The 72,089-nt window shown below is 36.2% G+C and overlaps 1 protein-coding gene across 1 annotated transcript; it reads right to left on the bottom strand.

Moving 5' to 3' along the window:
- Positions 1–33,482: 33,482 nt before the first annotated feature.
- Positions 33,483–46,122, bottom strand: LOC149183358 (uncharacterized). The gene is made up of 6 exons (XM_089414921.1): positions 46,026–46,122; positions 45,818–45,867; positions 41,582–41,792; positions 34,180–34,496; positions 33,934–34,102; positions 33,483–33,826 (listed from the first exon to the last, which is right to left on the bottom strand). Exons 1-6 carry the CDS (start codon positions 46,120–46,122, stop codon positions 33,714–33,716), a joined length of 957 nt encoding a protein of 318 aa, XP_089271047.1. The 3' UTR covers positions 33,483–33,713.
- Positions 46,123–72,089: the final 25,967 nt, after the last annotated feature.

Genomic DNA, 72,089 nt, shown 5'->3' with positions numbered 1-72,089 from the left:
AGAGTGGACAAAGGGTTGGCTCTCTGTATTTCATGGGGGTGTTTCAACCAGAGCCAATAAAGACAGAACAAGGGGTTCAAGATACTCCAAATACACCATCTGGTGGTTGGGGGGGAGCAGTGAAACCAGGTCACCCATGCGTTGGGTCAGTCTAGGCCTCTGGCTTCAAACTTCCTGCTTAGGTTCCTTGGTGTGGGTGACACTCATTTTAGAGATTCGGTGAGGGCTTGGGATTCTACTGAGAATTTGAAACCAACTTTACTCAGATCAGGTCCAGATTCTAGTTTCCAAGCACCCTGTAAGGGGTTGCTATGGAGAGGGTTTGGTGGGAGATGGGTTCAGTGCTGTGATAGGCTTGTATCCCACTCCAGTCCTAGTAACTTTGTTTGGCTGATTAATTTGAATTTTGCTAGAAATTGTAACTATATTATGGATGATATGAAAATTGCTGGTATGGCTCTATTATGTTCGGTTCAACTCTGCAGCAGGAAGAGGAAGTATTGTAATCATGAGGATATAAGAATCTTGTGTTGGTATTCAATATATAGCAGACAGTGGAAGGAGACTCTTACTTGGCTGGTATCCTTTGACTTTATAGCATGCCTGCAGGAGGGGCGAGACTGCTCATTGGATCGAGCTCCCAACCTACGGCCCTGGGTAACAAAAAAGGTGAAAGACAAGAGAGGAGAAGAGAATTTTATAGACATAGGTAGCAAGATTGCTTGAGAAAAGGAAATAAGGAGCAATGGAGGAGGGAACCGTGGCTGTGGGAGGCAGAGAAAGGTGGCCCCGCCTTCAGGTATCCTACTCGTATCATACAATGGGGTGACAGGGAAGGGAGATGGGTGCAATCAGGCCTCACTTATCGTCGATGAAGTGGCCCAAGCCTATCATGCTAGTAGCTTGAAATCAATCAAGCAATTAATTGTAGATTGGGAGGAAGAAATTTGCCAAACAGTGGAAATTTTTGAGCTAGACTTGGACGAGTGGCAAGAGGTTGCACTCGAACCACGTCATAGTAGAGGTAGAGTAACACAGTATAAGTAGACTATACGTCTATTTTGGATGATGAAAAGTATCCTGGTAAAGGCTAGGGAACCGTTCCCTTCGGACCAACAAGAAACCCCTCAGCGGAATTTACAGAAGTCAAAGTTTACTAAGGAATTGCAAAATATCCAGTTCTAATTGCAGCAGCAGAGTGGAACGATGACCTGGATCGAGTAGCATATCCATTTCCTCACTCAGAGCTTCCTAGTTGTACAATGAAGGACCTCGCTCCAGTAGATTCTTTTGAAGATGAATAATGACAGTGCACCCCTGATCTTTTTTTGGAATGTTTTTATATAGTTATAGAGTTATAAGCAATTACGTTTATAGTCATCTACTGCATAGGAAGTACAAAGACTCTCAAGTGTATATGGCATGGTTGGACAAACTTATCTTTTTTTGTTTATGGATGACTTATTTTGTAGACAGGTGGCCAATGTAGCTTGAGGCCAACTAACTCATGGATATATGGATGTAACTTGCCTTATTTACGAAAATTAATAGAAAGTTACCAAATATCTATATATATATATATATATATATATATATAACGTAAAGTGATTTTTCCCTAATTTCATTTGTTGTTTACTTAAAATAAAAATTATATTCATGTTCAGAGTTTCGTATAACTCAAAGTTACTAAAGTTATGTGGGGAATACTTTGGGTATATGTAAAATAAATTTCCGTGGTTTATATGTTTATAAATTTTCATGGCTATTAAAAAAATAATAAAATTATTTTTACAATTTTATATGTATGAATAATTTTTAATATTTGTAAATCAAAATAAATATGAAAATTTAAAAAATTATTTTCTTAACTAAATTAATTATATTGTTGATGTTTTCTATATATACTAAAGCAATATTGTTTAGTTTTTTCCCAATCAAAACAACAATAATTTTTATTATTATTATCCAATTTTAAGGTCACGACTAAGACATGCACCAAATTGGTCTATGAGAGGCCTTTGTTTGTGGGACAAGGGACCCACCTCTGCGCAACGATTTGACTGTTAAGTCTACTTGACTACTAAGTCTACAAAGGCATACATACTCTACCACCCTTGGTTTTGAACCTGTGACTGTTTTCGGGAAAAGTGTCTATTCAAAACGACCCTATCCCACTGGGTTGTGACAGAGACCTCAGAAACAAACAAGGAAAACTACTCTTGTATTCTTCTTTATGAACTATAAACGAAGATGATTAAGATGAACCGACCTGTGTCTTGCACTAGTTGTTCGATCCAATCTCTCTTCTCTTTGCTAGCTTCCAACGATCTGCTCCCTCACTTGCCCAGCATCACCAAGTTCCTGCAAGTTCACAGAAGAGAGAAACTACACAAAGACATAGATTTATGTTCATAAAAAGCTTAGGATCAGATTTAAGCTAAACATATAAATATAACACACATCAGATATACAAGCATGTAGGAGAAACTCAAGTAGTTTTATTGATAAAACAAGAAGATCCAGGAGGAGTTACAACCGATGATTCCTGATCCAGCATCAACCTCCCAGCATAGAATCCCTTCTTCACCTCCAACAAAGCATAAATCACCCAATACTCTGATATTTATCACAAAACCAACAGCAATTCTCTGCAATGTACAAAATTCCAGCCTCTGGATCTCTTGGTGAGGGATCCATATATAGATGTATGCAAAGAGGATGAGTCAGCTCATGAATTGATTAGTGGCTTCTCTCTGTCATTTCTTGCTTCCACTTGGAGACTGAGAGTCTCTTACTCATCACTGGTCGAATTCAGTGAGGCAAGTGTCATTGGAGAAGATTCTGGAAGCTTCCATTGTCTTTCCACCTCGTCGAATGACTCTGCCACTTGTCATTTCCCGCTCAACGCACCCTGGTAGTGCATTCAAGTGCATTGCAATGCACCTAGCCAGCGTATTTGGGTGCTTTGCAACGCAGCCAGCTAGTGGAGCACTTGAAATGATCCTGTTTTGACTAGTTTTGAGCAGTTTCTGGTGGAGAACTTCTGGGAGAAGCTGTAATTTGTTGACCTTGTTTCTTTAGGAGTTGGAACAACACTTTTAGGGACTTAGGATCCCTTGGTTTATGGACATTTCATGCTTATAGCTATAAGGCACAAAAATGTCTATAACAGTTGCCCCCTAAAGTATGAGGCCGTTTATCGGGTGAAATGCTTTATTAGGAGGATCCGAAGTTCTTTTGATGCTGGGGAGGAGACCTGTAATAAGATACAATACAATACATTATTTTCATACTGTTTTCATGATCTAGCTGAGGCAGGCATTCCCATGCTCAGCTTTATAAATTCATTTTCATGTACATAGGACAGACAATCGTCTGATGGTAGACTGATGATTCTGATGAAGTCATCATCCTTTTGGTAGGATGATTATCTGTGCTACAATGCTGTACATTTCAATGTTTTTATTTTTCCTGAATATATATCACAGCCTGGATGGATGAAACTAGATCCGGGCTCTTCAATCTCGTCCGATCTTCACTCTAAGTACAAGTCGATCCATGTGAGAAATGTTTTGAAGTCGAACATGGAAAGACATCGCTTGATTACCAGTCAATGATGTAAACTGTTAACAAGCGCGAGAGGAATCACCGATAATGATAATGACCCTCAAGGTACTGCAGTACAATTCACGTGGTGTGAATAAAGGACTTGGCGTCGAACACCACGCAAAATCTTTCGGTCGAAGGTCATTGATGTATACCTGTCGCCGGAAGTGAGAAACTTGCCATTGAGGCATGCAAGCTTCAAAGTACTGAAGGGGTGTTCCTACATCAACTTCTTGGATAATGAGCTGATGTCGACAAGAAGCGATCCGTCAAAGGAGGGCCTTAATGAATCCAACATCAATGACACGGAATGGAGCAAATGATTTTGATGGAGGTGAAAACGATCTGGTGATATACGGTTCAGGGTGGTGGTCATGAAAGAGTGAAGTATAATGTATGGTAGTGGATGGGACATGGGTGACTTCTCTGGATGACTTCTCTTGAACATGTCGGCGACACTTATGTGATGGATCGGTAGCATTTACCCCAAATGTGGATGGTATGGCATGACCATGGTGATGTGACCGGTGAATGAAACAACCCAACCCGACTTTGGCACGGAGTGGAAGTGTCATGTTCAAGAGCGACTTGCTACCAATAAAGTTTCTTTGAGTTTTCTTCCCAATTTTTCCCCAGTCATTTCTGACCAGTACCTCTTTATTTTTGTCAAGCTTGAGGAGGATAACATATGCTTGTTCTATAATTTGCCCTTCAGGCAAACCCATCGCTATGTTTTAACGAGCCTAGCGATAGTGAAACTCGTTCTCGTCTAAAGACAAGTTTGTCGCTATTAATCTTTTTAACGAGTCTAACGACAAAGATAACTCGGTCCTTTTCCTTTTTAGGGAGTCTGAAAAGGTACGTAAAGATAACTCCGGAATTCCTTTTTCGTCATCTAATCCCTTAAGTCCGAAAAAGTATAAAACAATACAGAAGGGATGAATTTTCGATAGTTTTAACGAGCCGAACAAAACAAGCGCTCGATCTTTTTGTGCAATAATCCCTCAGGTGCAAAAAGATTAAAATCTAGAGGAGGGATAGCACTTCCTGTCGCTTTAACGAGCTGGAAGGCCAAAACTCGGCAATCTTTTCATATTTTACGAGTCAGATGAAAAGAGCTTAAAGAAGACTCGTCTTTTGAGGAACGAGTGATAAAACGGGTAGCAGCTGATTCCAGGTAAGGTTTGGAATTCTCCAATCATGGCAGTGTCACAAGGATGGCTAGTGAAATCACTCTTCGCAGCTGTTCCTCAAAAAGGGTAAACAATCAAATGGAGATGACTGATCGACCAATGGAAAAGTGGAGGTGACGGTGCAAACACGACCAAGGCTTTAATGGCTGAAAATGCTTCATTCACGGTGGTTATTTACCGGGGGAAAAGTTCATTTTTTAACGAGCTTAAACGCGGGTGGAAACATTTGCTCGGTCCGTGTTTATTTTTTAACGAGCTTGAATCTTGCGGTAAACACTGCTCGATTAATCCAGTCATATGATAAGAATGTCTCATTTAAAAATGGCAACTTTTAGATTTTTGCCCCACATCCTCTCTTCATGCAAGTTAGATGACGACTAATCCTACGAGTTTAAAGGGTTAGCCTACGGGTTTAAAGGGAGGACCTAAAAATTTAAAAAATAAATAGTCGCCCTTTGCTTGCACTCCAAAAGGTTTGCATGACCCGAGGTATAAAACAGAGTTTCAAAGTTACCCCTCAATTTGCAAACAAAACATTTGTTCTATCAGGAGAGGCCTACCTCTTACAGGTTACCCAAAGATTGCTCTATTCGCGGTGCAAACAAAACACTTCCTCGGCGATATCTACCGAAATAGACAAAGGTGAGTGACTCCGTCTGTCAACTCACATAACTTTGACAAGAGAATCTTATTCTAGAACAACCCCTCTTCCAATCACGGACGGGGTACGGACTAGTCATATTCTCCCATGGAAACCTACTCTATACCCGAAGTTTTCCTGCCGAAGTAGACCAGGATGCATGCCCCTTGGGTTTCAGTCATATCCCTCCGAATTACTCGTGCTCATCGGGAGGACGGACTGGGACTTGAGACATTTCTTGAGTGAAGAGACCATTTAGGGATGGTATATGACTATTTGCTATGCGTGATCCGAGAAATGAAAGCTAGTCCACGAGCTTGACCACTCTTCCTTCGTGCGGAAAACACATTACTCTAAAGAGTGAGGAGACGATGGCTCCCATGCAATAAATATAGTCTTGTCCAAGGAGTAGGTTATATTCCAAGGGTCCTTGAACGACCACGATGTTCAGGCGAACTATCTTCCCTCTCAATGTTATGGGCACATCGGGAAGGATCCCTAAAGGTCGACTGGTTCCTTTATCAAAGCCCGTCAGATTTCTCATTTCAGGCAACAGCGATGGCGAACCAAGCGCTTTCCAAGCAATAGAGGAAAGGATACTCACAGAAGCCCCCTCATCTATGATGGTGCCAGCCATGACCATTCTATATATTTGAACGATAATTCGGAATGGTATGCTTGCTGGCAAACGGGGTCTGCCTAGTTGATTCCAGTCGAAGGATACAACTAGGTTGCTTGGAGGTGGGACCGAGTAAACGGCCGGGTATGGCTCTGACGAACTTCCTTCTTGCAGTAAAGGAATGGGTGGATTGCCCCCATGTTCGTCGGAGTCTATGTTGATGAAGAGAATTTGGACGGTGTCATCCTTATTCTCTTCAGTGACTGTATCATTCGAAGATAAAACCTCTCAAGGCAAGACCGGGTCAGCTGCCGCCTCGACCTTTTGACTTTCGTCTGGTATGGATTCAGTTGGTTTATCCTCAATGATAGACGCTTCAGCTGACCACTTGAGCGGGCCAGCTGGGTTCTCAACTAGTGACGGACTCGGCAAGAGTTTTTTATATCCAGGAGGAAGTCGTAACGGTGAAACCGGACGATTATCCAAAACTCTTTTAGCTTCGTCTAAGAAGGGACAACGGTGGAGGGAATGGTCACCTTCGCACAGTCTACAGGGAAATCTAGCTTTCCCTTTTTGTCCTGGGGCTTCACTTTCACTAGTTGACGGTGTGTTTTCAACATGATCTCCAGAGGTTGATGACACCGGATTGTGCAAACGAGGAGACCAGTCCCTTAGTATCCGAGGGATGCAAGGACAATCTCTGTGAAAGTGGTCTCCTCTACAAATGACACATGGCGATTTAGGCCTGGTCGGTGCTGTGTGTGGATTCTCATTAGATGACACTCGTTTTCCCTTATTCGCCTTCGGCTCCTCCTTCTTTTTCTCTTTCTTCTTCTTTTCCTTCTTCTCCTTAGGAACTTGGCTTTTAGCTTTACCCGTCCCGTCAAGCGAAGAGGAAGGAGGAGAGGAAGAATTAGAGGAAGTAGAAGGTTGGTGGGTAACTCTGGACTCATCTAATTGCTGATTCGACTGTTCAGTCCTGGAAGTGACAATGTAGCCATATGGGGTGCACCAACATCTCCCCAAGAGGAGAAAGGACTAGGATTTCCACCAAGGGGAACTCCTTGATTGGTAGGCTCCATTTTCTCAACCCAAAGATCAACGCAGGAAAAGGGTGTGAATATTCCATTTAAAATAAATTTTAACACGCTTTGACACAACTTGCTTTTTCAGTTTTAAAGAGTCAAGAAAAAACAAAAGATGACTCTAGTCTCCTTCGATTTTTAATGAGCCTGAAGTGACAAGTGCTCAGATGGACCTTTTCTGTTAAGGAGTCTGAAAAGGAACGAAAGGGACTGCTCTGGAGGTCTAGGTAGAGGGAGTGCCAAACCAATCGCAAAACCGTAGAATACTTTTTAGGGTACGACGGTCAATCTTCCGGAATGCTGTGTTCAGTGCATTGCGATCAGTAGGGCGGCCGACACGGCTTCCTATGGATAAAGGTTTTATGCCTATAGGGGTCTTCCAATATATACTCGACGGTACGTGGGAGCACAAGTCCGTACTGGCACTTATCGTCTCAAAGTGGAGGAATCACCCAACCATCAGTGAGGACAACAGTTACCAGGCTTTACGACGCCGAAATACGTCTCTAGCCTAGACCTCTAGATGTTGTGCGTTAAGTTACAAAGTGTTGTTAAGTTCATTGAATTTATTTTAGGTTGATCTTTCTTATGAAGTTTTCCTTTTGGGTTCACCATGAGATGTAGATGTAATTCCTAAAATGCAATCTAAAGAAGATAAGCAAGCTTTTATCTCTTTTCAACAATGAAAATCCTAGCTACAAGGGGAAAAGAAAGACACAATCTTTTCTCAAAGAGCAAAGAGCACACTGTAAATGCACTTTTCCTAAATCAAGCCATACAAACTGTCAATATGCAAATGCACTTGTGCATGTATTTGTTTTTCACTTTCTTAATATTGATGCCTAAAAAGAAAGTTGTTGTACAAATTTGAATTCGATTTCAAGTGAAAAATACAAACAAGCTTCTTTTCGAAATCAAAAGGTAGAGACGATTACGACACTTTATGATTTTGAAGTAAACACTTGTTTCGACACTAGAAATTTGCTAATTCAAGCCAAAGGAAAAATTAAAAGCGTAATCAACTGTCAACAGCAAATAAACTTTCTCCTAAGATCAAAACGACACTTTCGACAGATCTAGATCTAAGGGTGAAAGTATGACTAGTTTACTTTTGCAGTGGGAAACTCTAAATGACGTAACAAATACACAAAAACAAATACAGTTTCCTTTATACAACTGAGGCGGAATTAAGGCAAAGAAAAGGGGCTTTTAAACAGACAAACACATTGATCACAGGCTGCAAAAATCAAAGGCAAAACTGGAAAAAGTGAGCAAAGAACCTCAGCTAGGCAGGGCTAGGCTGATCAACGCACCTGCTACACAGAGAAACTGAATTGCAACGCAGGTAGCCCTCTCGGGAACTGCGCTGAAATGCAGAGTCTCTTCACAGAGCCTGCGCTGAAGCAGAAACGAGAATTTTCTCTGGGTTCTGGGTCACGGTTTGCAGTTTAATCTATGGTCTTTGGCCGGGTAAAAGCAATCAATTGTGCACAATCAAAGGGTTGATTTACAAGAGGTTTGAGAGCTATCACAAAGGGTAATCAGATCATTTGTGAGTCAACTGTTCAGATCATAAACAGGCCCAGTGATTGGACTAGAGTAGCAGATGTCTACTTTGCATTTGTAAATGGCAAATGCAGTTCGATTCGCTACTCCTAAGTTTATGAGATGAACAACAATAGAAACACAAATAAACTAACTAGACAAGTTCCCCAGCGGAGTCGCCATTTTGTTTTAGGGAAAAGTGTCTATTCAGAACGACCCTATCCCACTGGGTTGTGACAGAGACCTCAGAAACAAACAAGGAAAACTACTCTTGTATTCTTCTTTATGAACTATAAACGAAGATGATTAAGATGAACCGACCTGTGTCTTGCGCTAGTTGTTCGATCCAATCTCTCTTCTCTTTGCTAGCTTCCAACGATCTGCTCCCTCACTTGCCCAGCATCACCAAGTTCCTGCAGGCTCACAGAAGAGAGAAACTACACAAAGACATAGATTTATGTTCATAAAAAGCTTAGGATCAGATTTAAGCTAAACATGCAAATATAACACACATCAGATATACAAGCATGTAGGAGAAACTCAAGTAGTTTTATTGATAAAACAAGAAGATCCAGGAGGAGTTACAACCGATGATTCCTGATCCAGCATCAACCTCCCAGCATAGAATCCCTTATTCACCTCCAACAAAGCATAAATCACCCAATACTCTGATATCTATCACAAAACCAACAACAATTCTCTGCAATGTACAAAATTCCAGCCTCTGGATCTCTTGGTGAGGGATCCATATATAGATGTATGCAAAGAGGATGAGTCAGCTCATGAATTGATTGGTGGCTTCTCTCTGTCAGTTCTTGCTTCCACTTGGAGACTGAGAGCCTCTTACTCATCACTGGTCGAATTCAGTGAGGCAAGTGTCATTGGAGAAGATTCTGGAAGCTTCCATTGTCTCTCCACCTCGTCGAATGACTCTGCCACTTGTCATTTCCTGCTCAATGCACCCTGGTAGTGCATTCAAGTGCGTTGCAATGCACCTAGCCAATGTATTTGGGTGCTTCGCAACGCAGCCAGCTAGTGGAGCACTTGAAATGATCCTGTTTTGACTAGTTTTGAGCAGTTTCTGGTGGAGAACTTCTGGGAGAAGCTGTAATTTGTTGACCTTGTTTCTTTAGGAGCTGGAACAACACTTTTAGGGACTTAGGATCCCTTGGTTTATGGACATTTCATGCTTATAGCTGTAAGGCACAAAAATGTCTATAACAGTGACCCCTTAGTAGGAAGCACATGCTCTTAACCATTAAGCCCAATCAAGTTGTATAAGTTTACAAAAATATCCCATGTTTATATATTTAAAAATTAATTTTTTTAAATATGTCAAAATTTATTATTATTATTTATAGGCAAATATTTTTAAACATTAAATTTTCAATATTTTATTATATGTGATTATATTATTAATTTTATTTCTGTAAGTTTAAATTTTATTACATTAGAAAATCAAGATAAATAGGTACATCTGTCATGCATCATAAGCATGTTAGAGCTTGAGTAGTTGGTCTAAATCTACCAAGAGAGAAATGAGATATTTGACCACCTACTTATCAAACAATTAGTCCAAAATTCAAGGAGTATAAGACTTAGAAGCATAACTAAACTATCTATATGTTCATTGTAAAAACAAAATCTGGAACTAAAGATTTAAACTCAAGTATCTAAAGATATGCTAGGAGATATGTCCCCAAAACATAAACTTGGAGGAGCATGAGAATCAATTTTGCATGAGAAATGAAGCTCAATCTAAGCTATACACTGTTCAATATTCTCTAGGCTATAGTTCTGGTTACGCTGATATCTTTTCACATCCTCCATTCTAGAAAAGATGGTGTATCTCTTAGCTTGTTTAGCCATCAAGATTATACCCACCATACCAAAAATCTTCCAATACAGTATTAAGGATCAAAATTAATGCTTCTTTCCTCCCTGTGTGTTCATTGGGTTAGGAATCAACATGGATACGTCTTCTTGGATTTTGGAATATGAGAAGAATTCTCTTTCTTAGAAAACCCGAGTCTCTAAATTAGGGATTTCATTCTAGGTATTAGGGGAAATGATTCCTAAAAATTATTGGTAGCTTCCTAGCCTTGTTGTTAGGATCTATTGCATCCTTGAGGGGCATGACAACCTCTCCCTTCTCACTACGTATCCTTTCCCATTCCATTTTCCACAAAAAACATTAGGCACTTGTACTTACGCTTAGTGGCTTTGACACCAGGCTAGATAAGACACAAATAATAGTCTTCGTATATCTTGAAATGTTGAGTCTAATCCCACCCTCAAGTAACCAACATATATTTCCCATAGAATAAGACCATGACAATAGAAGGCTACTAATTTCCACAGATAAACCCCATAGAATATTGCTCATGGATATCTATCGAGGAGAGTCAGAAAAGATAATGAATTATGAACCCTTCCCTTTTTAAACAAGTTCATAATTGTGCAAACCAAGAAACTCCCCAACTTGATTCAACAAGACAGATCCAAAAAGAAGGACGTGGACCTAGAATGCCTCAAATATAGCTCAATAGAGAGTGATTGGAATCAATGCAAATAGCTACACTGATGGAGAAATTATAAGCATATATGAAAAAAAAAAATTAACCCACGAGTTATTCAAATCATCGCGACAATAACACTAAATATTTTTAGAAGTAAAATATTTTCCATAGTTGTACCATACATAATACAGAGAATAATATTTAATATTTGGAAACACCAAAAAGGCGTGGAGATGTACCCATTTACTACATGTCAAGGTAGGCATCTCGCTCCAAGAAGAGGTGTCAATATTTGAATTCTCAAGCTTGATAAGGCTAAGAGGCTCCTTGTAGCTTTCTCCACCATTGCTTTCTTCAAGTGATTTTAGCTCCTTCCCTTTGTAAATTTTCCATGTCAACCATAAACTAGGGGCTCCCTTACTCCCTTCCTCAAACTCCATTGAAGTTTCATCTCTAAACAAGAAAATACTACCTCTTTTCGTGAAGTCTCTCGCAACGCAAGGAAATATCCCATTGGGAATGCAAATAACCAATCTAGGCCTCGTTACTTCCCAATTTTATCACATGTTCAAACTTCATGTTAATGATAAGGATTAAGTTAGCATGCAACTTCATGTGAGGGGGTGGCCATGCCACCCCAACATTTCTTCACCTCGTAATACTAGGTTGCAAGCATGACCCCCTAAATTCCTTTCTCTCTTGGGATTCACCCCATTGGGAGATGTTTATATTATTATCAAAAAAAAAAAAAAATAGTTTTTTCAATATTATGATTTTTGTAGAAGTACAAAGTTTTAATTTGATTTTAATATAATTTCTAATATTGAAAACACAATTGTATACATTAAAATAATAATGTGTAATATATTATAATATCAATATTAAAATACTATATAACAATAAAAAGAAAAAGGAAAACACTTTTTTATGTAAGCTTGGTAGATCCTTTCTATTCCATTTCAGAAAGAAGACAAGGTATAAATACACATCCGACAAGTGTTAGATGGCCTGAACCCACCCATTGGGAAATTGGATTTGTTGGCCATATAATTGAATCATAAGCCATCCTATGCACTACTCAAAATTTAAAAAAAAAATGACCATGCTAATGAGCCAATTACTCATCAGAAGAGTCAATAGGTGATATATCCTTGGTGCTAAAACCTAGCACCTATATCTATGCAAGGAAAGGGATGTTCTTCTCAATCTGGCTAAGGTGAACATTTTGGAGTTGTATTTGACATGCAATCAAGTGAAATTCCCTATGAATTTCCTCGATATCAAAATTTGTTTTGGATGGCCCAGTAGAACATGATACAATTTCTTTGGCCACAATGTTCTTCATTAAATAGTATGGATAAACATTCTATTAGAATTGGGTGTATCTTCCACGAGAATGATGAGGATCCTTGACTAAGGATTGTCATTATTCTAATTCCAAATCATTGTTTAAAGCTTGTTTCTTTAACTCTGTTTCCCATCCCAATATCAGATGATGGATAGGAGGAGGTGTGTTACAATGGTAATCCTGAGTGGCTTCTCGAGTATTCCCAACAATACCAAGACACCCTCTACTCCTAGATGATGAAGGCTAAGCCTATCCTTCACCACACTGACAACCTCTACTACGCTCCTCACACCAACCTCCTCAACCTGTATTATTTTTGTGAGAGGTGGGTCGAACCATAGGGTTGACCTGTAGAACACACAGGGGTGAACTGAGCCTAAACTAGAAAATTCCAATATCCACCAACTAGAAACTCGACCGAACTGACACCCAACCTGCAAATAGACACGGAGGCACAGGAGCTTTACCAGGCTGGAGTTGGTATATACCTAGAAACATAAGAAAACATGATACAATGTAATAATAAGTAATAGATTCAAAAAACGCAGAATCCTACATTGCTTTGACTTGGTTGCAACCCAATGGGTCGTAATCATTTTCCTCACGAACCCAAAAACCCTTTGCAAATAGGGTTATTTGTTGAACAATGTTATTCTTTTCCTAGTTAAACCAAGCCTCTCAAAGAAGCTAATGTATCATTAAGGCGACGATTTTTTCAAAAGCCCATAAAACCAAGGAATTAGATAAAACCTCAACATTCATTACAAAATGTAGAGCTATCAAGGAGAGAATAATTCCATAAAACATATAGATATTTTCATGGAACATGAGACTGGGCTCATAATTGACATTCCTTGCTTAAAAAACGACCCACAGATCCTCAAAACTTTCCAAACTCATCAATTGAGAAACATCCATGTTAATTTTCAAATGAGGACAGATAACCATGCCTTGGAGGATGAGGTTAGAACAAACGAAAAGGGCATACCCACATTGATTTCTCTCCGACCAGGAGATGAGGATATGGAGAAGCCACCTTTCCACAGTTTCTCTTGAAACCCGGAGAGAATGTTTAACCATGAATGACGAGCAGGAAACTACTCTAGAGGAAAACCTCAAAGACAAACTTAATAAACTAAACACACACCTCCCAAGGTAACTTACCATGTTCAATGCCACCTTTCGCATAAAATAAGGTAAATGAAGGTTGTCTTCCAACCACCTCACTTTATGTTTCATTATTGCACCATCCTTGGCTCGGATCCCACCAAGACCATTACGCCATCTCTCACCCCAATTGGGGATTAAAATTCAATAATATATAATATTTCTTTAATATATAATATTAAAATTTCCAATTTAATTATAAATTCAGAAAAAACATTTGAGACACTCAAATTCACTTTCCCAAAATTTCCAAACTCATGCAACATAGTTTGTTACACCTCATTTTGTGACCATTAGGAAAATGACTATAAATACAGATTTTTCATTATCCAATGAACTCTTGCAAGCAATTCCCTACAATGTTCGAAGATAAACCATTATGAAAATAAAAATAATCCTCTATTAGATTTCTTCAAAACCTAATTTCAAGAATTGCCACACTTTTCCTTGTCATTACCTGTGAAAATAGAGTTTTGGTCATTATACCCTCCACAATCATTAGGGGAATTTCGAGGTCTAAAATGGGCCTCCTAAGGAAAATGTACAACCAAAATAAACCTTTTAAGAACAAATGGGATTCAAGATGATGATGTCAACCATGGGGATGATTCACAATTTTGGAGTAAAAAAGTAAAAAGATTAAAAACTAATAAAGTAATAAAACTACTTTTTCAACTCGTATTTCCAAACTATCTCCCTAAGGTTTTACTCAAATTTCGAGTGGAATGACTCATTGGATGAAAAATTTAATTCCTCATCCAAGCATTACCCATGTTTCATACTTTTGATGGACCCTGCTACACGAAAAATGAGAAACACATGAAAAACATGATTGTAGTCACATTTTTCATGTATTTCTCAGTTTTTCATATAGCGAGGTCCATTGAAATTATGCAACATGGGTACTCCTTGGATGAGTAATCAAATTCTTCATCCAACGAGTGTTGCCACCCAAAATTTGAGCAAACCCATAGGGAGATAAGTTGAAATTACGAGTTGAAAAAATAGTTTTTTCTTTTTTCCCTCTAAAACTTGATGATGTAATGTAATATTATTTTATTATTTCCAATATTATTTTATAATTTCTTGAGGAGGCCAATTTTAGACCTCAAAAATCCCCTAATTCATGCACTTTGTCTTCCATTAAAAGGTAGGTAAAAATAAAAATCAATTTCTAGAAGCCTTGTTGGGGAATATTATACCAATAAGAAAGAATCAAGCCCCTACCTATTTCGGCCTCATCCCATGGTTCATTAATATATTCCCTCTCATTATGGAACCCTAATCCCCTTCTTTGTGGATCTGATCTTTAGGAAGACAATCTTTAACACTCTCCTCTTAACCTATAAATTCAACACATACTAGAGGGGAAGTGGTTGACTTTTGGATGTAAACTTACGATGTCAATCTGAGGTTGGAAGCTTGTCACTTAAGGGAGGATTTAAGACTATTGGAAGGATATTTGACAACATCAAGGTTGGGTTGTGTCTCTCATTTTGATTCAATTATAATAGAAAAGAATATTTCTTTCTTTCTATATTGTCTAATGGATCTAATATATTGTATGCTTACCTTCATTTTCCATTGGTTATGATAATAGGTATTAGTCTCCTTCATAGGCTAGTATAGGTTCTATTGAATCATTTATATATCATATCCCATTGATATTTTGTTTTATAGTGTGTCTACATGTTTAGATTTTGAGCATTGAAAGGTTCTATCAAATCATAGCAAGGATCTTCGACATGCATTTCGATCAAAAGGTATGGATTCTATACCCCATTTATATTGTTTATGATTCAATAAAGATGAACCTAGATAAAGAATTATTGGTTTATTTTCATGTTACTAGATTCAATCATTGAGTATAGCGAGATCTTGTGTTGTATGCAACATGAGATTTGTTTGCCCAACAAATTGGCGACTATACTAGGGATCAAACCTATATTTTAAATGTTGTTCACTATTTATAACCATTTATTATGATTTTGAGACTAGTTGTGTAGATTATATGTTTATTTTTTGAAAATAATTTATTTTGTCGAGGAGTATACTTTTATCACATTTTTGGACTCTTTAAACTTACGAAAAAGTGAAATCGTGGAGTTATCTTTAAGCTCTTTTACGTATCTCGAAATATGAAAATATTTCTGAGTACAATTGTTTCTTTTGAACTCGTAAAGCATTGGGCTAGTCAATACATATTCTTCCATAGATAGCTTGATATTATGGCACTTTCCAGAGCAATTTATTGTTCCTCCATTTGCAACCATCACTTGACACTCTGGTGCTGGATATAGGAAGTAATTCAGTTCTTTTGCTACCTTACAATGAATAAAATTGTGGGTACTTCCTGAATCAATCAACACTATTACCTTTTTCTTCTTGATTTGTCCTTCTATCTTGATAGTTTGAGGAGTGGTAATTCCAGCCAATGCATTACAAGATATGGTCAGATTAATTTCTTCTTTATCTAGACTTTGTTCCTGGAGTATATCCTCTTCTTTTGACCTTTCTTGCTCCTTTTCTTCTTCCTCTTCACAATTTATGTAGAATAATTTCTTCTTAGCACACTTATGACCTTCAGTGTATTTTCTATCACAACTATAACAAAGCCCTTTTTCTCTTTTTTCTTCCAATTGTTTTGGTGTCAACCTTAAAGGTTGTGGAAGACTAGGAGCAACAATACTTCCATCTTTATAGTTGTGAGTGGTATGCTTCCTGGTTGCCATAATTTTGCTTTCCATTTTTCTTGCTAACCTGAATGCCTTCTCTAATGAATCAGGTTCTCAAAGGTGAACATCATGTTGGATATTATCCTTTAAAGTCCCTATGAACATATCAATCCTATGCTTCTATGGAATATTTTTTACCCTTATGTTCAATTTTTGGAACTCCTCAATATGCTCCATTATTGAACCCTTTTGTTTGAGACTTATCAATTGGCTAAAAAAAGTGTTGCTTTTTGTATCCTCATAATGTGCTATCAATTCTTCCATAAAAATTGCCCAAGTGATAATTTGTTTACAAGAGCAAAGCCATTGATACCATACAAACTGATTTGGTTTCAAATATAAAGTTGCAATACGTACCTTTTGTGTGTTTTGCACATTATTGAGATCGAAAAATTGCTCCATCTGTAATACCCATGTTGCGGGATCCTTGCCATCAAACTTCCTCATATTGATTTTTGGAATATGGTGGGTCTTCAATCCAACATTAGAGTCTATGAAATCATGATTAACATTTCTTTTGTTCGGATCATGAGTTTCCTTTACTACCCTTTCACCATTAGTTATTATTTCTTGTAGAAAATTTGTCAATTCTGTCTTCAAATCTGCCATGCCTGTCTTCAAATTTGTGTTCAAATCTATCTTCAAATTATCCATCTTAGCTTTGATTCCATTCATCTTAGCTTCTACACCATTTATCTTAGCTTCTGTTAGCTTTTGTGAGAGTGACATTTGTTGCACTTGGTCTTGTAATTTTGATATATCATGTAGCATTTCTTCCTCTTCTTCATGAGTCATGCTAGAGCTTTTAGGTTGCTTACTAGGAATTTTCATTTTCTTTCCTCGGGGCATCAGTTACCGATAATAATTCTCTACTATGCCCTTTGAATTCCTTGAAAGTAATTTTTCAAACCAAGCTTAAGCAAGAATTTAAAAAAATCTACACACCTTTTTTCACTTTGTAGGAGCTTGATATTGCCTCTGATGTATCTTTGTAATTTCGAATCATCCAGTTTTGAAATTGCGATCTGCAGTAGCCCTCTGTATCCTCTTTCGAATGCCACCAGTCTGATCCAAATTGGATTCTCCAAGGAAGAGTTATGCCAAATCTCCCACAGTGAACTGATTATAGACTAGTTCAATAGAGTGAACTTGTACGACATGCCACGTGTCCCTATTTCGACCTTTGGCTCCAAAAAATACATACAAGAAACTACAGTCCATCCTATTTCTGTAAATTCTTACGAAATTTCAATCCGATGCTCACAGAGAAAGTTATGATGATTTTCCCCAGGTCACCTGTTTGGAATGTAATTCAGGAGTCTGAAAAAAGACTAACTTCCTCAGATCATATCTCTGCAAATGTAGCCCAGAAAGCTCTGAAATTAGGACCCAATGTTCAATTCGATTTAATCTGAAATGGTTTTTTTTTTTTTTTTTATGCTGAAACGTCGCAGAAAAAAGTTATAGCGAAAATGCCACGATGACCTATTTGGAGCAGTGAAACCCTAGAATCCAAAAGCTCTGATACCAAATGTTATGAATCCAGTTCACAAAAAGATAGAAAAGATAGATCAACGCCTTAGAATTCAGCCTCTTTGAGGGGGCAACCTCCTTTACATTACACAAATGAATGATTCCTTGATGATTCAAATGACAAAACCTCCTTTTTATATATAAGATTCTAAGGAGTCACAATATAACCGAGCCGACCTAACAATAAAAATATAAAGGCACAAAAATAACAATAGAGGGATTCTATGGGGCACAGTAATAACAATATGGGGGCAATATGGGCACAACAATATTAATAAGGGATACAACTACAATAGTAATGGGGTAATCACTAGTATTATAGGGTCCTAACACATTATGCTACTTCTTTATTAACCCTGGGTTAGCTCTCAATGAATTGGGATGCTTGCAGGGTATAAAGTAGAGCTTGGAGTAGATCCCAGCCATCGCAATAAATAGCCTAAAAGCAGCCATACTTGTCAGACATATTTGTGCAGGTTGCATCTCTGTTTAAAGATGGAAGGACCGAAGCTAGGCACGAACCATTCCGAAACGCAGCAAGGAATTTAAAGCAATTAATGTACTTTGGTAAATAGATATGGTCAAGCATTCATTCAGCGACTATTGCCCACACTCTGGAAACGCCTGTGCTATTCTGATCACACTCAACAACAACATCATATTAATTCCTTTTGCTCTGTCACGAATTAAATGTAAAATTGTATGTTGAGTTAAATATCAATGCAAAATTCATTTTGATAGGTTAGAGAGTAAGAGAGTTAGAGAAAAAGAGACAACAACATCATATTAATTATTTTTGCTCTGTCATGAATTAAATGTAAAATTGTATGTTAAGTTAAATATGAATGTAAAATTCATTTTGATAGGTGGAGAAAATTTTGGTGGGTGCGTGAAAACAACAGTTACTGTGTTTTACTGTGTGTTATTCCATGTCCACAAAATCCAAGTCTGTGAAATAGCTCCGCGGTGCGTGAAGGTAGATGCACGAAATCAGCTCCGCAATGCACAAAGCTAGCTGTGTGAAAGTAGTGTTGCGAGAGTCATAGCTCTCTGCCCCTCCGCAAAAATTAAATTTCCTAAATTTTTCTAACATGGTATCAAAGCAGGTTAAATGTTGTTAGTGTAAAAACAAGTTCTTTTACTAGCAGTAAGATTTTTTTGGGGGCAAATTGTTTTTAGCATATTTACCAGTAGGTAGAAAGTTTTTTTTACACTCAAAAATGGCAACATCAAGCACAAGCTTGACTAATCCTCAAATGCCTCATTTTAATGGCAAAAATTATGATTATTGGGCTATTACAATGAAGGCCCTATTTTCTTCTCAAGACATTTGGGATTTGGTGGAGAATGATTTTCAAGAACCAACAGATGCAGTAGCATACAATGCCTTATCTCAACAAGAAAAGGATTTGTTAAGGGACAACGGGAAGAAGGATTCGAAAGCTCTATTTTATATTTTGGAAGTAGTTCATGAAAGTATTTTCCCAAGGGTTGGAGTAGCAATGAAGTCCAAGTAAGCATGGGACACCCTCCAAACAACCTACCAAGGCATAGCAAAAATCAAGACAGCAAAGTTGCAAATGTTGATGAGAGATTTTGAAACACTTTGTATGAAAGAGTCTGAGAATATAGACTCGTTGTTTACACATGCAAGTGGGTTGGTTACTCAAATCAGGTCTCATGGTGAGACACTTGAGGAAAGAATGATAGTTGAGAAAGTTTTGAGAAGTTTGCCAACAAGGTTTAAGGCCATTGTTGTGGCCATAGAAGAGACAAAGGATCTCTCACAATTCTGAGTGGATGAGCTTAATGCATCACTGATTTCTCATGAACATAGACTGAATAGAGCAGCAAGTTCCTCATTGGAGCATGCCTTCAAGACAAAAGTATCATTTGGTTAAGGTCGAGGAAGAGGAAGATCATATGGTAGAGCAAGAGGAAGAAGCCCCCACAGAGGTGGAAAAAGCAACCCTTCAAGCTCAAATGGAAGAGGCAGCAATCAAAATCCAAGTCAAGGCCCAAGCCAAAATCAAGCACAAGGTCAGAGGTATGATAAATCTAAAGTTCAATGTAATTACTGTAAGAAGTATGGTCATTATTCCAATGAATGTAGAAAGAAGCAATATGACATTACTAACAAACCAAGTGTAAATTTCACAAGAGAAAATCAGAAACATGATAGCATGTTTTTAGCTTGTAATGTAGCACAAGAAAAACAGAGTGATATATGGTATCTAGATTCAGGGTGTAGCAACCACGTGTCAGGAAACATAGAAGTGTTTTCTGGTCTAGATGAAAGTGTGAATATGAAGTGAAATTAGGGGCTGATAGCAAAGTCTTTGTCATGAGAAATGGAAGAGTTAATATCCTAACAAAGAAGAGGGATAAGAAATACATCTCAAATGTTTACTTTGTCCCCAGTCTGAAACATAATCTCATGAGCATTGGATAGCTCATGTAGAAAGGTTACAATGTCTTCTTCAAAAATGATGTGTGCATAATTTTGGATAGGCCTCCAAGTAGACAGTTGATTGCAAAGGTTCAGATGACAAACAATAGAATGTTTCCCCTAAAAATAATATCAAATTTGTGGAAAAGAAGGTGCACAAGCACAACTATCTATGAACTCATAAGAAGATGGAAGAAAAGAGGCAGCTGTCACACAAGTAAACTTTTAAGCAGAGGTAAAAGATGAAAACGAGTTATGGAACTTGAGATTTGGACATCTCAACTTTGGAGGTTTAAATTTGTTGCATAGGAAAGACATGGTGAAGGGTTCACCACTCATTGAAAAACCAAACAACATATGTGAAGGATGTATCTTGGGAAAGCAACATAGAGAGACATTTCTAGTTGGAAAGTTAGTGAGGACAAAGGCAGCTTTGGAGATTGTCCATTCATATTTATGTGGACCAATGCAGACACCATCAATTGGTAGTAGCCACTATGTATTGACCTTCATAGATGACTACACAAGGAAGACATGGGTCTATCTCGTAAAATAGAAAAGTAAAGTGTTCGAGCGCTTTCACTAATACAAGGCCCTTGTTGAGAAGAGAAGTGGACACTACATCAAAGTCCTTAGGACTGATAGAGGTGACAAATATATTTCAAATTACTTCCTTCAATTTTGCAGGGAGCATGGAATTCACAAGCAATTTACAACAAGATATACACCGCAGAAAAATGGTGCGGCAGAAAGAAAGAATAAGACCATTATGGAAATGGCAAGGAGTATGTTGAAGGCAAAACATTTGCCAAATGATTATTGGGCTGAAGTTGTCACTTGTGTAGCGTATATCTTCAATAGATGTCCAACCAAAAGCATCAAGAACATAGTTCCTGAAGAAGCATGGAGTGGATGAAATCATAGTGTTACTCACATGAGAGTTTTTGTGGCTTATGTACATGTCCTGGATGAGTTGAGAAGGAAGTTGGACAACAAGGGGGAGAAATGCATATTTGTTGGATACAGTGATGAATCCAAGGCATACAAATTCTACAGTCCATTAACCAAGAAAGTCATAATCAGCAGAGATGTGCAGTTTATAGAAGAGGAAGCATGGGATGGAAGTTTAGAAAAGACAGTCAATGTCAAACCATGCATACCACATGAGGACAAAGAGGAATTAAAAACAACAAGTAATTCCTCAACAATGACTCCCTCTACTCCTATTCAAGTGTAGCAAAGCATGCAGAAAGCAATGCCATCAACAAATAATAGGATTGTTTTGCATAGCAAAGCAAGTGCTTCTCCAAGCACACCATGAAGCGCGACACCAAGTGACATGTCAAGCCCATCTTCAACAAGCACAAGAAGACCAAAATTCAAAAATTTAAATGAAACTTATGAGTAAGATGAAGTTGATAGTAGTGCTGGTCCAAATTCCTTATTTTTATTATTTTGTCATGTAGATGACCCAATACACTTTGAAGATACAGTCAAAGAACAAAAATGGGTTACGACAATGGAGGAAGAAATAGAAGCAATAGAAAAGAATGACACATGGGAGTTAGTGAGCCTTCTGAAAGGAAAACATGTCATTGGAGTAAAGTGGGTCTATAAGACCAAAAGAAACATTCAGGGAAATATTGAAAGGCACAAAGCAAGACTAGTTGTCAAAGGATACAAGCAGTAGCATGGAAGAGATTAAGTGGAGACGTTCGTGCCAGTTGCAGAGATGGAGATAGTGAACGCATTTGTGGCAATTTCCACGCAACACAAATGGAGAGTGTATCAAATGGACATAAAATCAACGTTCTTGAATGGAGTGCTGAAAGAGGAAGTGTATGTTACACAACCGCTTGGTTATGAGGTAGAAGGTCAAGAAGACAAAGTGTATCGGTTGAGGAAAGCTCTGTGTGGGTTGAAGCAATCACTGCGCACATGGTACAATAGGAAAGATGCTTACTTGTTGAACAATGGTTTCGACAAATGTGATGGTGAGCCTACTCTCTACATCAAAGAGAGTGAAGGTAAGATTCTCATTGTAATCTTATATGTAGATGATTTGATTTTTATAGGCAGTGATGATTTCCTCATCGTTGATTTCAAACAAGTCATGAAGAGTGAATTTGAAATGACTGACTTGGGATTGTTAAGATATTTTTTGGGCATAGAAGTGAAGCAAAGAGAAAATGGAATTTTTATCTCTCAAGGAAAGTATGTGGTAGATGTTTTGGAGAGGTTTAAAATGTAGAACAACAAGTTTGCACCAACTCCAACTATCATAGGGTTGATGTTGAGTAAAGAAAATTACAACAACAGTATCAATCCGACATTGTACAAAATCATGATAGGCAGCTTGATGTATTTGACCACCACTAAGCCGAATGTAATGTATGTAGTAAGTTTGGTGTCAAGGTTCATGGAGACAACCAAGGAGACACATTGGCAAGCAGCGAAAAGTATTTTGAGGTATGTCAATGGGACAAAACAGTATGGCGTTTTGTACACAGCAACAAGTGATTTCAGGCTCGTTGGTTACACTGACAGTGATTGGGTAGGCAGTGTCGATGACAGAAAGAGCACACCAGGATATGTTTTTCATTTGGGTTCTGGAGCCAGTGTAACTGTCAACAACAGAAGCTGAATATGTCACACCAACATCAACAGTGTGTCAGGCAGTTTGGATGAGAAGGATGTTGAGAGATCTTTGTCATGACCAAGAGGGAGCGACAACTACTTTCTGCGACAACAACTCAGCAATTGCATTGTCAAAGAATTATGTCTTCCACAAGATGACCAAGCATATTGATGCTAAATATCATTTTATTAAAGAGTTGATTAACAATGATGAAATTGTGTTGAAGCACTGTAGGTCACAGGAACAATTTGTTGACATCTTCACAAAGGCATTGGCATGTGAAAGTTTTGTTTATCTCAAAAACTATTTGGGAATTGTCAATGGAGGCAATTGTGATTAAGAGGGAGTGTTTGAAATAATAATTCCAACAACCGCAATAAACAGCCTGACAACAACCATACTTGTCAGAGGTATTTGTGTAGGTTGCATCTCTATTTGAAGATGGAAGGACTGAAGCACGCGAATCATTCCGAAACGAAGCAAGGAATTTAAAGCACTTAGTGTACTTTGGTAATAGATATGGACAAGCATTCATTCAATGAGTATTGCCCACACTTCAGAAACACCTGCGCAAATTTGATCACACTCAACAACAACATCATATTAATTATTTTTGCTCTGGCATGAATTAAATGTAAAATTGTATGTTGAGTTAAATATGAATGTAAAATTCATTTTGATAGGTTAGAGAGTAAGAGAGTTAGAAAAAAAGAGACAACAACATCATATTAATTATTTTTGCTCTGTCATGAATTAAATGTAAAATTGTATGTTAAGTTAAATATGAATATAAAATTCATTTTGATAGGTTAGAGAGTAAGAGAGTTAGAGAAAAAGAGAGCATAAGTCTCTGGGGAGAAAATGGTGGAGCAAATTTTAGTGAGCGAGTGAAAACCACTGTTTAACTATGTGTTATTCCACGACCTTGAAATCCAAGTCTGTGAAATAGCTCCAGGGTGCTCAAAGGTAGCTGCACGAAATGCAGCAGCGAAAGTAACTTTGCGAGATTCTTCGCCTCTGCGAAAATTAAATATCCTAAATTTTTCTAACACTGTTTACACTGCATTAACTCAACTGGAAGGTGGAACACAAAGTGGGAATACGTATACGTAATTTTACTAGGGGCATAGCCACAGACTACTCCACGGATGCATGCATTCCCCACAATGTTCAACAACACAAAACACCCAATCAATATGTAGGAAAACTGGCCACCCCGCAAAGAGAATAAAGGATACAAAATTGATAGGGAAATAACAAAAGGCAAAAGGCATGTTAACTGGGACCAGTGATTTGGATCTACAGCCACCTTCATCTCCATCTTTATCCACTGGCAAAGGGAAAGACATAAAGTAAGTGCTAGTGAAGACGCTTATATGCCTGTAAGTTTGGTTGGACCTTACAATGGTTTTTATTACTTTATCCGTAAACAAATACAAGTAGGAAGCTTGGTATTAACGAATAGTCCCCGTTTGACTTGGTATAATTTCCTTGTTCCCATTAGTGGTCGAATAGCAAGTGCAAGAATGGAAGAATCATGGTCTAGCGCTAATCTATTGCTCATCAATACCATGATGTGCCTGGGATATTACTAACTCTTATGTCTGACACATATTCTTCACTCTTTTCTTATGTGATCTGCTTGGGATATTACTAACTCTCGTGTCTGACACATATTCTTCACTCGCTTCTTATGTTCCCGTAGCTTCATTGTTTAATTCCTTTTCAGAATAGGAAGAGGGAAGAGTAAAGAACTCATTCATTTTGTTTCATGTAATGATGGAAGAAGTTGCTTGGTTCCGTGGTCGACTTTCATAGGTATCCAGAGGAAGGTGCTTGATTCTCGTAGCCAACTTTCATAGGTATCCAGCTTTTCCAGTTACTAAGTTAACAATCAACTTTGCCCTTCTTCCGTTGATAATTTTTTGTGATTTTAGAGTAATTATTTTTATCGTTTTTAGAAGTTACTAAAGGAGACCTAATGCAAACTATCTATGAAAAAAATTGTATGCATTTGGAGATTCATGATCGTGATTTGTTGTTAATTGAACCAACCAATAAAACAAAATACTTGAGTTGAAGAGCCTAATGCAATAGCGTTCGCAAGCTGCTGGATCAGGCATGGTGTGTTGTTGATAGACCGTGGCAGTTATCTGGAAGGTACAATGCTATGATAATGCACAATAACGTGCCTTTTTGTGTTGTTGATTCTGCTGCAGACCATTGTGTGTGATGCATAATGCACTGTGCACAGAAGGCAAATGAAAAGTGTTGTTCTGAGGCTGAACACATACATCAATATCAGATAATTTTGATGATCACTGGACATAAAGAGCACTGGTGTAGGGGCTATGCAAACGTTGTGTACAATGGCTAAAACCAAATATAGGATTCAACGAATATTATTAAGAAAACGCTATCATGGCAACACATGTAAGGCCATGCAAAAATGTTTACACATATGGTGGACATATTTACAAAGGAAATGAGTATAGTGGCACCTTCCGACCCATAGTATGGAAAATGTATGGAATTCCTAGCTAAAAATGTTTGATAATTAATGTTAATGCAAAGGTAGCATTAGTTCATTTGAAGGTGAAATTATCTCTATTAGTTATCATTGTTATCTTAAATTTTGCCTCTTTAAAGTGCCAAAATAAGAAGATCATTTGGCTGATTGGTCAAAACAAAAGGTTAATATACTTAATTGATACAGAAAAAGTGCTATGGATAAAATATCTAACAAAACATAGGTTCAAAGTCTAAAAGTTTATTGATGTATGGGCAAGGTTTTTAAAAGCATAGGCTAATAAAATGATCAACTAAAACATTCATATATATATAATTATTTTGTTTCAACCGAATATGCTGCAAATTTAAAAAAGATTTGGATGAGGAACACTTCCAAAAACGTTAAACGTGTTGAGCGAAGATTCATGGAGATTGCCTTTGGTTGCCCAGTAACATTTAGTATTTTAATGTGTTTAAATTTACAAACCGTTTCGACATAAGAGAAAACAATTTTGACTTTTACATGTTGCTTTCGACATTGATGTAAACGCTTGAGTGGAGCGAAGTTGTGAGGAAAAGGAAAAAGAATGTAAAATCCAACTTTTCTCCTCGTAGCGTTTTACCATGCTAACTGATGCAGGAGCATCCAGCTCCGAGGAGACAGAAGATCGATGACTGGCTCGCGAAGAAACAAGACACGACTTCAAGAGTGGTTGGACAGGTCATCAAAAGAAAAACTGGTTGTTGTCTTTTGTTAATCATTGTTCATTTCTTTTCTTTTATTTATTTTCAGAACAAGTTAAGTTACTGGTTGTTAGCTTAGGTAACCAACAACTGTTTAGTTAATTTATTGTTTAAAGAAACAGGTAACAGTTATAGAATTTAGTTTCTAGACGGTTATATTCAGTGTAGCTAAAAATGAAAAAGACGAATGTAAGAGGGACTTTTTTGGTTCACCTCAGAACGAAATAAGAAGAAGCAGCAAGACAATACTTCAAAAACCCTCTGTAACAGAAATATTGTTTTCTTTTCTGAATATAAACTACTGTTAATTACTCTTCCATATTGTACATCTGAGCATTACAAAGCATTTGTTATTTTAGAAATAAATTGATATAGAACGAAGTTATCATGCTGTAACTAGAAATTCTGGAGCATTACAGGCATTGAGCCAAAAACCATAAACTATATTATCAGAACTAATACGCAGGCAAGGCAGCGTAAGGCGATCAAGTTTACAGCATATGCATACAAAGTATTGCGAGAATAAAGGAACGATACAGGCATCGTAGTAAGCCCAGGTTGCGGCCATAACAGAACAGAACCCGCAAGCAAACACAAAGAGCAACACGGCCGTTTACAAATCAAATACAACGACTATTAAAGAGAGGTAACAGTTCAAACCACACTGATTCCATTAATAGAGCATTTCATAAGTCTTTATAAACAACAGTTCGACAAATAACACAGAATCATATATCAAATCCGGCACCGCCGTAACAGTATAAAGTCCAAAACCTTGTTGCATGGAGGTCATATAATGACACAAAGGAACGAAACCCCGAGATTGTAAACGCCAGCAAAGGGGCACGGCTAACCCTACAGAATCTAACCAACAGAAAACTACAGCTAATTCCACATTGTATAAACTATAGAAACGCTGGAACAGGAGTAAACCCTACCCGGTCACAAAGGGTACCAGGGTTGGAGAAAGTTGAAGACTGCAAGCTTGAAACCCTCGTGAGCAGGTCTCCTAGCCAACCTGCACAGAACAACAATATGAATTAGTGCGTTTTACAACCAGAACAAACATCAAAGTGAGAGAAGTAAAGACAGCAAGGTGCGAGTGGAAGAGAATTGCGGACTTACCCAAGGGTCGACAGAGACTGCCGAGACATAGACCAGTTCCACAAGCTGAAATGCACAAAAACCTGTAAGTGTCGACAACAGGTGACAGAGAAGGGTAAAACATAGCACGACAGTTTACCTCGAGGCCAGGTTGAGTTCGGAAGAGTGACAGTCTCGTGGTTGCAAACACCTGCACAAAATTGGAGCTCAGAAGTTGAAAACCAAGAGGATATCTTCACAGAATCCATGAAAGTATAAAACCCTTACCACAGACTTCCGAACCAGACCATTGAAGGCAGCAGCGAAGGTGAAGGATTCGCATCTCAAACAGGACCATAACCAGTGACGGAGCAAAGGATTCGGTGGGTTAGCGCACAGAGAGCATCGCCACAACAACACGGAGCGTGTAACAGTAGAAAGACAGAGTGTAAATGAGCCGAGGATAACCCTTAAGGGTTTAACATAGGCGGGAAGCCTTTTCAACGGGACGAGCCGGTGACCATACCCAAAACCGGCAGATAATTGTTGTAAATGCGCCTCGGATTGGGGGCAGATATTTGTATGCGCACAAGTGACCACGTGGGACTGAGGTGAGTCACGTGGCTGTGTCCACGTCACCAGGGCTGGGCCATCATAAGTGGTATCAGAGCTAGTTTCTTGAGTTAGAACCAATGGAACAGGTAGAAGGTGAAGGTGAAGGAAGAGGAAGAGGAAGAGGAAGGGGAAGAGTAGTCCGGAGGGTAGTAGATGATGGACTTCGAGAGGAGATTCGAGTTTTGCGTGAAAGATTGGCAGTGGTGGAAGCTGGGGGAAGAAGAAACCCAGCAGATGACAGTGATGAAGAAGAAGTTGAACCAGAGGAGGAATTAGAGGGGGTGACACCAGAATTTAGATTGTTGAAGTCGGTCTTGCTGTCAAGTCATAAGCCAAAACATGAGCTGTCGACTTATGACGGAAGCCTGTCCGCAGACGTGTTGTTGGATTGGTTAAGTGAAGTTAACAAGTATTTTGAATTTGAAGAAACCAGCGAAGATAAGCAGGTGAAATTCGCCGCCACCAAGCTGAAAGGACATGCGTCCTTGTGGTGGGACAGCGTTCAGGCGGAACGGAGGAGGCTTAACAAACAGCCTATAAAGAAATGGTCTAGAATGGAGGCCAAACTGAAAGAGAAATTCTTACCACAGGATTATCAGATTATGCTGTACAGGCAGGTACAGAACTTGAAGCAGAGGGGAATGACTGTGAAAGAATTTACAGAAGAGTTCTACAAGTTAAATTTGCGAGCAGGATATGTGGAGGACACCCCGGAGAAAACAGCCAGATTTGTGAATGGCTTAAGGGGGGAAATCTTAGATGAAATTGGTATCCTTTCACCCCGGACAATGGAAGAAGCCTATCAGTTTGCACTGAAGGCAGAAGAAAAGATTAACCGGAAGCAGAATGCCAGGAGAGGAGGTGGAACTGGCAGGGGAAAGGGTAAAGTGTTTGGAAGAGGCCGAGGTACAGGCCCCAGTGAAGAAAGCAGCAGTTCTAAAACTGCTGGAGCGACAGAAAAAGACAATAGCACGAGAGGAGGACGACCACCTCAGCGAGGGCGAGGAAATGGTCGGGGCAGAGGAGCTGTCCAGTGCTATCGCTGCCACAAATGGGGGCACAAGTCTTATGAATGTCCTGAAGCTGAACCAGCAGGCGGAAGAGGAACTTATGTTGTTCAGACAGAGGATGCTGAGACAACACCTCAGGAAGCAGAAAATGCACCGGAGACAGGTGAAGCTTTGGTGTTGAACAAAGTGTTGTTGAAGCCAGCAAAGGAGATTGCAGAACCAGATCAGCGTAAAGCTTTGTTCCGCACTGTCTGCAAGTCGCGGGGCAAGTGCTGTAAATTGATTATTGATAGTGGGAGTACAGACAACCTTGTGGCGGTGGAGATGGTAGAAAAGTTGGGGTTGAAGAAATTAAAGCACCCTACACCCTACAAAGTGTCATGGCTGCAGAAAGGACATCAGCTGTTAGTTGACGAACAATGTGAAGTAGAATTTCAGATTGGTAAGTACAAGGATAAGATCCTTTGTGATGTCATGCCAATGGATGTCTGTCACTTACTGTTGGGACGACCTTGGCAGTTCGATAGAGGTGCAGTTCATGACGGGAAAAAGAATTGCTACAAGTTTGTTAAAGATGGGATAAAGCACACGCTTGTACCCATCAAGGAGGAAAATACAGCAGAAGCCAGTGGAGTGAAGGCATTGCTGTTGGGAGGAAAGGAGTTCGTGAAACAGATTGGGGACAGCGAAATCAATTTTGCTGTCATAAGGAGACCAAAGGCAGTAGTATTACACACACAGCTATCAGATTTGCCTGAGGAAGTTCAGCAGTTACTGCAAGAATTTGGGGACATAGTGGTGGATGATCTTCCAAATGAGTTACCACCAAGGAGGGGTATTAGTCATTGTATTGACTTTATACCAGGTGCAAGCTTACCAAATAAGGCTGCTTACCGCATGAGTCCCAAGGATCATGAGGAAATTAGGAAGCAGGTTCAGGAACTACTTGATAAAGGGTTGATTCGAGAGAGTATGAGCCCTTGTGCAGTACCGACTGTTTTGGCTCCAAAGAAGGGAGGAGAGTGGCGAATGTGCACAGACTCCAGAGCCATAAACAAAATTACTGTCAGGTACAGGTTTCCTCTACCGAGGATGGACGATATGATGGATTGTTTGAGTGGGGCAGCCTATTTCTCAAAAATTGATCTGAAGAGTGGATATCACCAGATTCGAATACGAGAAGGCGATGAGTGGAAGACAGCTTTCAAGACAAACGAAGGCTTATATGAGTGGCTGGTGATGCCATTTGGATTGAGTAACGCTCCCAGCACATTCATGCGTTTGATGAATGAGGTGTTGAAAGAGTTTAATGGGAAATTCGTGATAGTTTACCTGGATGATATTTTGATTTTTAGCAGGACTAAAGAGGATCATTTCAGGCATTTACAGAGTGTGTTGAGGAAGCTGCAGCAAAACAAGCTGCTGATTAATCTGAAAAAGTGTACCTTTTTTCAGCGAGAACTAGTGTATTTGGGGTTTGTTATTGCAGAAAATGAACTAAAAATGGATCCGGAAAAGGTGGCAGCTATAGTTAGCTGGCCGTCACCAAAGAGTTTATTTGAAGTCCGGAGTTTCCATGGACTAGCCAGTTTTTACAGGAAATTTATCAGAAATTTCAGCGAGATTTGCGCACCTATGTTGGACACGATCAAGAAGGCAAATCAGCCTTTTCACTGGACTGAAGCGGCAGAAAGTAGTTTTCAAACTTTGAAGAAGAAGATTACTGAAAGACCAATATTGAGACTGCCAGATTTCAACAAACTTTTTCAAGTTCGTTGTGATGCCAGTGGGACAGCCATTGGAGCAGTCCTCAGTCAAGAGGACAGACCGGTCGCTTTCTTCAGTGAAAAGCTAAATGAGAGCAGGCAGAAGTACTCAACCTACGACAAAGAATTTTATGCAATCATACAAGCGTTGAAGCATTGGCGGCATTATCTACTGGGAGATGAGTTTGTTTTGTTTACAGATAATTCTGCCTTGCAGTATATTATGCAACAGCATAAATTGAACCACAAACATGCAGCTTGGGTGGAGTATCTGCAGAATTTTACATTCGTATTAAAGCACATTAGTGGCCAAGCGAATAAGGTGGCAGATGCACTGAGCAGAAGAACATTGCTTCTGCAGGAAAGCACAATGCAAGTTTTGGGTTTTGAGCATTTGAAGGAGTTGTATCAAACTGATACCGAATTTGGGGAGGCATATGAAGCCTGTCAAAACCCTTTGTTAAGGAATGATAGCATGTGGCTAGATTATAATTTGCAGGAAGGACTGCTGTTTAAAGGAGGACAACTGTGTATACCCAACTGTTCCATGCGGGAAAATATAATACAGGAGAAGCACAGTGGAGGACTGGCTGGACACTTTGGTATCGACAAGACGGTTGCTCAAGTACAGCACTTTTATTTTTGGCCGAAACTGCAGCGAGATGTGCAGAGGTACGTGAGCAGATGCAGAGTTTGTCAGCTAGCAAAGGGTCATAGTCAAAACACTGGTCTTTACTCGCCATTACCGATTCCGAGTCGACCATGGGATTCAGTGAGCATGGATTTCGTTTTGGGTTTACCAAAGACACAGCGGGGCTTCGATTCAGTCATGGTTGTAGTTGACCGATTCTCAAAAATGGCACATTTTGTACCTTGCAGGAAAACCAGCGACGCTACCTACATTGCACACCTATTCTTTACTGAAGTCGTTCGGTTACATGGACTCCCGAAATCCATCATCTCTGATCGGGATGTAAAGTTTACTGGTCACTTTTGGAGAACTCTGTGGAAAAAGTTAAATACACAATTGCAGTTCAGCTCTGCTTATCATCCGCAGACTGATGGTCAGACGGAAGTCGTAAACAGAAGCCTAGGGAACTTACTTCGCAGTTTGACAGGAGGAAATTCCCGGACATGGGACCGTGTACTTGCTCAAGCAGAGTTCGCGTACAACGATTCACCTAACCGCAGCACCGGTTACAGTCCGTTCCAGATTTTGTACGGTATGCATCCGCGAGGAGTGCATGAATTACGGGATTTGGGGAAACTTGAGAAACGGAGTGCGGATGGGGAAGAATTCGCTCAAGCAATGAGCAATTTACACGAACAAGTCAAGCTGAAATTACAGGACAGCAGTCAGAAATACAAGCAGCGAGCTGACACAAAGCGTCGGGAAGTTCAGTTTAACGTTGGGGATGAAGTCCTTGCGTATTTACGTAAGGAGAGGTTTCCGAAGCGGGAGTACAACAAGCTAAAATTTAAGAAGATCGGCCCTTGCAAAATCATCCGCAAATTTTCTGCGAACGCTTACGAAATACAGTTGCCACCCGAGATTGGAATTTCTCCCATTTTTAACGTGGCAGATCTGTTTCCCTATGTAGCCAACTCAGAGAACGATACAACAACTACAGTGCCACAGAAAGACAGCTATGAGGAAGGTTCTTGGACAAGACAATTACCAAAGGCACCACCCCTTGAAATCGAAGGAATTCTGGATACACAGGTAGCTAGACGCACGCGCAGGAAGGAGTATCTGCGATATTTGGTCAAGTGGCGGAACCGTCCAATAGAGGACAGTTCTTGGCTCGACGCAGCGCAGATAACTAAAGCAGGCTATTCTGTTGACGACCTCATGGAACGGAGCCATGACTTTTTGCCACCCCAGGAGCCTGATGCAGGAGCATCCAGCTCCGAGGAGACAGAAGATCGATGACTGGCTCGCGAAGAAATAGGACACGACTTCAAGAGTGGTTGGACAGGTCATCAAAAGAAAAACTGGTTGTTGTCTTTTGTTAATCATTGTTCATTTCTTTTCTTTTATTTATTTTCAGAACAAGTTAAGTTACTGGTTGTTAGCTTAGGTAACCAACAACTGTTTAGTTAATTTATTGTTTAAAGAAACAGGTAACAGTTATAGAATTTAGTTTCTAGACGGTTATATTCAGTGTAGCTAAAAATGAAAAAGACGAATGTAAGAGGGATTTTTTTGGTTCACCTCAGAACGAAATAAGAAGAAGCAGCAAGACAATACTTCAAAAACCCTCTGTAACAGAAATATTGTTTTCTTTTCTGAATATAAACTACTGTTAATTACTCTTCCATATTGTACATCTGAGCATTACGAAGCATTTGTTATTTTAGAAATAAATTGATATAGAACGAAGTTATCATGCTGTAACTAGAAATTCTGGAGCATTACAGGCATTGAGCCAAAAACCATAAACTATATTATCAGAACAAATACGCAGGCAAGGCAGCGTAAGGCGATCAAGTTTACAGCATATGCATACAAAGTATTGTGAGAATAAAGGAACGATACAGGCATCGTAGTAAGCCCAGGTTGCGGCCATAACAGAACAGAACCCGCAAGCAAACACAAAGAGCAACACGGCCGTTTACAAATCAAATACAACGACTATTAAAGAGAGGTAACAGTTCAAACCACACTGATTCCATTAATAGAGCATTTCATAAGTCTTTATAAACAACAGTTCGACAAATAACACAGAATCATATATCAAATCCGGCACCGCCGTAACAGTATAAAGTCCAAAACCTTGTTGCATGGAGGTCATATAATGACACAAAGGAACGAAACCCTGAGATTGTAAACGCCAGCAAAGGGGCACGGCTAACCCTACAGAATCTAACCAACAGAAAACTACAGCTAATTCCACATTGTATAAACTATAGAAACGCTGGAACAGGAGTAAACCCTACCCGGTCACAAAGGGTACCAGGGTTGGAGAAAGTTGAAGACTGCAAGCTTGAAACCCTCGTGAGCAGGTCTCCTAGCCAACCTGCACAGAACAACAATATGAATTAGTGCGTTTTACAACCAGAACAAACATCAAAGTGAGAGAAGTAAAGACAGCAAGGTGCGAGTGGAAGAGAATTGCGGACTTACCCAAGGGTCGACGGAGACTGCCGAGACATAGACCAGTTCCACAAGCTGAAATGCACAAAAACCTGTAAGTGTCGACAACAGGTGACAGAGAAGGGTAAAACATAGCACGAGAGTTTACCTCGAGGCCAGGTTGAGTTCGGAAGAGTGACAGTCTCGTGGTTGCAAACACCTGCACAAAATTGGAGCTCAGAAGTTGAAAACCAAGAGGATATCTTCACAGAATCCATGAAAGTATAAAACCCTTACCACAGACTTCCGAACCAGACCATTGAAGGCAGCAGCGAAGGTGAAGGATTCGCATCTCAAACAGGACCATAACCAGTGACGGAGCAAAGGATTCGGTGGGTTAGCGCACAGAGAGCATCGCCACAACAACACGGAGCGTGTAACAGTAGAAAGACAGAGTGTAAATGAGCCGAGGATAACCCTTAAGGGTTTAACATAGGCGGGAAGCCTTTTCAACGGGACGAGCCGGTGACCATACCCAAAACCGCAGATAATTGTTGTAAATGCGCCTCGGATTGGGGGCAGATATTTGTATGCGGACAAGTGACCACGTGGGACTGAGGTGAGTCACGTGGCTGTGTCCACGTCACCAGGGCTGGGCCATCACTAACCGAACGAGAGTAGGTTTAACGCTTTCTTCGTCTCCTCTAAAATCAAATTCAATCTTTGGCAGGTCCAGCCTTCCATGAAAAATTCATGGAAAATGTCCAATCATATAAGGTCTTTTATCCAATTATTTTGAAAATTTTCCAGGTCCATTGCACCCTCCAAAGTGTTTTAATAATTGCCAGCTACCTAATCCATATATACAATAAAAAACCAGTTTAAATAAAACAAATCAAAATTTCACTTCAAAATTTTCCACCCAAAAATCTAAAAAATCTAAAAAATCAGACTAAAAACAATTATTTTTTATTTATTTGTTGCCTAAGTGAGTGGCTATGCTAAGTGGCTATTTCCTTACTATCGTGGGCGTCACGTTGTAGGTTTTTCTTTCACATCACAGATTTGTCTGCAACCACTGGTTTTCCAATGAACATCCTATTCTGAGTTTCGTTCAAACGAGGAACGATGATAAATATATATATACTCTGCTGGTCGGTGGTATTTACAGATTCCAAACTTTTGCCCCAGCCGCCGCTTGGCCCACCTCAATCGTGTAGCAATTTTCAACTTGAGAGTTTGCATGGAAAGTTGAAATAAACAAAAATCATACACCACAGTTACTCTGGCCCATACGAACCGTCAACTCAATTCGCACTCATAAAGTTGAGAATGACTTTGGCCCAATCGAAACTTCAACTCAATTCAACCTCATGAAATCTCGGCGCCCTTTTAGGTTGTCCAAATCGACAGCGACTTTGGCTGGCCCAGACGAACCTTCAGGTGAATTTACTTTTACTTGGTAGTATACATAAATCAAAGTTGAGTTGAGTTTTAATTGTGAGTTTGTCCTAATATAATATTAGTAGAAGTTGGGTTCTTATTCTGTCCTGTCATCTTAATAGTTTTCTTGTTTTTAATAGTTTTAAGTTTTTTAGTTTTAAGTTTTTGTTTTTACTTTCGTGAAGATCTGTTTCTTCTTATTTTTCAAGCCTTATGGTTAATAATTAAGTTTTATGTTCTAAATCTTTCTTAGCTCTTGTATTTATCTTTATCATCTTGTTCTTAGATCCTTTTAAGTATTTATTTTATGTTGGCTTTGGTTAATTTTTCTTGGCTCTTTGATTTATTTGTATGGCCTTAGCCACTTATTTTGTAGTTGACCCTGATTCTTTACTTTCCCTTGTATTATTTTTGTTTGAATTTTATTTATTATTTTATTTTTTTGCTTTTTATTTAATTTATTTTTATTAAGTAATAGGGTCTTGACTCCATTTTTATTAATAGATACTGACTCTTTTGGTTATTTTTTTACTATGCTCCTTTGTTAATGTTTGATTTTGATAATTCTTTTATTCTGTATATTTCAAAATTTAATCTATTTCTTGTTTGAGGTTTCACTTTGTATGTTTGATTCCTTTATATTTTTTATTATTCAGTTCCTTAGTCTATTAATTAATGTTATAAATTAAATAATATTATATTTTATCCACTATCCACTAAGGGTTTCTACATTGATCATGGGATGGTTCCAAAAGGTGACAAAATTTTTACTCTGTGATTTCTACCCTTTTTTTCCTTAGGTCTGTTTATTTTCTTATTTCTATTTTTATAATTAAATTGGTTAATTAGAAAAACTGTTATATGAATAACTTTCATAATTTATTTTATATGGTTATCATTTTTTTAGGCATGTATGTAGTATTGATAAGTTTTCATATTGTCCATAATATTATAACATAAGCCTAACCTATTTATAATTAATATTTCTTATCATAAAGTCAGGCTAAATATAAGTGGAAGTAAATATTCTTAGATACTTCCTCAAATCTAATTTATATATTAATTCTTTTTATAATTATTATTAATAATATTAATTTAAGATAAAGTTCTCATCCAATTAATTTTTATGTTTTTTTAATTAATCTTATAAATATAATATGTATAATAAAATAACTGTTTTTATATTTATTATAAATTTGTGTTTATAGATTTTTGTTAGCCATTTAATTTATATGATTAATAATTTATTAAATAATTATGTTTTCAATTTTTTAAATGTGTAACATCCTAGCCTAAGTTATTTGTATTTACTTTACTTACATAGAGATGTATAGAAAATCTTAACCGGAATTTATTTGTATTTACTTTAATCTTAACCGGAATTTCGATGTTTAAGACTAATTTTGTTTAATCTTAGGAAAAAGTAAATCTTGAAAATTCACGGTAAAAAAACTGAATGAAAAATCTTTTACCAGACAATTAAGCAATTGATTATCTTTCTTTACTTGGAGATAAAATATTATCTCAAAATGACAGAGTCAAAGAAGGCCAGGGAGGCTGGACACATCTGGAAATAGGAAAAAAAGAAAACTGAGCAGCTACACACCCCGCTGTGACATGAGGCACGACACTTCCCCTGGGGTATTCTTTGAGGTGCACAGAGAGCCAGTGGTACCCGCAGATTTGTTGTGACTAGATAAGTTATGGGTTGGACCTCGGAGAGGTCTACTTCCCTTGAACTTCCCTGAAGGGTGAATGATAAACAAAAAATGTTCTGGTAATACTAGGCACGGGGGAGTATTTCTCGAAGGTGAAGGTGGTGGTTGTGTTCTTCCAGTGGATTATCAGATTCCTTAGTACTACAAATGAGTATTATCTTAATTTTGAGTACTATACATCTGTGTGAATAATGTTTTTTTATTAAAGAAAAAAAAATGAATCTGATTTTTATATAATCTACGAAAACCCCTAAACTAGATATTGGATACTATTGGAAAGAATCGTTTTGTTGTTTAGTCCACCACTTTAAGTTATGTTCCTGCTCTATTACTGGAAAAGGAAAACATGAGAAGTTGTTACATAAATTATTATTTTAAAGAAGTCTTTTATATTTAAACTTGAAAAGAAATAATCTGATTACTTTTTTCTTTCAATAAAACCTGAACAGAAATATTGACAATCATATATTATTAACGGATAACTGTGAACAGGTCTGTTGGTGATGAAACTTATAATAAAATAAGCGTTTTTGAAATTTATTATAAATTTGTTTCCATAGATTTATAGATTTTTACCGGCTATTTAATTTATTAAATAACTATGTTTTTCAATTTATTAGATAACTATGTTGTTCAGCCATTTAATTTATTAAATAATTATGTTTCCACTCCATTTAATTTTTTATATAATTATGTTTTTAACTTTTTATAAATTTAATTTAAATGTAAAATCTAACCAAACTAAATTTAACAAAAACCAATTTACGTCTTCTGCATTAAGAAATATCTTACATTTCATGGGTTTCATCTCCCAAAAACACAAATTTTCAAGAAATAGAATATAAAAAAACAGATTTCCAAGCAATGAAGAATGATCCCATTTGCAGCACTTTTATCATAAATTAATAAGATTGACTCCGAACGAAGACTCTTCAAAATTAAAGATAAGACCGTCACCTTGTCCATTCTTTGTTGGTAGATTTATTTGGGATTAGATTCACCTCCACAAACATAGACTGAGAATGCAGTAAATTAGTAAATTTATTCGAGAAAAAATTAAAATTTAAAAATTTTAAGTTAATGTAAATTTTATGATGATATTGAATGAATAATTTTAATTATATAAATATAAAGTTGTTTGTTAGTAAAATTTTAATTATAATTAAAAAAATAGATAATATTTTCTCTTTTTAATTAAAAAAGGTGTTAAAATATGAAATTTTCTAAATATTTAAATAACATTTTATTTTTTTATTACAATTGAAAAAAAAATACTTAAAAATTTATCAAAATTTTAAAACTAATAAATAAATTATTAAAAGAAATATTGGTTTTTAAAATTTATAAAGAAAAAGAACCATACATTATTAGAATAAATAATTGATTTTAAAATTCATAAAACAAAAGAATTATTATTATTATTTTATTGATTTAATCATTGTAATGATATCAATTAAAAATAATTAATATAACATAAATATTTTACATTTAAGAAAACATGGAAAAATATTTTTAACAATAAATCTCATGTTGCTAAAAAATAATAATGATAGAAACTATATATTTAAAAAGAATTAATATATAAGTTAAACATTTAAAAATATAACCACTATGGAGAAAAATGCATCTTTTGATTTATGTATAGTACTATAAATATTTTAGAATATTTAATGTATCTTAAATTTTTATCATGTACTTAATAATTATTGATAATTAAATTAAAATTTAGAAACTTAATTCCAAAATCCATAATCATTACTTTTGTCATTTATTTATTTTTTTTAGAAAAATCATAATATTTATAATAAGAAATAAAAAATCTAAATATTATTAAAATATATTAATTTAACAGTAGTATTATTTTTTGAGCCCTCGGGTAACATCTAAATTTAGAATTGTAATAACAATAAAAATAAAATTCTTTTAATTAATATACATTGCAATGTTTGGTCCCATTCACTGTAGAACTCATATATATGTGTGTATTAAATGGGTATTAATCGCAGAGTGATACGATGCCTAACTGCTGTACATATCATTGAATGTGATTAAACATTCAGTAAACAGCAGGTGTGGAGATCCAAATTGGGATGCTCCTGGGTAGATATGCACATGACTTTATGCTTTACCATGCTATGATGGCCCTTGTACGTAGCTCCACGGGGCGGCCATCTGCTCCGAAGGACAGTACCTTGGGGTGCGCATGCCATCTGTTATGGCTCCCCATCGTCGATCTCTACTCCATGATCTGACAACAAAGTTTGGCTAGAGTTTGACCTAACCAACTGCCCGCGTCGAATCATGCCAGTCTCATTGTTTCTATCATTCCTTTGCGTCGTGTTTCTCTGCGAGGGTTCGGGCTATGGTGCTTTGCGAGGCTCTGGTTATGGTGCTCTGCAAGAAATGAGAGCAGGAGAGTCTGTCAAACACTGTAGAATAGGTAGCCTCTTAATGTGCCATCCTATTCTTTGCTTGCTTAAGGAAGACTCATATTAAACAATTAATGGATTTAGGAACAATTTCAGGGTTTTCTTTCCATTATGCAGCGACGACTGGTGGAATTTTGGAGATGGTTGAAGGGAGCAAGCATCCCAACTCATCTGCATCCGGTAAGTAAATATCATAACAGGATTAAAATGAGATTAGTCGATCTCAGATCTTGGTTTCTTTATGGGTATCTGCTATGATTTTCTTGTATGTTGCAATATGGTTTTAAATTTGGGCTTTAAACCTCTTTTGTAGGTGGGTGACTCATTGAAGCCATGCCCTCATCTCATGTAAGCCCCTTCTTGTTTAAAGCTAAGTTTATAAGTATGAGCCGTAGGCTTTGGTCTCATTAACAATGACTAACTTTTGCCTCCTCTGGATTACAGGTATGCTATACTCAGGAGGGTTTAGAATTCAAATTCACAACTCATAAATGTCAAGGAACTCAAAGCGTGTCCACTGCTTTTCAAGTTGGAGCTAGACTCTAGTCTGTGGTCGTAATAATATTTTAATGGTGCTTTCTGAGAGGGCTTATGCTTGCTAGCGTGTTAAAGCTGTAATTTCTAGACACGTTCTTTCCTTAACCTTTATTTGTTTAGTTATTTGACTGGCTATATCAGTTGGTCATTTCTACAGTTGGAACTGTAATTGATAATGAATTTAAAGGCCTTTGAGCTAGTTTTTTCTATTTAAGGATTGCATGTGTAATTGATTACAAATTCTGGTTGAGATGTCGTCGTTTGGCTACTCGAGGGCTTTGTTTTAATGTCTGTCTACTACATTTTTATCCACATAGTTGTTTTGGTTTGGATTATATGTGGTATGAGAGATGCTTATGCTATATGCACCTAATTCTCCACGCATAGTCTTTCTGATGGGGAATATAGACACTGGTTATTAAGCTGTGCGAGATTGTAAAGAAAGACTCACATATTACTATCTCTGTTTTTCGATACACATAATTTGTTATGCATTATGCCGACTCTTGAAGCTACTCTATCATGATGATTGTTTACTACATTTCTTGAGTTTCGATGGTAATTATGTTTATCACCATATTGCATCAAAAAGGTTGTTACTTTCTTTCCTCTGATATTAATAATTATATGCTCAAGAATGTATTATGGAATTCTCGTCAGTATTCTAAATTTTACTCTATTCTAGACTTCAAGTTTTCTTTTATTTCATACTTATCATTTATGCAGTTCTGCTATTAGAGTGTTCATCTTCTGTGGAGTATTTTAGAATCTTCATGGCTATTGATTTAGTAGTTAGTTTACTACCTTAGTCACATGCATGTATATTCAAATATTAACAACTACAGTTCAGTATTGCTAATCTATTCCACATATATTAATAGTTACTGCATGTGTTTACATGTACAGTTCAACAATGATTCTTTTGATAGCTTACTACTTCATTTATCTATTAACTTATAAAACAGATAATAATGACTACTGTACATAATCATATTTACAGTTTAGCAATAACTCTTTTAAGGAGCTTGCTATCTTAGTTTATCTATTAACTTGTAAAACCATATTTTCGAAGGGTCTCTCCTCCCAACCACAAGTCTGGAAATCACGTCCAAACTCTCCCCCGAGCACCTTTTAACTTTTCAATGCTGGATCTAGTCCAGTTGCAGTCAACACTATGGGCCTCAGGACTTCGGTCTAGCCTCAATCTCTATACTCTTTTGTCGACTGTACTGAGCAAGTTCTTCCCACTGGTTTATTCCACCTAGCTCTAGGAACCCCTTTCTTCTCTTTCCCCCTCTCTATATTACCTTTCTCAAGCAGAGGGTAATTGTTTCTTCGAAACCATTTCTTTTAAATAAACAAAATAGTTTTATTTTGTTAAAGTATTACTACCTATAATTTAGGTAATTACCGTATGTGTTTCTTGGCTCTTTAGCCTATATTAGTTCATATTCCTCATCAAATCAAATACCACTTAAAAATATCTTTTTAGTAAAACAAACATTCACTTAATTATCTCAGTAATCTTTATGCAACTTGAGGTGTTACATCTCCCCCCCCCCTCGCCCTCACGAGGAACATCGTCCCTAATATTCTCTTCCTCTTCGGAAAATAATGTAGGATAAACCTTTTGCATGAATTCCTCCTCTTCCCAAGTCGCCTCTTCCAGGCCAAGGTGCTTCTGTTGCACTTTAACCTGGGTGATGGCTCGCTTCCACAAGTTGGTTTCTCGTTGATCGAGGATACGAAGAGGTTTTTCCAGGAACTCTCCTTTCGGTTTGACCTGCACCATAAAACAATTCTCAGTTACTTTTTATAAAAAACAAAATATGTATATCTATCTATCTATATATATATATATATATATATATATATATATATATATATATATATATATATATATATATATATATATATATATATATATATATATATATATATATATATATATATATATATATATATATATATATATATATATCCAATCTTTACCCATTAAACCGTTTTACCTGAATATTTTCCCAATCAATAATATGCTGAGGGTTATACACATATTTATTTAGTAAGGATACATGAAATACATTGTGGACTCGAATGTGGCTTGGTAGCGCAAGCTTATAGGTCATCAATCGAATTCTTTCCAAGACCTGAAAGGGCCCACAGTATCGGGGTGCTAATTTAGCACAACCCTGCCACTGCAAGGAACTTTTTGGAGGCTTCACTATCAGATAGACATGATCTATGGGTTGAAATTCCCTGTAAGTCCTTTTTTAATCCGCGTACACCTTCTGTCTATCTTGGGCCACCCTTAAATTTTGTCGAACTTTCTTAACGGACACCTCCATTTCTGCTGGCATGTCAAGACCCAGTTCTAGCTTATTCACTGGATTATTCCAGTCTATGGGTACTCTGCACTTTCATCTGTACAACACCTTGAAAGGGCTCATGCCTAGTGATTCGTGATGTCTGTTATTATAGGAAAATTCCACTAGATGGAGGTAGTCCTCCTACTTGTGTGGTTGCTGCATCACAAACATGCATAGCATGTCATCTAACACATGATTTACTCATTCAGTCTGTCCATCTGTTTGAGGATGCTAGGCAGTACTAAACTAGACTTGAGTACCTAGTCCTACAAAAAGAGTCTTCTAGAAGGTGGATGTGAATTTCACGTCCCTATTCGAAATCACTACCTCGGGTATCCCATGTAAGTGAAATATATCCTTCATAAATATTTCTGCGATTTCCACTGTTGTAAATGTGGATTTACAAGGTATGAAGTGAGCTGTTTTACTCAATTTTTCTACCACCACCATAATGGAATCATGTTGCTTCCTTGTGCGGGGTAAACCAGTAATGATATCTAAGGATATAGTCTCCCATTTCCATTCCGGAATGGGCAATAGTTGTAACAATCCAGTGGGCTGTTGGTGTTCCGCTTTCACTAGTTGACACTCCAAACAGTTGGACAAATATTCTGCAATATCCTTCCTCAATGTTGGGCCAAAAGTACCCTTTCTTGATGGCTAAAAACATTTTCTGGTAGCCTAGGTGGTCAACACAAGGTTTCTTATGAAACTCATCTAATATCAATAGTTTAATCGAGTTTTGATTTCAAATATAAATTATGTTTTTAAAACTGAGAAGATTATTGGAATTTATTCCAAATTTTGATTCTTCCTTTTTCAGCAGAGCTTCTTTTGTTTGTTGCCAAATGAAGTATATTCTAGATCCCTGTTAGCTGCCTCCTTTATGATTTTAGGAATATTTGAAGTTGTTGGCTCATTCGAACCTCATAAATACAATGCAACTTTCTAGTTAGTGCGTCAGCCACATGGTTTTCTTTCCCTTTTAAATGTTTCATCTCAGAGTCGAACTCACTTAAGAAAGATGTCCATCTGGCATGTCGGGCATTTATGCTAGATTGATTGAAGAAATTGGTAAGGCTGCTATGATCTATTAGCAGCAAAAATTTCTTCCCCAAAAGGTAATGCCTCCACATTTTAAGTGCATGCACTATTTCTGTCAATTCAAGGTCATAAGGTGAATATCGTTGCTCATACTCCTTCAACTTTCGAGATTGATAAGAAATCACCTTTCCCTATGTCAGCACACCACCAACACCCTCCTTGCTTGGATCCATGCAAACCATGAAACACGTTTCTGGATCTGCTACTTTTAGTATTGGTGTAGTGGTGAGAAGATTCTTTAGTTTTTCAAAGCTTTGCTGACAATCTGTTGTCCATTGGAAAGAGCGTCCCTTTTTCTGTAAAGATGTCATTGGAAAGACGATCTTTAAAAACCCCTCAATGAATCTACGTTAATTTCCAGCTAATCCAAAGAATGATCTTATATTAACGACATTCTTAGGGGCTATCCATTCCATGATATTTTTTATCTTTTCTAGGTCTACTGCAATGCCTTCTGTGGAGTTACCCAAATACTAGATTTGATCCTTGAAGAAATCACATTTTCTGAATTTGGCATACAACTGATTTTCCCTTAATGTCTGAAACACTATTTTCAAGTGTTCTTTGTGCTCCTCCAGGTTCTTAGAATATATTAAAATATCATCTATGAAAATCAATACAAATTTATCCAGGTAAGGCTGGAAAATACCATGCATCACACTCATAAAGGTGGCTGGAGCGTTTGTGAGGTAAAACGACAATACCACAAACTCGTAATGACGATAACGAGTATGAAAGTTTGTTTTGTAAATGTCTTCATCTTTTATTCTTTTTTGATGGTATCTAGATCTTAGATCGATTTTTGAGAATACCTTAGCTGCTTGTACATGATCAAATAGATCATGAATATGTGATAAAGGGTACTTATTCTTGATAGTTAGTTTGTTTAATTGTCGATAATCGATCCACAATCTGAGGGTACCATCCTTTTTTCATACAAATAATATGGGAGCTCCCCAAGGGGACACATTGGGGCGAATATATATTTTTATCTAGAAGCTCCTGTAACTGCATTTTGAGCTCTGTCAATTCAGGTATGCTCATGCGATAAGGAGCTCTGGAAATGGGGGTTTTGCCCGGAATTAATTCAATGGTGAAGTCAATATCTCGCTTTGGCAGTAAGCTAGGAACATTTTCCAGAAAGACATCCACAAAGTCCTGAATTACAAGGATACTTTCTAGCGAGGTCATCTTATTTTTTGAGTTTGTAAATCCCACCTACACAGCATAAATTTGACACCCTTTTCTAATTCATTTTCCTAATTGACTGGCAATAATAGGACAGAGCTTGGTGTTGGTTTTTATTCCTTGCAATTCCTTCCTTTGACCTGATTCTGAAATAAAAATTACAGTCTTCTGTTTACAGTCTACCAGGGACCAACATTTGTCCAACCAATCCATCCCAATCAATATGTCATAAGAACCCAAGGGTAGTATATTAAGATCAACGTAAATAGGCTGCCCACAAATGGTTATGGGACAACATTCTGTCTTGGCATTAACTCTTCTCTTTGTGCCAGTGTCTAGTTGAACTAGCTAAGGTTTTGAAAATTTTCTGCTTACTAACTGACACTTTTCAACCACTTTAGGACTGACATAGCTTAAGCTAGCACCTAGATCAAATAAAATAGGGACAGGTTGCTTAGCAATCATACCTTCACATTTGATCATTGTGGGCTGGAGTTTTGCCTAATGATCATCCAAGGCAACATTAATTCTAGGTATGCTCCTCACCACTTCCCCAATTGTGGATGCTTCTTGCATGTTTGATAATTGTTCTGTTATAGCTCTTTGTGGACAATTTTTGTAATAATGGGGTTCTTCGCATCCCCAACACTATAGTAACAAATTTGATTGTTGATCATTGATAGATTTTGTGACTCCTTCTGCTGCCTGTTCTCAGAATATGCAGTTCTAGGTTGATTTTTGGCTGGAATCTTGCTAAACCTCTTTTGCTGTGAATTCCTATGGTTAGCAATTTTTGTATGTCTATTTTGAATTAGGCTTCTACCCTTCTCACTTAATCCTCCTTTTGCCCCTTCATTCCTTTGTTTCATTTATTGATAACAAATGCGGGCCTTCCGCACAACATCATCCATTGTTTTAGGGTAGTCAAATTCCAGTTTTTCCTTCATAAAGTTTGGTAAGCTGCTAATGAAACACTAAATTTTTGCCTTTTCCTCTTACATGTCACATATTCATCCATGGTTAAGGTTCCCAATCTTAGCTTATGGAATTCTTTCTCTTTTTCATCATAATAGTGTTCAATTAGATATTTATCCTTGAAATGTTTTTAAAATTCATTCCATGTAACATGTTCTTCATAAATTTTCCTTACTGTCTTGATTTCCTCCCACCAGAGAGTTGCTTTTCCCCTCAGCTGATAAACTACCAATCACGCCTTCAGTTTATTAGTATAATCATAAATCTGAAAGTATTTGCCCATATCGATTAACAAGGCTTCCATAGCCTCTTCAGATTCTCCCTCAAAGAGGGAAGGCTTAATTTTCTTGAATTCTCCTTGTAATTCTGACCTTGGCTCTTACCTTTTTTTCTTGGTTTTCCACTGGTCAGATACATTGTCTGAGCGTCCCTCATCATCCTCTCTATTTCTTTCAGCTGATTCAACATTTTCTTGCCCATGCTGAGTAGGCGGGGTCTTTTCCCAATCTTCTACGCTAGGGTCTGGGTGGCACTAATTTTATCGATTGGAAAAGCTTCTTAGGATTCTTTCCTCTTCTAAGCGCAATCATTCATTATCTGTTCTCAAACTAGTCATTTCCACATGCAATTGCTACACAGTTTCCAGTAACATTACATTAGCTTGTTGGGATTCCTCACCCAATGTATCCAAAAATTTGGGTTAGCATTCACATAAGTTGCTCTGGGTGATTCAGGTGGTCCTGAGTTCTTCTGCATGGTGAACTTTCTTTTCCTTTACTGGTGTGATCTTTTCTGTTATCTGTATTCACACATAAGTTTTTTTTACTAAAAACACAAGCACATGGTTCCTATACATAGCTATTCCCAAAGGGTCTCAGTGTATGAACCTAAGCTCTGATATCATTTGTAACATCTAAATTTAGAACTGTAATAACAATAAAAATAAAATTCTTTTAATTAATATACATTGTAATGTTTGGTCCTGTTAAGTATAGAACTCATATATATGTGTGTATTAAATGGGTATTAACCATAGAGTGATACAACGCCTGAATATTATACATATCATTGAATGTGCTTAAACATTCATTAAACAACAGGTGTGGAGATCTGAATTGGGATGCTCCTGGGTAGATGTGCACATGACTTTATGCTTTACCATGCTATGCTAGCCCTTGTCCATAGCTCCACACGACAGTCATCTTCTCCGAGGGACAGTACCTTGGGGTGCTCATGCCATCTGTTGTGGCTCCCCATCGTCAATCTCTACTCCACAATCTGATGGTGGAGATTGGCTAGAGTTTAACCTAACCAACGTCCCACGGTGAATCTTGCCAGTCTCATTGTTTCTATCATTCCTCGGCATCATTCTTCTCTGCGAGGGTTTGGGCTATGTTGCTCTGCGAGGCTCTAGATATGGTGCTCTGTGAGAAATGAGAGCAGGAGAGTCTGTCGAACACACCAGAATAGGTAGCCCCCTACTGTGCCATGCTATTCTTTTCTTTCTCAAGAAGGAAGACTAATATTAAATTGTTAGTGACTTTAGGAACAATCTGAGGGTTTGCTTGCCACTGTGGAGGGACGGCTGGTGGAATTTCGAAGATGGTTGAAGGCAGCAAGCATCCCAACTCATCTGCAGATGGTAAGTAAATATCATAACAGGATTAAAATGAGATTAGTCAATCTCAGATCTTCATTTCTTTATGGGTATTCGCAATGATTTCCTTGTATTGTGCAATCTGGTTTTAAAGTTGGGCTTTAACCCTCTTTTCCAGGCAGGCGACTCATCGAAGCCATGCCCTCATCTGGGGTAAGCCCTTGCTTGTTTAAATCTAAGTCTATAAGTATGAGGCACAGGCTTTCGTCTCATTAACAATGACTAACTTTTGCCTTCTCTAGATTACAAGTATGCTATACTCAGGAGGTTTTAGAATTCAAAATCACAACTCGTAAATTTCAAGGAGCTCACAACGTGAACATTGTTTTTCAGGTTGGAGCTAGGCTCTGGTCTCTGGTCGTAATAGGATATTAAGGGTGCTTTCTGAGAGGGTTTATCCCTGCTAGCGTGTTAGAGCTGTAATATCTAAACACAGGCTTTCCATAACCTTTATTTGTTTAGTTATTTGATCGGCTATAGGATTTGGTCATTTCTATGGTTGGAACTGTAATTGATAACGAATTTAAAGGCATTCAAGCCGGTTTCTTCTATTTAAGGATTGCATGTGTAACTGATTACAAATTCTAGTTGAGATGTCATCGTTCATCTATCCAAGGGCTTTGTTTTAATGTCTGTCTGCTACAATTTTATCCACAGAGTTGTTTTGGTTTGGCTTATATGTGGTATGCAAGATGCTTACTCTATATACGCCTGATTCTCTGTGCATAGTCTTTCTGATGGGGAATATAGACATTGGTTATTACGATGTGCTAGATTGTAAAGAAAGACTCATATATTACTATCTCTGTTTTTTGATACACATAATATTTTATGCATTATGTTGACTCTTGAAGCTACTCTATCCTGATGACTGTTTACTACATTTCTTGAGTTTCGATGGTAATTATGTTTATCAGCATATTGCATCAAAAAGGCGGTTACTTTCGTTCCTCTCATATTGATAATTATATGATCAAGAATGTATTATGGAATTCTTGTCAGTATTCTAAATTTTACTCTATTCTAGACTTTATATTTTCTTTTATTTCATACTTATCATTTATGCAGTTCTAATATTAGAGTGTTCATCTTCTATGGAGTATTTTAGAACCTTCATGGTTGCTGATTTATTAGTTAGTTTACTACCTTAGTCACATTCCTGTATATTCAAATATTAACAACTATATTTCAATATTATTAATCTATTCCACATATATTAACAGTTACTGCATGTGTTTACATTTACAGTTCAGCAATGATTCTTTTGATAGCTTACTACTTCAGTTATGTATTAACTTATAAAACAGATAATAATGACTACTGTACATAATCATATTTACAGTTTAGAAATAAGTCTTTTAAGGAGCTTGCTACCTCAGTTATCTATTAACCTGTAAAAACAATATTTTCAAAGGGTCTCTCCTCCTAGCCATGACTTTGGCAATCATGTCTAGACTCTCCCTCGAGCACCTTCTAAATTTTCAATGTTGGATCTACTACAGTTGCACTCAGTACTATGCGCCTCGGGACTCCAATCCAGCCTCAATCTCTGTACTCTTTTGTCAACTGTATTGAGCAAGTTCTTCCCACTGGTTTATTCCACCTAGCTCTAGGAACCCCTTTCTACTCTTTTCCCCTCTCTATATTACCTTTCTCAGGCAAAGGGTAACTATTTCTTGGCAACCGTTTCTTTTAAATAAACAAAACAATTTTATTTTGTTAAAGTATTACTACCTATAATTTAGGTAGTTACCATATGTGTTTCTTGGCTCTTCAGCCTATATCAGTTCATAGTCCTCATCAAATCAAATAACATTTAAAAATATCTTTTTAGTAAAACAAACATTCACTTAATGATCTCAATAATCCTTATGCAAGTTGGGGTTTTACAAGCTCCATTCAGGGCAATTTTAGTGATATGAAATAATATGAAAATTGTTAGATTCCAAGTCCCTCCCACTTAAATCAACTCTTAAAATATATTTTAATAGCTATTTAATTAATTATATTTGATAATATTATGTTTCATTTACTTTTAATAAAATTTGAAAGTAAAATAGTGAGTAATAATAAAATCATTATCTTAAAAAATAAAAAATATAAAAATAAAAGAGTAAGTGAAAATGAAATAATAATATAAATTTTTGGATTTTATTTTATTTTATTGAAATTGAGTTTTATTAAATTTAATTTTTTGTTTAAAAGTTAAAATGATCATTTTATTAATTAGAAAAAGGTACATATTTATTTAATTTCTAAAAAGACTAAAATCTAAAGATATATTTGAGAATAATAAGTTGCTTGTGAGGAATACACAATTTAAAAAACTGTTAGGGTAAACACTACAATAAAGAGGACTCGACTATGATTCACATAGAAAACTCTGTGATGATTCAAGATTTCAAGGGGGAAGTCTCTAACATTGCATGACTTACTTTGAGTTGACTAATTGTTTATCGTTTTTTTGGATTCGAAACTTATTACTCTTATGTCCTCTTTTTTGGCTTATTCATCTTACCTACGAGCCACCCTGAAATTCTTCGTTTGAACCCCAAGACTAGATTGTTAAGAACTCGAGCCCAATTTCTTTCTTCGAAGATAAGCCTTATTCAAAATCCTAGCCTCCAGGCTGGCATGGTCTTCACATTTTTTCCATGTCATTCTCACATAAGGGAAATTAGTCATGCATCATCCATATCCACAGCTTCTGGTAGGGCTTATTCTTCAGCTTCTTTCGAAGGGGAGCTAATCATCTTTTGTGCTAATGGGTGTTGTTGATATGCTTCAAAATACTTTTGCATGACATCTATAGGGTTATGAGATTTACTCTACGTTTATTGCATGCCTGACTAAATGTTTACTTGATCTAGAGACTCCTTTAGAGAAGAGAGAGAGTCAAACCTATTTCCAAATCTAGGGATATGGTCATGATTTGAGGCAGCCTTGGGACTCAAATTTGTGCTTCTTTAGGATATTTTTCCTCAATCAGCTAGCTCTCTCTGAGAAGGGTTTTCTTCAAACAATTTTTGGGTATTCATTGGACGGTCCCTAATAAGATGTCTGTATTGATGATAACGTCTGCAATAAAAGGAGACTTGTTCATTTATATACCTAGTATAAGTATACCCCTTTTATATACTCAGTAGAATAGTTATGAAAAAGGGATACTTTAGTTGATCATGGCTAAACAAGTTCTCTCCTACATCATTTTACCTGTTTCAAGGCTTGAGAAACTAAATTTACAAAAAATGACATTTTAGAGTTTACTTAATGTTTTCTCCTAACTCCCTAAACATGAAAAAAAATGAGATTCACTTTCTCTAGGCTTGTTAAAACTTTACATTCAAATAATTTCATGACTTTTCATGTTTACTCTTTTTAACTATTAAAATATGAAAAGGAGTTGAGTTACACCTATTTTTGACTCGTAAAATTAAACAATATAGGATTTGTCAATCATGATGAGATTGAACCAATCCTTCCTAGGGTTCATTAAAAATACTATGAAGGACTCATCGGAAGATGCACTTACAGGACAATCATATGTTATTGTTATGAAACCACGTCACAAAAAGATAGAAAAGATACATCAATGCCTTAGAAATAAGCCTCTTCGAGGGGGCAACCTCCTTTAAATTACGCAAATGAACAATTCTTAGATGATTCAAATGAAAAAATCTCCTTTCTATATATGGGAGTCTAAGGGGTCACAATATAAGCAAAGTCGACCTAACAATAATAATATAAAGGCTCAAAAATAACAATAGTGGGATTCTATGGGGTACAATAATAACAATATGGGGACAATACGGGCACAACAATAACAATAAGGGATACAAAAACAATAGTAATGCGGTAATCACTAGTATTATAGGGACCTAACATGCCCCTCTCCTTCAAAAAAGTGTTGTCCTCAATGCTTGAGTAGTTATGGATACTTCTATATAAAATTCTCATCCTCCCATGTGGAATATTCAATGGGTAAGTTCTTCCACTTGATGAAATACTCTAAAAATGATCGATTTCGTAGCTGTTGAGTTCTTGTTTCTTTGACTGCTTTAGCTTCCAATAATATTTTTTCTTCCTCATCAAGTTCTAGAAATATTGTTTCAACTCAAAGCTTGTCACCTATAACCTTCTTTAAGCATGAAACATGGATAACTGGGTGCACTTAGGAAGTTGTAGGAAGCTCCAATTTGTATGCCCTAGTACCTATCTTTTGCAACACCTTGTATGGACCATAATAATTTGATGATAATTTATTTTCCTTCTTAGCTTGCTTGAGGGACATTTGTTTTTATGGTTGTAGTCATAGGAATACCCATTCACCTACATCAAAACTTCTTTCGTTGCAATTTTGAGATGCCTATCATTTCATTCTATTCTGCGCCAAGGTGAGGTTATCCTTTAAGAGTTTGAGAACTTGTTGTTGATGCTCAATGTGATCTTCCACTTCTTGAACCTTAGAATTTTCTGTTAAATATGATGTCATGGATGGTGGATGCTATCCATAAAGTTCCATAAATGGGGTCATTTTTGTTGTAGTATGGAAGGATGTGTTAGACCACCATTCAGCCAAAGGCAACCGTTTGACCCATTGCGTCTATTTATCATATACAAAGCAACGAAGATCTCCTTTCAAACATCTATTTACTATCTCAATTTTCCCATCAGATTGAAGATGATAAGACAAGATATGAGCTAACTAAGTACCAAGATAAGAAAATAATTATGTCAAAGAAAATCGAGTGAAAATGGGATCCCTATCGCTTACAATAATCTTTGGGTTTCCATGTAGCTTTTTAATTGTTTCCATAAATGCAGTAGAAACTATACTCGCTTTAAATGGATGAGATAATGCACAAAAGTGTGCATACTTGGTAAGTCTGTCAACTACCACCATGATAACACTCTTTCCTTCAGGCTTGGGTAAACCTATGATAAAATCCATTGAAACCTCCCCACAACATTGGCTTGGAATGGATAAAGGTTGTACTAGTCATGGGGTATTAATTGTTTCAACTTTATTTTTTTGGCAAACTAAACATTCCACCACAAACTTTTGAATATCTGATTTAAGGCCATCCCAAAAAATATCCTTCTTAACGCTGTGGTAGGTTTTTAGAAATCCTAAGTGCCCTCCTAAGGGAGAGGTGTGAAATTCCCTAAGAATCTTTTGTTTGAGTTGGGAATTCTTACATAGGTATAACCGATCCTTGTACCATAATGAATCATTTTTCCAGCTAAATGTATCAAATGTACTGGTATCTTGTTTTATATTTTGAATGAGTGCCCACACTTCCTCGTCATTCTTCCATTCATCCCTTGCTTCATTTATCCAATATGGTTGGATAATAGAAATGGCACAAAGGAATGCTTCCACATCCTCATCCTTTCTTGAGAGTGCATCTGCCACAACATTTTGCTTCCCTTTTTTATTGATGATTTCAAAGTCATAATCCAACATCTTTGGGACCCATTTTTGCTACTCTTCTTAAGATAATATTTGTTCTAAAAGGTATTTAAGACTATCATGATCTGTTTTTACCTTGAAGTGTCTGCCCATTAGGTAGGGTCACCATTTCCTAAGTGCATGTAGTATTGCCAACATTTCCTTCTCATAAATAGCTTTCTGTAAATACTTTCCTTTGATTTGACAACTTTCAAAAGCAATGGGTCTTTCATCTCGCATTAAAACAACACCAATTCCATTTCCTGAGGCATCAAATTCCACAATAAAGGTTTTTGTGAAGTCCGGTGTAGCTAAGATTGGTGCTTGGCACATTGCCTCATTAAGATGTTCAAGGGCCTTTGTTGCTTCTGGAGTCCATGAAAATGCATCTTTCTTCAATAATCTTGTTAGAGGTGCTGCTATTCTCCCATAATTCTTAACAAACTTGCGATAATACCTTGTCAACCCAAGAAATCCTCGTAGATGCTTTATGGCTGTGAGAATTTTCCATTCCTTAATGGTTTTAATTTTGCTAGGGTCTACCTTAACACCTTCATGAGATACAATATGACCCAAATATTCCACCTCTTGTACTCCATAGAAACATTTGGAGATTTTTTCATATAATTGTTTCTCCTCCAATAGTTTGAGCACCATTTCAACATGTTGGACATGATCCTTCCAAGACTTGTTGTAGATTAGTATATCATCAAAAATTACTAACACAAATTTTCTAAGGAAGGGTTTGGAAATGGAATTCATCAAATCTTGAAATGTATAAGGTGCATTAGTAAGTTCAAAAGACATGACCAAAAATTCATAATGACCCTCTAAATGTTGTTTTTGGAATGTCTTCTGTCTTCATTCTGATTTGATGATATCCTGAACGAAGATCCAACTTGGTGAAGTAAATTGATCCATGCAATTCATCCAATAATTCATCAATCACAAGAATGGGAAATTTATCTTTAATAGTGAGCTCGTTGAGCTCCCTATAATCTAGACACATGTGCCATGATCCATCCTTCTTGTGAACCAATACTACTAGAGTAGAGAAAGAACTTTGACTAGGTTGAATTATACCAACCTCTAGCATTGCTGAAGCCATACATACAATTTCACTCTTTTTGACACAGGGATATCTATAAGGCCTGATGTTTGGAGGAACACTTCCTCCAATCAAATTAATTGCATGATCATGATCATGAATAGGTGGGAGGCCTTTGGGAGTCTTAAATACCTTGGAGTCTTAATACGGAGAAATGGATGTTTTCGATGTGGGAACCTCTAGTGAACATAATTGTACAATTATTCCTCATTGTTCTTCCTTTAGAAGCTTTGTCACTCCATTAGAGCTGATTATGTTTCTTGCTTTCCCTTCGATACCCCTTAATTCACCTTCCTTTCCTTTGAAGAGAATTTCATGAAAAGTTCTTGAAAATTAAAAGCTATTGTACTTAAGGATTATGGCGATTGGACTCCTAGTACAACATCAGCACCACCCATTGGAACAGAAAGCATTGGGCTATTCAATACATATTCTCCCATGGATAGCTTGATATTATGGCACTTTCTTGAGCAATTTATGGTTCCTCCACTTGCAACCATCACTTGACACTCTGGTGCTGGATATAGAAAGCAATTCAATTACTTGGCCATCTTACAATGAATAAAACTATGGTTACTTCCCAAATCAATCAACATTATTACCTTTTTCTTATTGACATGCCCTTCTATCTTGATAGTTTGAGGAGTGGTAATTCCAACCAATGCATTACAAGATATGGTCAGATTCATTTCTTCTTTTTCTATGGTTTTTTCCTAGTGTATATCCTCTTCTTTGCATGTTTCTTGTTCCTTTTCTTAATCCTCTTCACAATCTATGTAAAATAATTTCTTCTCAGCACACTTATGACCTTTAGTGTATTTTCTATCACAACTGTAACAAAGCCATTTTTCTCTTTTTTTTTTCCAATTGTTGTGGTGTTAACCTTGTAGGTTGTGGATGGCTAGGGGAAGCAACACTTCCAACTTTATGATTGTGATTGGTAGGCTTCCTTGTTGCCATAATTTTTCTTTCCATTTTTCTTGCCAAACTGAATGCCTTCTCCAATGAATCTGGTTCCCAAAGGCGAACCTCATGTTGGATGTTATATTTTAAAGTCCCTATGAACATATCAATACAATGCTCCTATGGAATATCTTTTACCCTTATATTCAATTTTTGGAAGTCCTCAGTGTGCTCCATCATTGAATCCTTTTGTTTGAGATTTATCAATTGGCTAAAAAAATTGTTGCTTTTTGTATCCTCATAATGTGCTATCATTTCATCTGTAAAAATAGCCCAAGTGACAATTTGTTTATGAGAGCAAAGCCATCGATACCATACAAACTAATTTGGTAGCAAATATAAAGCTGCAATGCATAACTCTTGTGTGTTTTGCACATTATGGAGATCGAAAAATTTCTCCATCTATAGTATCCATGTTCCAGGATCCTTGCCATCAAACTTCCTCATATCGATCTTTGGAACATCATGGTTCTTCGATCCAACATTAGAGTCTATGAAATCATGATTAACATTTATTCTGTTCTCATCATGAATTTCTTTTACTACCCTTTCGCCATTAGTTAGCATTTCTTGTAGAAACTTTTTCAAATCTATTTTCAAATCTGTCTTCAAATCTTCCATGCCTTTCTCTAAATCATCCATCTTAGCTTCCACAACATCCATCTTAGCTTCCACACAATCCATCTTAGCTTCCACATCATTCATCTTAGCTTCTATGTCTTTCTTTAAACCATCCATCTTAGCTTCCATGCCATACATCTTAGCTTCTACGTCTTTCTTTAAACTATCCATCTTAACTTCTATTACTTTTTGTGCGAGTGAAATTTGTTGCACTTGGTCTCGTAATTTGATATATCATGTTGCATTTCTTCCTCTTATTCATGAGTCATCCTAGAACTTTTAGGTTTCTTACTAGGTGTTTCCATTTTCTTTCTTCAGGGCATCAATTACTGATGATAATGCTTCACTATGCCCTTTGAATTCCTTCAAACTATTTTTTCAAACCAAGCTTATGCAAACATATAAAAAAACTACACACCTTTTTTCACTTTGTAGGAGTTCGATATTGAATCTGATGTATCTCTGTAATTTTAGATCTCTAAGGTTTGAAATTTCTTCCTGTGTAACCCTCTGAGTAATGTTTCTAGCCCCGTAAGTCTAATCAAGATTGGATTCTCCAATGAAGAGTTATGCCAAATCTCCCATGATGACCTGAGTATAAACTAGTTCAGTAGAGCGAACTTGTACGACATGTTGCAGATCACTATTTCAACCTTAGGTTCTGAAAATGATACCCAAAAAACTACAGTCCGTCCTATTTCTGTAAATTCTTACGAAAATTCAATCTGATGTTCAGAGCAAAAGTTATGACAATTTTCCCAAAGTCACCTGTTTGTAATGTAATTCACGGGTATGCAAAAACCCTAACTTCCTCAAACTATATCTCCGAAAATATAGTGGGAAAAGAACTAAAATTTGGGCCTGAGGTTCAAACCAATTTCATCTCAAATGGGTTTTGTTTTTACCTTTTGAAACTTTGTAGCGAAAAAGGTATAGCAAAAATTCCATGATGACCTATTTCGTGTAGAGAAACCCTAAAATCCAAAGCTCGGATACAAAATTTTATGAAACCAACTCACAAAAAGATAGAAAAGATAGATCAACACCTTAGAAATAAGCCTCTTCAAGGGGGAATCCTCCTTTAAATTACACAAATGAAAAATTCTTAAAAGATTCAAATGAAAAAATCTCCTTTCTATATATAGGAGTCTAAGCGGTCACAATATAAGCAAAGATGACCTAACAATAATTATATAAAGGCACAAAGATAACAATAGTGGGATTATGTGAGGCACAATAATAACAATATGGGGACAATAGGGGCACAAAAATAACAATAATGGATACAATGACAATAGTAATGAGGGAATCACTAGTATTATAGGGACCTAACAATTATGCTCTTCAAGCTCGCATAAAAATAAAGAGTTACTTTCAAGTAATGGTTGGGGGAAATGGGAAAGAAACATTCATTTTCGTATTGTGAAAAGGCAGTATGTCATTCTTGAACATGACACTATGTCACCTTTTTTTCCTAGGTTGGGAAATCCATTTTCCTCTCAGCTGATGATATCTCATTGAAAGTATTTATAATGGTTCTTTGAGCTAAATTTTACCATGTCGAAATCTCATGTCACCAACATGTTCAAGAGAAGTCCAACCTCTATCAAAATTACCTTGCAAATCATAGCCTTGAATTGCATCAACCATCCCTAAGTTAGTGTTGAATTACTCCAAATTTTTTTTTCTAAACTTGACATAAGTTTCATGTCGTAGGACCTTCAATAACGGATCACTCCCTATCAACTTCAACTCATTATCTAGGAAGTTGATATAGAAACCTCTAGCCTGCAAGCCTCAATGGTAGGCTACTTTATTTTGATGACATGTTCTCATCATTAACCTTAGATAAAATTATTATATGAGTGTTTAACATCAAGACATCTATAGACACTTCATATATTGTACTAAAGTACCTGGAGAACCATTTTCATTATCGGTGGTTTCTCTCACACCTATTAATGGTACACGTCATTGATTGGTAATTAGGCAGTTTCAGCCATGTTCTACTTCAAGACACTCACTCACATGTCTAGCTTTGTACTATGGATCGACAGAGATGAAGACCAAGACCTAGATCTAGTTTCAACCATCTAGGCTGCGTAGAGTTTTTTAATATTCATGATTGTAAATATAGATCCATATTTGATGCTTGCATCCATACTAAATCTGTTATTGGCATGGACCTTTGTACATTTCCATACTTTTTCTTTGAGATACTTATACTCTGGTTAAGGGAATGCCTACCTCATTGATGGTTATATGAATATATTGTATTGTAATCCTTGATTGTTTTTTCAAGTCTCCAACTGGTTGGTCTCTAATACAAACTTTTGAATGAAAAAGTGTTATAGTCTCAAACACCTTTTATCACTTTGCACTTTAGAGGGAAACCTGTTACATGGCGTTTTGTCACCATTAGGAAAATGACTACAAAACTGTATCTCTAACTATTCGATGAACTCTTACAAGAAATCCCTTATAATTTTGGATGTAAAACCATCTTAAAAATTAAAAAGAATCCTAGAATACATTGCTTTAAAGCCTAATATCAAGCACTGCCACACCTTTTACAGTAACTACCTGCACAAATGCAGTTCTGCATATTATATCCTACACAATCCTACACTCTATCCTACCTTAAAAGGTGTGACAACATTTAAATGTAGGTAAAAAGAAAAAGAAAATTCTAGAAGCCTTGTTGGGGAATATTATACCAACAAGAAGGACTCAAACCCCTTCCTATTTTGGCTACATCCCATGGTTAATGAATATATTCCCTCTCATTATGGAACCCTGATACCCTTATTTGTGGATGTGTTCCTTAGGAATAGTATCTATAACCCTCTCTCTTGGACTATAAATTCAGCAAAAACCAGAGGGGAAGGGGTTGACTTTTGGATGTAAACTTATGTTATCAATCTGAGGCTAGAAGCTTGTCACTTAAGTGAGGATTGGAGACTATTGGAAGGAGATTTGACAACATCAATGTTGGGTTGTGTCTTTCCTTTTGATTCATTTATAATAAAAAAGAGTATTTCTTTCTCACTATATTGGATGCTTACTTTCATTGTCCATTGGTTATGATATGAGGTACTAGTCCCCTTAATCACTAGTATAGGTTGTATTGAATCATTTATATATCATATGCCTTTGATACATTATTTTTTAGTTTGTTTGTAGGTCTGGATTCTAAGAATTTGAAGGTTGTATCAAATCATATTCAGTATCTTCAACGAGAATTTTTATTAAAAGGAATGGATTATATACCCCATTACTCTTGTTTATGATTTAATAAAGATGAAACCAAAGAACGAGATATTTGTTTTTCTTCTTGTTACCACAGGGGCTTCCCTAGGGGAGAAATTATATATCATGTGCATTCATATTGAGGGATATATATTGAGGAGAAACTGATATAATATATTGGAGGATATATAGGGGGTAAACGATTTTTATATTGGTACGTATAAAAAATGGAGATCAAAGTTAATGAAAAAATATAAGGGGTATAAAAAATGTTAACGAAAAAATGGATACCTACAATATCTAATGAAAGTAGTGCTTTTTTTTTATTATTATTATTGGGAATGTTTATTGGATTCATATTGCTAGGGGCTTAAATAATGTGAATTTTGGATGTATTTTCCAATATGTAGTCAAACTAAGGGTATTGTTTAGTATGCCATGAACGCACGTGATACATCAGAGGTTCATTGAGTGAAGACTCGGGGCTTGTTACTAGATTCAGCCATTGAGTCTAGGGAGATATTGTCTTGTCCACAAGATGAGATTTGTCTTCCTAACAAATTGGAAACCATACTGGGGATCAAACCTATATTTTAAATGTTTTCCACTATTTTTTACTGCTTATTATTATTTTGAGACTAGGTGTGCAATTTACAGGTTTATTTTTTGAAAATAGTTCATTTTGTTGATGATTATATTTTTATCACTTTTTTAGACTCTTTAAACTTACAAAAAAATGAAAACGTGGAGTTATCTTTAATCTCTTTTCTGACTCTCGAAATATGAAAATATGGACAAGTACACTTGTTTCTTTCAAACTCGTAGAAGTAAATGAAAGACATCTACCTAGTATAAGTTTTCCCCTTTTATGGACCAAGTATACTATTTATGAAAAAGGTATACTTTAGCCTATCATGGATAAAAGAGTTTTCTCCTACAACATTTTACCCTTTTCCAGGCTTGAGGCACTAAATTTACGAAAAAGAACATTTTTGAGTTTACATAATTTTATCTCCTAAATCCTTAAACATGAAAAACATTAAGCTTCACTTTCTCTAGGCTTGTTAAAACTTTGCATTGAAAGAAATACATGAGTTTACTTTTTTCCTCATTTTAACCTCTTAAAATATGAATAGGATTCAAGTTATTCCTATATTGGACTCATAAAATTAAACAATATAGTACTCATCAATCATGATGAGACCAAATAAATCCTTCCTAGGGTTCATTAAAAATACTCTGAAGGATGAGTTTACATGACAAGCATATGTTATCCTCCTCAAGCTTGCATAAAATAGAGAGGTACTTTCCAATAATGGTGGGGAGGAATGGGAAATAAAAATTTATTTTGTATAGTGAAGAGGCAGTATGCCACTCTTGAACATGACACTCTGTCACCGTTTGTGTCTAGGTTGGGAAATCCATTTGCCTCTCAGCGGATCATATCTCATTGAAAGTCTTCAGAATGGTTATTTGAGTCAAATGTTTCCAAGTTGAAATGTCGTGGCAATAATATGTTCAAGATAATTCCAACCTCATTCAAAATTACCTTGCAAATCGTAGCCTTTAATGGTGTCGACAATCCTTGAGTCAGTATTCAATTACTAGGAAATTTGTTCTTCTAAGCTTGAAATAAATTTTGTGTCATAGGCCCTCATGCGACAGATTTCTTGCTATTGAATTCAACTCATTATGTACGAATTATATCTAGAAACCTCCTTTATTAACATAGAACATGCATGCCTCAATGGCAGGTTTCTCACTTTCGATGATAGGTTCTCATCATTGACCTTCCATCAGATGATTCTATGAGTGTTTGACATCAAGATATATTCATGCTTCATATATTATACTAAATTACCTTGATAACCATTTTCACTATTGGCTGTTTCTCTCGCACATGTTAATGGTTCACATCATTGAGTCATAATCAGGTGGATTTTACCATGTTCAACATTGAGATATTCATTCGCATGATTAGATTTCCACTATGGATCGATAGAGATGAAGACCAAGACCCTAGATCAACTTTCATCCATCCAAGTTCTATAGATTTTTTAAATATTCATGGTTGTAAATATATATCCATATTTGATGGATGTGTCCATACTAGGTCTATTATTAGAATGGATCTTTGTACATTTCCATAGGTTTTCTTTGAGATATTGTATTGTAATATTTTATTTTTTGTTTCAGATCTTAAAACAATTGGTCTGTAATCCAAACATTCACATGATAAAGTGCTTCAGTCCCCAAACACCTTTTCTGAATTTGGACTTTAGGAGGCAACTTATTACACATCATTTTTCCAACATTAGGAAAATGACTACAAATCTCGATCTCTCACTATCTAATGAACCCTTCAAAGAAATCCCTTACAATGATGGAACCAAAACCATTCTGAAAATAAAAATAATTGTGGATTACATTCCTTTAAAAAATAATTTCAAGCATTGTCACACCTTTCCTAGTCATTACTTGTGTAAACCCAGTTCTGGTCATTATTTCCTGCACAATCTTATACTTTCTCTTCCATTAAAAGGTGTGAAAACCTTTAAACATAGATAAAAATAAAAAGAAATTTCTATCAGCCTTGTTGGAGAATATTATACCAACAAGAAGGACTCGAGCCCCTACCTGTTTGGGCCTCATTCCATGGTTCATGAATATATTCCCTCTCATTATGGATCCTTAATCCCCTTCTTTTTGGATCTGATCCTTAGGAAGAGGATCTATAACCCTATCCACTTGGCCTATAAATTCAACAGAAGCTAGAGGGAAAGCAGTTGAGTTTTGGATGTAAACATATTATATCAATTTGAGGCTATAATATTGTCACTTAAGGGATGACTGGAGGCTATCTAAACGAGATTTGACAACATCAAGGTTGGGTTGTATATCTCATTTTCATTCAATTAGAATACATACAAGTATTCATTTCTCATTATATTGTCCATTCAATCTAATACATTGTATGCTTACTTTCATTATCCATTGGTTATGATATTAGGTACTAGTCTCCTTGGTCACGAGTATAGGTTGCATTGAATCATTTATATATCATATTCATTTGATCCTTTTTTTGTTAGTGTGTTTGTAGGTCTGGATTATGAGAATTGAAATATTGCATCAAATCATAGGAAGGACCTTGAAGATGTATTTTAATTAAAAGGTATGGATTTTATACCCCATTATGCTTTCTTATGATTCAATAAAGATGAGCCTAGAGAAAGAGTTACCGATTTGTTTTCTTAATACTAGATTCATTCATTGAGTCCAGGGAGAACTTGTCTTGTCCACAAGATGAGATTTGTGTGCTTAAAATAGTGTAAACCAAATTTAGATATATAAATATATAAATAATATTTTTCATTTAAATCAATTTTGTTATAGTACAATAAATGATAAACAATATCATTATTAAAAGACACAAATTTACATATGTTTTTTTTTCTTAAACATATATATGAAAATGAAAATCATTTGAGCCTTATTTTATTTAACTATTTAGGTTTAAAGTAATAGTAAAATCATTAATTGGAAATTTTGGAAAATCTAGTTATTTTATTATATGAGATAGATAAATTTGTTCTTGAATAATACTTTTAGAATTTTAATTTAATTGTCAATAATTATGAAGTGTGAGATAAAGATTTAATCCCAGAGAATATTTTAGAATATGATTTATGTCAAAAATCATTATGTCTTGTCTTTCCTTTTAATTAAATTGAATAATAAAAAAATGTCATATATATATCTATCTATATATATATATATATATATATATATATATATATATAACATTCGAATGCTATAATATTTTACCATTATACTGTAACAAATATTTTTTTATTTATTAAAGGGATTACTACTATTACCATATGATTAATACTTCCTAAATTTTTGAATGTCCTAACAGATTCAATTTTAAGTAGAACCAAAAGAAATTTATAAACTTTATGTAGGTTAAGGATATTTTCACATAAATCTTTCACTAAAAATGTTATATCCCTCTTTGCCTCAAAGCTCAGGGTAAGTTTATATCACTTTCAGAGTCCAATTCGACTAAATTATTTATCATCCCACACTTAAAAATAAGAAATATAACCTTTATTTATTCTTAAGGATATATTAATATACTACATATATTTATACTTGAACTCAAAATTAAATTTATTTATAGACTGGGTACACAACAAAATGAAGATTCAAAATGTCACGCTCAATATATAATCAAATTAGCAAGTGCGTAAGAGGATCTTTCTTTCCTCATTCATATTTTTTTTTGGAGGAAGCTCATCGTTTTTCTAAGGAGGAAACTTTATTGACAATAAATTTTTGAATGCATTTGCATACAATTTGAATATTTATTTACATTCAAATTGAGCTAAATTTGTATTTTTGATTAATAATTTTTTTTAAGAAACGTTTATGAGGATTAAAAAAAGAGAGAGAACTTGGATCTAACCCAGAACCATTACATTTCTTTAGGATTTCCAATAATCCTTGGTGAATTTAGCATGGAGCATTAATTTGCTCTCTCAAGCAATTTCCCTATAATACAAAATTTTCATTCCTCCTCCAACTTAAAATATTCCAAAATAGCATGAAAATCAAAATTCTTTTAGATTCCAATTTCATATTTACTAAATGGGTTTTTCTTGCATTACAACGTCATTAATTTGAGGTTGACTCCTATGTCCTATTTTGGACCTTTGTTGATGAGTTCTTGCTTATTTTAAAAAATCTATGATTTGGGGTTGGCTTTATATTATTTTGTTCAATTTAGCCTCTTCCTCTCTATATTCTTCTCTAGAGTATCTTCTGTGAATCTTATTGTTGCTTTATGTTTTATGGCTAGATGAATTTCCTCCCCAACTGAAAGTCTTTTTAGCATTCTTGGTTAGAATTATGGATTATCAATTTGATCATTTTACTATTGTTGGAGTACCTATTGAATCTTTCCTTACTAAACCCAATGGGATTTCTTTTTGAACTGCTCAAGGCTTCTGCGTGTTTCCTACCATCACTGTAGAACGACCTTACTCACCATTATCAGTCTAGACTCTTGTTGCATGAGACCTAGGGATCAACTTTGTTCGTGGTTGATCCAGGTTGTTTACGAAAGTGTGCTCTGCTTCATTCACTTCCCCTTTCTCATGTTCTATATTTTCTCCTCCTTCAACTAGTGTTCCTTTATTCAAGTTATGGGTTCTTCCATCATAACCATATTCCCCTTGATTTTGAAGAAATTCAAAAGGGTTTGTACATGTAGATGCTCCATTATTATTTTGAGTATTTTGGTTCTTTGTTGGTACCATATCCCCTGATTTCCTCCTTGCCCTTGTGTATACCATTCCTCCCTTTGAGATTCATTTTATTAAGGGTCCTTGTTTCTAGAGGCCTTTGAGTAGTCCCTAGAAAAGTGGCCATATTCATGAAAATATGAAAATTTAAACAAGATATGTTCATAATCAAGGTTTTGTGTGTGCATCCAATCCCCAAGGGTTAGATTAATTTGAGACATAAAGCCTTTTTCCAAATATACCTCCACATAGATCTTCGCACATGTAAATTGATATCCCTTTGGGTTTTCCCTGTCCAAGTATTTTCCAACCCCATTTTCCATTTCCCTTATGAAATCATCACTCAAAACAAAGATGGGAATCCGCTTCAATTTAACTCATACATGTATTACAATTGAGATATCCTCTTCATGATTGAAATATAAATTCCGATTATTTAGATACATACCTCGAGATCTAGAAAAGTAAGGACCCTCCTAAAAATCACATCTTTGTTTTCTTTAAATTCAAACAAAAAAGTGAAGAATTTGTTACCATAGTCATACGACGTATTATTTCCCTTCATCATTGATCTCCAAGTCTTCTCTATCTAGGCTTCCATTGACCATGCAGATGGCCACATCCTAACATACTTTGCAACCAAATCTATCTTCAAATATGAAAGAATCCTCCTTTGAACTGTCATGGATAGGGCCACGAAAGGGATATCTTCAACTCTTTTAACGATCTTCGATTGCACAACAAATTTTTGGGTTTGTTTCGACAAGGCAGCCACCAGAGCTTGGAATGTTGCTTCCTTATCATCATGTGAAGGGGGATGAGGGGGAGATCCCCCTCCTGGAACACCATTGCGGCCCAAGGTTTCTTCAGATTACTTTCTGTCATGAAATCACTCTTTATGTTATTATCAAGTGAATATACATTTACTAGAGGTTGTTACTGATTAATAACTTAAAAAAAAAAAAAAAATGTATATTTTTAAGTTGATTATAATTTAATTTACATTTCACACATTAATTCTTTTATAAATATATAACTATTTTCCTTATTCAATATCTTCATAAAATTAATTGTATAAAAAAGTAAATTTGAAAATTATTTTAAAGCCTTTAAAAACCTAAGAACATCCAAAATTCATTAGATCTCAAACCCATGAATAGATCACTAACATCGATTTAATATGAAACAAGGTACTCTGGAATACTTACACTTTCCAAACTATTTATATTTTTTATATATAGGGGGCTAGGCAAGTCACTACAAGGAAATTACCTTCTAATGAAGCTTATAACAAAGGCTTTTGTGTCGTAAATTTGATAAAAAAATGCCAAAAGAGCATCCACTAAAACATTCGTTTGTGATACCATATGTTTTAGAGGATATTATAATGAAATTTCATCACAGCTTAAAAAATTTGGGTGGCCAGAGGTTTTAGCGGATGATTTTATTGCGGTACACTTCACAGAACAAGTAGCACTGGTGCGTTACATATGTAAAAGCACCATGTTGCATACATAACTAAAATCATAGAGATGTTGACTGCAAAGAACATCGTTGCCTAAAATGTATACTTCCCTGGTGCTTATCTATCAAAAATTCCCTGGGGCATTCTCATAAGGAATGAAACCAAGGCACACACAAAAATATTGCAACCTCGGTGCTTTTGCTCGAAATCACAATGTCAACGCATATTTTTTGTATAAACGCACTAGTGTGTTAGGGATATAAAAGGACCAATGCTAATAATTTTAATAACTAATCCACTGGGGCTAGAAATATTATTTTATAGGACTCAGCCGTTAGGTGTTAATAATTACAATGCATTGGGGCATTAACTTCAAACAATGCCAGTTCTTGAATAACTAAACACCCCAATGCTATCATTTTCTGAAAAGGCACTGACCATGTAAAAAATATGTCATCACAGTGCTTTTATATAACATAATGCACCAATGCATTTTTATGTTATGGATGCACTGAGTTTTTGTATGAGATTTTCTCTTTTTTGGAAACATGGACCTGTGATAGTGTAATTATTATTATTTTTTAAATCCATTCTTCATTGAAAAATCGACATATATAGTATAACAGTATTCATGTAAATTAAAGTTTTATTATTGAATTTTTATATAGTGTCTAGATTAATTTGTTATATTATCATATTTCACATCTCTTCATTATAATATATAATCATCCATATATTTAATAACTCGTGTAACATTTCACAACGAAATTGGATAAAACAATAGAATATATTAAAATGTGTTTTGTTATATATCAATAAGAAGATTTTTGTCATACAAAATGAGATTTTTCTTGATAACCGCTTGTCCTTCAGTCGATAAATTATTTCCATTACATTAAATAAAATGTCTAATTTCCACAAATAATTTTTTTATTAAATATAACATGTTGCATTGGTATTCAAATAGATTATCATTCTTCATTGAAACTATTATCAGTGCTTGAGCTACTTCCATGACTTAGATTATTTGGATGATTTTTTTGTTTATTGCATCAATATTTTTCATTTTCTTGATCTTGTTCCATTTGCAAACATAAAAATAAAGTGTAATGAGTGTAGCTACATTGGTCAGAACAATGAAAATTGAAATAAATAATATACATCACTGTAAATTGAATAGTAATGTACCATAGCAAGAAGTGACTCATAAACTGTGCAGATGGTTTCAAAACCAAGTCGCATGCCTTGTTGTAATGATTCTTCTATATACGTTGTTCCATAATTTGTTTCATCCATGTTTTAAACCCCATTATAAATCATAGGTTTAATATAAATGATTTTTTTTTCTATTAATTATAAAATCAAAGAAGTAAAACAACATAGATACTTACAAATTCCACAATTAATTTTTTATATGAAAACATATATCACAACCCTTATTTAACCCAATGTCAGTAAATTATTCCGATGGCTTTTCTTTGTATGTTAGTGCCTATTTGAAGACATTTAAGGATGGTTTCTATAAAAAAACTTAAAATATACAAAAAATTAAATCTTGAGTTTTTATAAGGAAATATTAAAAATTACTCACAAACTTTGATATCTACCTTTTCTTCTTTATGATCCTATTTTATGTGCTGAATAAGTTCCATTTTTTTCTTTTCTACAAGAAAATGTTTGATTTTTTCCTTTTTTTAATATGTACAAAACCAATCATGATTACACAAATTTGAAGCACATTGGCTTTGAGATGGCTCCTCCGTTGATGCAATTATGTCCATTTCTTCGACGATCTCCTTGTACATGTTTTTGGACTTTCCTACTGCCATGTTTCACATATCATCTCTTTGATCATTTGGGATTTTCATAATCTTCCTGGAAAAGGTAATAAACTCTTTTTATATTTGATATATCTGGAGATGCAATCAAACTAGCAAGTTGATCAGTAGCCTAACCATTTGACGGATTCACATTACCATAGTCTTAATTTTGGGTGGCCACCATAACATCATTTTTAGACTTAGCATAGGAAAGCATCAAAACCGAGTTAGATGAAGTGGGATCCCAGGAAACCATATTAGTCTCCTGATTTGAAACACATATGTCAACAGATCACGTGCAACAGATGACTTAAGGAATTAATTCACATCTGCCTGATGTGGACAATCGTGAGTAAAATTATCCTCATTACAAATAAAGCAAGGATAATGAGGTTTTTGATTTTCTTCAGAAGATTGATTATTTTATTTATCCTATTGAGGATTATCTTTCTTCTTTTTACCTTTTCCTTTATTCATAATTCCTAGTTGCTGAGATTTTCCTTCGTAATATTGAATGGCATTGATCTCAGAAGTAGAAGCCACAAAAGTGGTGGGAGGGCTTTGGGAAGCCATAGCGAGAGTCAGACTAGATGCTTTACTCGTCGATCATTGGCCAGCAGAACAAATCAAACCATCGTCGGCATGTGATTCTTTACGACGATCTTGATGAACAATACTATAAGGTCATGGAGCATTTGGTATTTTATCATAGAGTGCGTTAGAGTGGGTATAAATAAGATCCAAATATTGGGCACGAGTAATTACCTTCTCTTTGGTAACAACTCCACCTTTAGCGATGTCTTCTATGATGGATGGTGACAGAGGCCTAATAAACCATTCAACTAACAACTAATCAGGAACAAAATTTTTAACCAAATGACGATGACATCTCCACTCATAAATGTGATTACAAATGTGAGTGGCATCAGTTTGTTTGAAATTGGTCAAAAGTTCAGTTCTAGTTTCATATTAAATTGGTAACTGGAAATGTGTTAGGAATGAGTTATCCAACGTGTTGAAATTATCAAATGAACCTTATGGTAGTTAAATATACCATTTTTCTACCATACCAGTGAGTGTGCATTGGAAAAGATGCAAACGGGAAGAGTCATCATTGAGAAAGCTAGAACAACACCACAAATGAAAAGTCATAATGTGTGTAGATGAGTCTTCTCTAGGGATTTAATTAATTTTAGAGATATCAAATGGAAAATTTGTGGGAATAAGCATCCACCAAGGAGAATGAGCAATGGGATCATTGGTGTCTCGAGACAAATCTAGAAATTTGAGTGTTTCTATGAATGGAAACTATTTGTTGAGGTTTTTTGGAGGATACCCTTGGTAAGATGGGATGGCCTGAGAAATAGGTATCTTTGTTCCCAGATAGGGAGGATTCTTGTATCCAATATACACATAACCTTCTTGCCTAGTTCCTAGATAACCTTGTAAAGGTTGAAACAGTTAGGTTTGGATTTACTGACTATAAGGAATTTGAGGTATACCATGATATGATTGACATTGTTACCTTGTGGGATTTTTCATCATCCAAACATAAGGTGGGTTAGGTTATGCATGTGTCATACCATATGCATTCTAACTTACTTGAATTTGAGGAATGATATGACCAAGCGATTGTTCTTGTAAGTTACCTTAAAAAGGCAATGTATATGTGGCTTTAGAGGTGCCAGATATAGGAGGAATAGTTTGGGTTAAAGACGCAACCTTTGATGGTTGGATTAGATTCATTTTACCTTGAATATGTTGAGATATAGGTTGATGAATAAGAATATGAGATGTAGGTGGAAAAGCTTTAGACATAAAATATGAAAACAAAACCAAACCAGGTTGTACAGACGAGGTATGTTTCCAAACATTTGCAGCCATTCCCAAAAGTGGAGCACTCAAATAAGTCTGAGCACTAACATGAGGAGATGGAAATATTGCTCAAACACGTTGCCCCCCATCTGAAAGAGGAAGGGAATATGGAGGTAACATCCCCCCAAGAGGAGGGTTCTCAATAGGAGGTGGATTGGTTTGTTGTAGGTGTTCATACCCACTGACATAAGGACCATCCTCCTACTAAACCATAGATGTATATGTAGGAGGTAGAGAAGACTATGTAGCACTCATCAAAGAAGTGTGAGATATTATTCTAGAATAGGATGACATGGGATAGGTCCATGGACTAGATGGTGCGCTAGAAAAAGTACCAGATAATGATTGGTAACCAGGTGGGATGGATGGGAAACCATACAAATGTGTCTCTGGAGATGTTACAAACATGGATGAAGTTGCAAGATGGGGTATCTTAGCCATAGTAGTAGATATAGGTTGAGAAACCATAACATATTTGGTCATGGTTAATTATCCCAAAGAGGATTATCAAGGGGAACTCAAGGGTGAGTTGAAAGTAAATTAACTAGACAAAGGAACTTGTGATAGAGTAGGAGGAGAAGGAAAAGGATGGGCCTGATAAAAATGAGTCCATTCTTGGATAGAGAGGAAGGTTAAGGCTTTTCCTAAGGAATTTCTTCAATATTCACAAGGCTAGGTGGAAGTGGTTCACCTTCAGGTCCAAGATATATAGGTGGTGGTTGGATCCGAGACTGAGGAAGAGAAGAGGAAGGTCCCAAAGTAATGGTTGTATATACCTAAGGTGCCTCATGTTTTATAACTTCACTTTGTGTTGTGTTTGATTCAATATAGTCAGGTTCAATAACCTTAGGTAATGAGGTTTTAGGTGCTTCTATTTCGACTATGTTAGACTCACCAGCCAATGAAGAAGTAATCTCAGGTTCAGTACTCACAAGAAACGATGATTCTGGTGGATCGATTTTAGTTGGTGGACTAGAAGTAGTAACTCCTCAAGTACTAGAATTGGTAGTCTACATCTTTTTATGCTTTTATCGATGACCAGGATTTGCCTCAAGGGGAAGAGGAGGCTTATTTTTCATTTTATGTGAATGATGAAGTTTAGGGTGTTTTTCTTCCATGTTGATTTAATAAATTTTAAAAATTAACAACAAAAATAAATCAAAGAGGGTAATCTAGGCGTAAAGGTTTACCAAGAAAATGTGACCCAGAATATACCACCTTGGAGAACCAAGGTTTTACATATGGGCAGGAAATGTCCCTGAATATTGTTTTTAGTGTATCAAAGTATACAAGGTGGTCGACTCAGTTACCTATGTTGAGGATAACAACCGATGGTGGACTTCCAAAATATAATCTACGATATGTGGAAGTGTAGTCCGTGTCAATGTTGTATAATTCATAATCGTACAATGAGAGTGTTTCCATTTACATTTCACGCATGGAGGACCATCACATATACCTAAAGGCACATGGATAACGGTCTGATGCACTTACATATGTGGAACAGGATATCACCCTCGGAATGCAATGCTAGAAGAAAATGGCAGCTCTTATGTTTTAACACATCTCTAACCTATACCTATGCATGTTTGTGTTAATGTTTCAAATTATCCTTAAGATTGATTCAGTAAGTTTTAAATTTTATCTTGAATTATGTGCCAATTGTCAAGGCTCGCAGCGAGTTTCACTTGAATATCCTGAAGATGAAAACTAACACAACAAAATAAAACATTATTTTTAATGAAAATCCAAGTACGAAATGGAAGAGAACAAAGAGTGATGCAACATAGAAGGTGCAACAAATAGGATTTTATAAACCAATTCCCATAATGAAATTGTTCTAGTTTCCAATTTTACACATAAAACCCTAAATGAAATGAAAAATGCATGAGATTTCTCTTTTCGATCCACTTAATATTAGATGAAAAATAAGATGCTTGTTGAATCACTGAGAAAAGAAACTATACAAAATGATGACTAAAATAACAATTCTTTTCAAACAATTAATGATCAAGCAATAGTTTTCTAATGACCTAACTGACAAGAATAAAGCAAAATCCAAACAAATTCTTATCAAAGGCTATAAAAAAACAAAATAAAAAAAGGTAAAGGATTTTCAAAGACTAAGACACACTCAGGGATAGAAGGAAAGCCTATTGGAACTAAAAAAATCAGAGAAGAAGGCACAAAACGTATTTTTTTGCATCCAACAAGGGTCAGTGCAAGTGCAAAAAGGTCACAAATTCTCTGTAGCATAGGTGCAGAGAAGGATAGGGTGCACTACAACACTCTGTCTCTAGACCAATGGAGAGTTAATATAGTTTCAGCTAAAATATGACACAACAAATAAATCCATGCTCAGAGAAGGGTCTTCTTAGGGTAAATCCAGAGCTAAGTGAGGAAATGGAGGTATGTTCAAGAGGTGAAATAAGGGATAAGGTCAAGGAAACCACTAAAGAAAAGAAATGTTCCCTGATGGAGTTACCAATTTGTTATGCAGAATTTATGATTGCAGACAAAGGATTCTTCCCTAGACCTAGTGGAGTGGTCTAGAACAACAAAAAGAAAAGAATATAAACTTTCTCTTGAAGAAATTGAAGAATGGAAAAGAGGCATACTTGGAATCCATCACAAGCTTTACTTTCCTCTTGGCTTGTGAGCTCCAGTCATAGCTCTAAATGCTATAATTAGAACTTGTACACACATTCACAACAAGCCAAATATCCACAACATCTACGTAGCATAATTCAATTACTCCATTCAATGGATCAGTGAAGCATTGAAATACATGAATATAAATGTAACATAACACATATAAGAAAATGATATACTCTTTGTATTAATATAAATAGAAGAGAGTTTAAACCAAGAATAGTAGCTAACCTTATACATATCTTCCCAAGTTTACCTTCCCTTCCTTGTCACAAAGCG

This window comes from Pinus tabuliformis, chromosome 3_2 (assembly GCF_031772625.1).
Source record: "Pinus tabuliformis cultivar Carrire ecotype Pingquan chromosome 3_2, CPIR1, whole genome shotgun sequence".
NCBI lineage: Eukaryota > Viridiplantae > Streptophyta > Pinopsida > Pinales > Pinaceae > Pinus > Pinus tabuliformis.
Note: the sequence above shows the minus strand (reverse complement) of the source record. Positions and strands in the feature narration are given on the sequence as shown.

What these genes read in the sequence shown, in the direction of transcription:
- LOC149183358 (XM_089414921.1), bottom strand. Translation starts at nt 46,122, where the DNA reads ATGGGCAAGAAAATGTTGAATCAGCTGAAAGAAATAGAGAGGATGATG. An exon ending in GGTGGGAGGAAATCAAGACA is followed by an intron (nt 41,793 to 45,817) that starts GTAAGGAAAATT and finishes TTTATGGTGCAG; the next exon opens with GTCAAACCGAAAGGAGAGTT. An exon ending in TATTAGGGACGATGTTCCTC is followed by an intron (nt 34,497 to 41,581) that starts GTGAGGGCGAGG and finishes GACTCACCTCAG; the next exon opens with TCCCACGTGGTCACTTGTCC.